Here is a 72,089-nt window from a genome sequence, read left to right on the forward strand (position 1 = left end):
AGAAGAGAGTGACTTCTCTGAGGCCCTTGTACCAATCAGGGATCTTTCTAAGAGTATTGAGGAACTCAGAAAATTGCTCGCAATCTGAAGAAGCAGGCTCAGCAAAATCCCTACCACCCCTACTTCTTTGTGTTCCTCACTCAAAATTCAAAAGTCCAAGATTGAGAAAGTGACTGGCTGAGCCACAGTCATGGTGTCCCTTAAGCTAGGACTTGGTCATGTGACTGGGCTCAGCAGATCAGACTCACAAAGGCCTTCCCTAAATGTAGACTTAAAAGCAGAACCCAGAAAGCAACACGCACATGAAAAGAATGGCTTCAAGGATTCCTCTTGGGACCTTCTTCTGGGGAAGCCGAACTGTTCTGTGATTATAGCACAGACTGGGGTCCTGATCTTTGGACCTCTGGGACAGGATGGTGGCTCAGCCCAGAAGGCATCCACCCAATCCTCCTCTCTTAGAACCACCTTCATGTTTCTTTAAGCATTTGGCTCAATGTCCATGCATTTCTTGTAAACAAACTGATTCTCTTCATTAAACCAATGTCCTTTTTTCCTTTGTTTCCCTTCTCCTACCCCACTGATCTATCTCAAGCAGGGTTCAGATGAAGACAGTAGCAGCTGGGATGCTCTGCAAACAAAGAGAATGGGGAGGTTGGGCCACATTTCCTGAGCAAGCAAAATCCAGGAACTAGTTTTTAAGTGACAATAGAACCTTGGCGTGAGGTCGGTGAACCTCACAAATTTTATGGTTCTCTAGCATTTATTTCAAAGATCGTGGAACAAGTACATTTCCATGGTGAAAAGAACATTGACTCTGCTATTTATTAGCTTTGTGACTTTGAACACATTCTTCATTTTGTTGAATTTCAATTTTCCAAATCAGAATAATATTGCCTACCACATAGAGTTAGTGACAGTGTTAAATAAGATTATATTGTGTGTTTTTCTGGCACAAAACAAGGTTTTATCTCTAAAGGACCCTCCCTCTTGCCCAAGTATTATTACTGGAACCCTACTTCCCCTTTCCCTGGCATGGAACCAACAGAATTCATCATTCACGAACTCCCTACATTAGAGTCCCAAGGAGTTTCCAAGAGTATGAGCATTAAATCAGACCCTATGTGTTCAAATCCTAGCTGAGCCACATGCTACTTGTGAAACTTTGAACAAATTACTTGAACTACCTGTGTCTCAGTTTTCTCCTCCTACAATGGCAATGTTAAAAGTATCTACCCCTTAGGGTTGTCATGAAATTTAAATTCAATACACGTAAAGCACTTAGACTTAGCCTGACATATAATAAGGACTCAACAAATATTAGGTAATATTCACTCAACAAATATTTATTGGAAGTCTACTATGCCAAGGTGCTATGTTAGGCTTTGGAGTAGTAAAGATGAATTAAACACAGGCTAGCTCTTAAGGAGCTCGCAGCTCTATGGAACAGAGCTATGAGATATTGAGCTAAAATCACTTCTACTTTTCCTAGAGTTACTAAAGTTTCCTTTCCTTATTTGAGGCTGCTGAGTTTTCACTCACCTCCCTACTTCTTTAGGGGATTGCTTTTTCAAACCTATATCTATAAGCATCTCTTAGCCAGACCTTTTAGGACGAGGTCTTTTCTTTCTGTTCCTCCCTTTGGATATTGAGAAGTGAGTCCCTTGAGGTTATGTCCTTAGTAATCTTACAAGTCTCTAATAACTGAGGACTTCCCCCGCAAGAAAAAGAAAAAAATACCCACAGTATTAATCATACTAGTATAGTATTTAGTTCCCTAATATTTAATTGCTTAATTTCTCAAGGTTGTATTTACTTTTGATTAAATTCTTTAAGTTCTAAATCTATGCAAAATATGTTCCAAGAATTTTTCACCTTTTTATGTTAATGAATAGTTAAATGAACAAAATTGTTTGCAATCAAATAATCAACACATCCCCCCCACCCTCCCCCAAAGTAATTTCATGGTTCTTAAGCATTTATTTCAAAGATCATGGAACAAGTACATTTCAAATGTATAGGACTTCACAAGCTTTTCTTAGAGAAAAGTTTTTACAAGCAAATGAGCACCAAAGACAGCTGTTATTTTTCATCTTCAGAACTTGGTGATTATCTGGACCAACTTTTTTGCTGCATATTTTACCTGGAAGCTTAGATGGTGATAGGCACTCACACTGTGTGTCAAGTTTCATTCTCCACTCTGGTGAGATGGCCGCTCACGTGTCCAGACCTGAAGAGGGTCATATGTGTAGGGAATGGGTGTCAGGTTGAGGATCATGGTAATCAGAGGCTCCAGGGCCAGAGAAATGGGGGTGAGAGGAGACTGAGCACAGAAGAAGAAAGATGTGATAGTCAATAAAGTTCACTTTCCTAGAGAAATATTTCTGGGCTGGAAAGAGTGAAACATAATTAAAGGGAAAGGAAGGAGAAGGAGAAACAGAAATTGGCACAAGAGATGGGACGGAGGCAAAGGAAAGGGGAAAATTTAGTGGAGAGAAAGACTGGGAAAGAAAAAAAGAAAGAGCAAAAATGAGAAAGACAGAGAGGAAGGCAATTGATGGAAAATCTAGAAGGAAGACAGAATGGAAAGAAAGGAGAATCTGGAAACAGAAAGAAGGAAAGAACCCATGGGCTACCCAGAACAAGAGATTCAGGACTCCAGGGTTAAAGAACAAGATGTTCCACCAACTCACTCTGTGACATTTTTTTTTTTTTTTTTTATACTTTAAGTTGTAGGGTACATGTGCATAACGTGCAGGTTTGTTACATATGTATACTTGTGCCATGTTGGTGTGCTGCACCCATCAACTCGTCATTTACATCAGGTATAACTCCCAATGCAATCCCTCCCCCCGCCCCCCTCCCCACAATAGGACCCAGTGTGTGATGTTCCCCTTCCTGAGTCCAAGTGATCTCATTGTTCAGTTCCCACCTATGAGTGAGAACATGCGGTGTTTGGTTTTCTGTTCTTGTGATAGTTTGCTAAGAATGATGGTTTCCAGCTGCATCCATGTTCCTACAGAGGACACAAACTCATCCTTTTTGATGGCTGCATAGTATTCCATGGTGTATATGTGCCACATTTTCTTAATCCAATCTGTCACTGATGGACATTTGGGTTGATTCCAAGTCTTTGCTATTGTGAATAGTGCTGCAATAAACATACGTGTGCATGTGTCTTTGTAGCAGCATAATTTATAATCTTTTGGGTATATACCCAGTAATGGGATGGCTGGGTCATATGGTACATCTAGTTCTAGATCCTTGAGGAATCACCATACTGTTTTCCATAATGGTTGAACTAGTTTACAATCCCACCAACAGTGTAAAAGTGTTCCTATTTCTCCACATCCTCTCCAGCACCTGTTGTTTCCTGACTTTTTAATGATCGCCATTCTAACTGGTGTGAGATGGTATCTCATTGTGGTTTTGATTTGCATTTCTCTGATGGCCAGTGATGATGAGCATTTTTTCATGTGTCTGTTGGCTGCATGAATGTCTTCTTTTGAGAAATGTCTGTTCATATCCTTTGCCCACTTTTTGATGGGGTTGTTTGTTTTTTTCTTGTAAATTTGTTTGAGTTCTTTGTAGGTTCTGGATATTAGCCCTTTGTCAGATGAGTAGATTGCAAAAATTTTCTCCCATTCTGTAGGTTGCCTGTTCACTCTGATGGTAGTTTCTTTTGCTGTGCAGAAGCTCTTTAGTTTAATGAGATCCCATTTGTCAATTTTGGCTTTTGCTGCCGTTGCTTTTGGTGTTTTAGACATGAAGTCTTTGCCCATGCCTATGTCCTGAATGGTACTACCTAGGTTTTCCTCTAGGATTTTTATGGTATTAGGTCTAACATTTAAGTCTCTAATCCATCTTGAATTAATTTTCGTATAAGGAGTAAGGAAAGGATCCAGTTTCAGCTTTCTACTTATGGCTAGCCAATTTTCCCAGCACCATTTATTAAATAGGGAATCCTTTCCCCATTTCTTGTTTCTCTCAGGTTTGTCAAAGATCAGATGGCTGTAGATGTGTGGTATTATTTCTGAGGACTCTGTTCTGTTCCATTGGTCTATATCTCTGTTTTGGTACCAGTACCATGCTGTTTTGGTTACTGTAGCCTTGTAGTATAGTTTGAAGTCAGGTAGCGTGATGCCTCCAGCTTTGTCCTTTCGACTTAGGATTGTCTTGGAGATGCGGGCTCTTTTTTGGTTCCATATGAACTTTAAAGCAGTTTTTTCCAATTCTGTGAAGAAACTCATTGGTAGCTTGATGGGGATGGCATTGAATCTATAAATTACCTTGGGCAGTATGGCCATTTTCACTATATTGATTCTTCCTATCCATGAGCATGGTATGTTCTTCCATTTGTTTGTGTCCTCTTTTATTTCATTGAGCAGTGGTTTGTAGTTCTCCTTGAAAAGGTCCTTTACATCCCTTGTAAGTTGGATTCCTAGGTATTTTATTCTCTTTGAAGCAATTGTGAATGGAAGTTCATTCATGATTTGGCTCTCTGTTTGTCTGTTACTGGTGTATAAGAATGCTTGTGATTTTTGCACATTAATTTTGTATCCTGAGACTTTGCTGAAGTTGCTTATCAGCTTAAGGAGATTTTGGGCTGAGACAATGGGGTTTTCTAAATATACAATCATGTCATCTGCAAACAGGGACAATTTGACTTCTTCTTTTCCTAACTGAATACCCTTGATTTCTTTCTCTTGCCTAATTGCCCTAGCCAGAACTTCCAACACTATGTTGAATAGGAGTGGTGAGAGAGGGCATCCCTGTCTTGTGCCAGTTTTCAAAGGGAATTTTTCCAGTTTTTGCCCATTCAGTATGATATTGGCTGTGGGTTTGTCATAAATAGCTCTTATTATTTTGAGGTACGTTCCATCAATACCTAATTTATTGAGCGTTTTTAGCATCAAGGGCTGTTGAATTTTGTCAAAAGTCTTTTCTGCATCAATTGAGATAATCATGTGGTTCTTGTCTTTGGTTCTGTTTATATGCTGTATTATGTTTATTGATTTGCGAATGTTGAACCAGCCTTGCATCCTAGGGATGAAGCCCACTTGATCATGGTGGATAAGCTTTTTGATGTGTTGCTGAATCCGGTTTGCCAGTATTTTATTGAGGATTTTTGCATCGATGTTCATCAGGGATATTGGTCTAAAATTCTCTTTTTTTGTTGTGTCTCTGCCAGGCTTTGGTATCAAGATGATGTTGGCCTCATAAAATGAGTTAGGGAGGATTCCCTCTTTTTCTATTGATTGGAATAGTTTCAGAAGGAATGGTACCAACTCCTCCTTATACCTCTGGTAGAATTCAGCTGTGAATCCATCTGGTCCTGGACTTTTTTTGGTTGGTAGGCTATTAATTATTGCCTCAATTTCAGAGCCTGCTATTGGTCTATTCAAAGATTCAACTTCTTCCTGGTTTAGTCTTGGAAGAGTGTAAGTGTCCAGGAAATTATCCATTTCTTCTAGATTTTCCAGTTTATTTGCATAGAGGTGTTTATAGTATTCTCTGATGGTACTTTGTATTTCTGTGGGGTCGGTGGTGATAACCCCTTTATCATTTTTAATTGTGTCGATTTGATTCTTCTCTGTTTTCTTCTTTATTAGTCTTGCTAGTGGTCTGTCAATTTTGTTGATCTTTTCAAAAAACCAACTCCTGGATTCATTGATTTTTTGGAGAGTTTTTTGTGTCTCTATCTCCTTCAGTTCTGCTCTGATCTTAGTTATTTCTTGCCTTCTGCTAGCTTTCGAATGTGTTTGCTCTTGCTTCTCTAGTTCTTTTAATTGCGATGTTAGAGTGTCAATTTTAGATCTTTCCTGCTTTCTCTTGTGGGCATTTAGTGCTATAAATTTCCCTCTACACACTGCTTTAAATGTGTCCCAGAGATTCTGGTATGTTGTATCTTTGTTCTCATTGGTTTCAAAGAACATCTTTATTTCTGCCTTCATTTCGTTATGTACCCAGTAGTCATTCAGGAGCAGGTTGTTCAGTTTCCATGTAGTTGAGCGGTTTTGATTGAGTTTCTTAGTCCTGAGTTCTAGTTTGATTGCACTGTGGTCTGAGAGACAGTTTGTTATAATTTCTGTTCTTGTACATTTGCTGAGGAGTGCTTTACTTCCAATTACGTGGTCGATTTTGGAGTAAGTATGATGTGGTGCTGAGAAGAATGTATATTCTGTTGATTTGGGGTGGAGAGTTCTATAGATGTCTATTAGGTCTGCTTGCTGCAGAGATGAGTTCAATTCCTGGATATCCTTGTTAACTTTCTGTCTCGTTGATCTGTCTAATGTTGACAGTGAAGTGTTGAAGTCTCCCATTATTATTGTATGGGAGTCTAAGTCTCTTTGTAAGTCTCTAAGGACTTGCTTGATGAATCTGGGTGCTCCTGTATTGGGTGCATATATATTTAGGATAGTTAGCTCTTCCTGTGGAATTGATCCCTTTACCATTATGTAATGGCCTTCTTTGTCTCTTTTGATCTTTGATGGTTTAAAGTCTGTTTTATCAGAGACTAGTATTGCAACCCCCGCTTTTTTTTGTTCTCTATTTGCTTGGTAAATCTTCCTCCATCCCTTTATTTTGAGCCTATGTATGTCTCTGCATGTGAGATGGGTCTCCTGAATACAGCAGACTGATGGGTCTTGACTCTTTATCCAGTTTGCCAGTCTGTGTCTCTTAATTGGAGCATTTAGTCCATTTACATTTAAGGTTAAGATTGTTATGTGTGAACTTGATCCTGCCATTATGATATTAACTGGTTATTTTGCTCATTAGTTGATGCAGTTTCTTCCTAGCCTCGATGGTCTTTACATTTTGGCATGTTTTTGCAATGGCTGGTACCGGTTGTTCCTTTCCATGTTTAGTGCTTCCTTCAGGGTCTCTTGTAAGGCAGGCCTGGTGGTGACAAAATCTCTAAGCATTTGCTTATCTGTAAAGGATTTTATTTCTCCTTCACTTATGAAACTTAGTTTGGCTGGATATGAAATTCTGGGTTTAAAATTCTTTTCTTTAAGAATGTTGAATATTGGCCCCCACTCTCTTCTGGCTTGGAGAGTTTCTGCCGAGAGATCTGCTGTTAGTCTGATGGGCTTCCCTTTGTGGGTAACCCGACCTTTCTCTCTGGCTGCCCTTAAGATTTTTTCCTTCATTTCAACTTTGGTGAATCTGGCAATTATGTGTCTTGGAGTTGCTCTTCTCGAGGAGTATCTTTGTGGCGTTCTCTGTATTTCCTGGATTTGAATGTTGGCCTGCCCTACTAGGTTGGGGAAGTTCTCCTGGATGATATCCTGAAGAGTGTTTTCCAACTTGGTTCCATTTTCCGCCTCACTTTCAGGCACCCCAATCAGACGTAGATTTGGTCTTTTTACATAATCCCATACTTCTTGCAGGCTTTGTTCATTTCTTTTTCTTCTTTTTTCTTTTGGTTTCTCTTCTTGCTTCATTTCATTCATTTGATCCTCAATCGCAGATACTCTTTCTTCCAGTTGATCGAGTCGGTTACTGAAGCTTGTGCATTTGTCACGTATTTCTCGTGTCATGGTTTTCATCTCTTTCATTTCGTTTAGGACCTTCTCTGCATTAATTACTCTAGCCATCAATTCTTCCACTTTTTTTTCAAGATTTTTAGTTTCTTTGCGCTGGGTACGTAATTCCTCCTTTAGCTCTGAGAAATTTGATGGACTGAAGCCTTCTTCTCTCATGTCATCAAAGTCATTCTCCGTCCAGCTTTGATCCGTTGCTGGCGATGAGCTGCGCTCCTTTGCCGGGGGAGATGCGCTCTTATTTTTTGAATTTCCATCTTTTCTGCCCTGCTTTTTCCCCATCTTTGTGGTTTTATCTGCCTCTGGTCTTTGATGATGGTGATGTACTGATGGGGTTTTGGTGTAGGTGTCCTTCCTGTTTGATAGTTTTCCTTCTAACAGTCAGGACCCTCAGCTGTAGGTCTGTTGGAGATTGCTTGAGGTCCACTCCGGACCCTGTTTGCCTGGGTATCAGCAGCAGAGGCTGCAGAAGATAGAATATTTCTGAACAGCGAGTGTACCTGTCTGATTCTTGCTTTGGAAGCTTCCTCTCAGGGGTGTACTCCACCCTGTGAGGTGTGGGGTGTCAGACTGTCCCTAGTGGGGGATGTCTCCCAGTTAGGTTACTCAGGGGTCAGGGACCCACTTGAGCAGAGAGTCTGTCCCTTCTCAGATCTCAACCTCCGTGTTGGGAGATCCACTGCTCTCTTCAAAGCTGTCAGACAGAGTCATTTGCGTCTGCAGAGGTTTCGGCTGTGTTTGCTATTGCCCTGTCCCCAGAGGTGGAGTCTACAGAGACAGGCAGGTTTCCTTGAGCTGCTGTGAGCTCCACCCAGTTCGAGCTTCCCAGCAGCTTTGTTTACCTACTTAAGCCTCAGCAATGGCGGGCGCCCCTCCCCCAGCCTCGCTGCTGCCTTGCCGGTAGATCACAGACTGCTGTGCTAGCAATGAGGGAGGCTCCGTGGGTGTGGGACCCTCCCGGCCAGGTGTGGGATATGATCTCCTGGTGTGCCTGTTTGCTTAAAGCGCAGTATTGGGGTGGGAGTTACCGATTTTCCAGGTATTGTGTGTCTCAGTTCCCCTGGCTAGGAAAAGGGATTCCCTTCCCCCTTGCGCTTCCCAGGTGAGGCAATGCCTCGCCCTGCTTCAGCTCTCGCTGGTCGGGCTGCAGCAGCTGACCAGCACTGATCGTCCGGCACTCCCCAGTGAGATGAACCCAGTACCTCAGTTGAAAATGCAGAAATCACTGGTCTTCTGTGTCGCTCGCGCTGGGAGTTGGAGACTGGAGCTGTTCCTATTCCACTCTGTGACATTTAACAGGTCCCCTTGTCACCACCCAGCCCTGGCTTATTTGGTAAAGTGGTTCTGTGTAAGATACCTCCTCAAAGGCTTGGGGAAATTAAATGAGGATGTGAACCTAAAACATCAAATACAGTGTCTACTAGGACAGATTATCTATAAGTAAAATCTTCATTTTGCTGCTTGGTCTCAATTTCCCAATCTATTAAGTAAATCCTCTGATCTCTAGTAGTCAAAAATAAAACTGGCAAGATGACAGCAGGATGGGAACAAATATGAGCAAAACACAGACTTTGCCCTTGGAGAGCTCAAAGTCAAATAGAAAAAAAATTCACCACAAGCTACAGGTGTGTTGAGTTCTAACACAGAAGTCTATGCTGAACACTAAGGGGGTTAGAAAAGGGAGCTTTTAATGCCACCTGCAGAAGTCATGGAGAGTTCCCAGAGGAAGTGACGTTTGAAGTGAGATGTGAAGAAAGAATGTTCCAGTCATGTGATGACACTCTCTGGAACTGTTACACTACCATAATTTTTTTTTTTTTTTTTTTTTTTTTTTGAGACGGAGTCTCGCTCTGTCACCCAGGCTGGAGTGCAGTGGCCGGATCTCAGCTCACTGCAAGCTCCGCCTCCCGGGTTCACGCCATTCTCCTGCCTCAGCCTCCCGAGTAGCTGGGACTACAGGCGCCTGCCACCTCGCCCGGCTAAGTTTTTGTATTTTTAGTAGAGACGGGGTTTCACTGTGTTACCCAGGATGGTCTCGATCTCCTGACCTCATGATCCGCCCGCCTCGGCCTCCCAAAGTGCTGGGATTACAGGCTTGAGCCACCGCGCCCGGCCCACTACCATAATTAAAGTGTACTGAATCTTTTTCTCTCTGAAGGGGGAGGAGGATAAAATAATAATAATAATAAAGATATTTTGCAAATGGAGAAGGGGAGGGCTTGTCTTTTCACCTACAGTAAACAGCAGGCACAAAGCAGAGACAGGAAGAAGCATAGTGTATGCAATGAAAAATAAGTTAGATGGAAGAAGTGTGTCGGCTGGAATCAGATCTTGAAAGTTTTGTGTACAAGACTATGAAATTGCATTTTATTTGTGAAGCCATCAGGACCCACCTAACGACTTTACATAGAAGTCATTTGGTATTTAGAAACTTGAATTTGGTATTTAGAAACAACCCTGGGACTGTGTATTAGAGGCAGCTGAGCCTACATGCAGGGAGATAGGTTATTCTATTCATCCGGAGAAGACCTGATAAGGGTCTGAGAGAAAGCAGTCACAACAGGACTGGGAAGACAGAAGGGATCTAAGTGAAGTAAAATCATCGGGCACATGCACAAAATTCACACACAGAGGAAATCCCATTTTAATGGGGGAGGCTAGAGCATCCTCCTGAATCTCTGAGAAGCATATGAGTGGTAGGTGGTTGTCTACTCTTTTCTTTTGATCATCACTACTTCCTCCAGATGATTCTTTCTTTCTTGATATAAGGACAAAAATGAGTGCTTTATTTATCAACATTTGGTTAATACTGTATTTATTAAACCATTTAAAGAAGTCACTGTATATCTTAGTTGTTTGTTTTTAGGTATGATGCATAATTCATTAGTAGCGAATGCTTGGAGGATGAAGCTGCTACAGATGAGAGAACTGTGTTAGGATAAAGAGCCTGATACTTTTGCAACTAGAAATTTCTATCAGACCCCTGAGCTGGGCCTCTGAAACCAGATATATACATATCTACAGAATACGCCTGTATATACCTCTTCACCAATCCATTTCCATTTTACACAGACAGATGAACTTTAGGATATGGCATTCTGGCTGATTTCTGGTGATACCTAACACAATCTGTGTTACCCGGTGTGCTCATTCAGTTATCACTGGGGCTGCTGAGTGAAGGGATGAGAAGAGCCAAAGAGACGTGATGTTTGAGAATTTCTATTACTTGGAGGAAGCACAGGGGTAGCTTATTCTGTGTAGGTCCAAGGGCAGAGCAATGACTCATTGGTAGAAGTGACCTGGGAGCAGAAGTCACCTGGGAGCAGAAGTCACCTGGGAGCAGAAGTCACCTGGAGACAGATGTCAGTTCTTTCTCAGACAAAACTAGGAATTTGTCAAGCAGAGAATAGATGCCATTATGCAAAATAGATTGCACTTTTATTGAGCACCACTGCATGTCAGGCACCGTGCTAGGATTGTTATAGCCATGTTCTTTTTGTAATCTCTTCTATGGATCAGGAATATTACCTCCACTGCACAGAAAAGCACCCAGTGCTCTAAAAGGTCAAATGACTTGCCCATGGCCTCACAATAGGTAAACAGTAGATCTATGATTTAAGTCCATCCCACAGACCCCAAACTAAGACTGATGATTCCCTGATAAATGTTCAGGTGGCCTGTCCCTGAAACTATACAACCAGAGGCGGAATGACGAAATGCCTGTGAAGCTATGGAAGGGATCGGCTTTGGACAGGGCGTTAGCCCAGACAAACCCAGGCTTTCCTCCTAACTCTGAGGATCTCCAATTCTTAAACAGCAAAATGAAACTGAAATGAGTATATGGTGGAGTTCCCCAAATGCAAGGAGAGAAAACCATAATAAGAGTAGTTATCTGCAACATAAATGACTTTTTTTTTCCCGTTTTTAAAGAAGGGGGAAAGAAGCAGAAACTACGAGAGGAAGCAAACATGTATTTTATAAAACATTTTTCATCACCAAAAGTTCTGTTTTAGGTATTCTTCTTGCATGTTTTCATGCTGAAACCTATTTGCAAATTATTTTCTCACTTTTTTCCACATGAAATGTACCCTCGATTATATGACAAGAAATTATATGGTGCTAATAATTTATTTAAAACCAGATCCATGTCTCACATTCATTCTGTGTGGTGAAATCAAGTAGATGCAGAAGGGGGATTTTTTTCCTCTGAACTTTCTGACCACCTCTATTGTGGAAGAGAGAGTAATAGCAGGTATCGAGAGTGCCAATTATGTGGTGATGTACAAACCCGCTGGAGAAAAATCTATATGATATTTTAATGCTAGTCAAACAGAACGATGAAGTTTAAATTAGTTTCAAGCTACTAAAAATTCTAACTATGGCTTTGCCTTCATTGTATGTGAGGGTGAAAAATAGCTGTGTGGAAAAAATATATGTCTATCTTTTCTGTGGATAGGCGGCCTGGTGCCTCTTCCTTTTGCTAACGTACAAGGCTTCATTTTTTGCTTGTTTTTTCATTGCTCCATTTTCCCATTGCTTCCTTCAATTTTTACTCTCTCGTTCATTTTTCTTGCTGACCACCTCTCCTTTCTTCTTCCAATTATCATATTGCCTACTTTCTTTTCTATTAATTCATCTATCAATTTAATAAGCTCATAGAATCAAAGATGGTTAGAACTAAGACTCTGCTAAAAAAAAAAAAAAAAAAAAAAAAAAAAGGCCGAGGTGGGGACGTTGAAAACAATAATCAAACCCACCCTCCTATGATCCAGATGGGTGAGTGTATGGAAGGGGTGAAGGGCTGAGGGTTTCCAAGAGGACACAGCTCATTTAAGCCACCCAACAATTTTTTTTTTTTTTTAAGAAGAAACGTTTATTTTCTGCCCTTTAGGATTTCTTCCAACCTAGCTCCTCCTACACCATAACTTGGAGTTTCTATCGGTCTCCCTCATGGAGCTATGCACTCCAGGAGGGCAGAGACTGTGTTACAGTCATTTCTGCATCCATTGTGCCTGGTACAATGTCCAGCAAATAGCAAACCTCAGTTTATTGAATTAGGTTAAATTGCATTGAATTGAATTCTTTTCTGGGTCCCAGGCTACAAGAATCAGTAGCTCTGCTAATGTGTAGCCTTTTAGCCTCACTGCAATGTGCTTTATTTCTTTTTTTTTTTAATATACTTTAAGTTCTAGGGTACATGTGCACAACATGCAGGTTTGTTACATATGTATACATGTGCCATGTTGCTGTGCTGCACCCATTAACTCATCATTTACATTAGGTATATGTCCTAATGCTATCCCTCCCCCCTCCCCCCTCCCCACAATAGGACCCAGTGTGTGATGTTCCCCTTCCTGTGTCCAAGTGATCTCATTGTTCAATTCCCACCTATGAGTGAGAACATGCGGTATTTGGTTTTCTGTTCTTGCGATAGTTTGCTGAGAATGATGGTTTCTGGCTGCATCCATGTCCCTACAAAGGACACGAACTCATCCTTTTTTATGGCTGCATAGTATTCCATGGTGTATATGTGCCACATTTTCTTAATCCAGTCTGTCACTGATAGACATTTGGGTTGATTCCAAGTCTTTGCTATTGTGAATAGTGCCACAATAAACATACGTGTGCATGTGTCTTTATAGCAGCATGATTTATAATCCTTTGGGTACCCAACAACTTTTTAAGGGAGTAGAGTGATCAGGGAGTGGGCACAGAGAAAGGGAATTTGGATCAGAATGTGAATCCAGAATCCTCATCTCTGTAGACTCTGTCTATTATTACAAAAATCCACGTGTAATAATCAAATTTCCAAAAGATATTTTTCCTTTTTTATTTGTTTTAAAGTATTAAGGCACATCTAAACCTCATGCAACCCCATCAAAAGGTGAGGTAGGTAGCACTGATAAGGAACATCTCTATTATAGGGATGAGAAAGTGGGAGTGGGACAGGAGAATGATGTTGAATGAATTCCTCTTATGGGACAGGCACATTCCCATGTGATTTAACACATAATCAATCCTGCCTTTAAGTATTTTTGTGATTGTTCTACAGACCAGGGGTCTGAGGTTCAGAAAACTTAACTGGTCAGACAGTTGGAACGTGACTGAGGTGAAAAGAAGTGTAGAAAGCCCATGTTTTCTGTGAGATGTGGCCAGGCCCTCAGGTGTCACAACAGGCTCATGAAAGAATTGGGTCTGGAAGTACGTCTTCTTCTAACTCAGAACACTTCCCAGACCATCTCAGTAAATAAGTCCAGAAGGTTGGTGTGACCTCCTCAAGGGATGACAGACTTGGCATTGATTTATTATTTATATTAACACTCATACCAGGAGGATGGAGCAGACGGGCAGGGCAGAGGAGCTCAAGCTGGACTTAGGGAGTTAAGTCAGGTTGCTTTGAAAAATTGGCTACGTGAGGAAAAAGCACAAAGTTTAGGATTTTAAAAGTAAGTGTCGGGATAATAGGATTGAAGATGATTTCTTAATTTTTTTTCATGGAAAATAGCTGTATTGTTTTTACAAAAAAAAATGAGCAATATAGAAAAGTTCAAAAAATAGTGAAAATCATGCAGAATATCACCACCAAGTTGTACTCACTAATAAAGAGTGGGTGTCTATCTTTACAGACTTGTTGATTTGCCAGGAAACAGATGCTTGTCTTCTTTGTATTTTCCTGTACTTTCCAATTTTTCTGGGATATCTTATTTATTTTATAACACATAAATACTCTTTAATTTAAGAAGTCATTTGGGGCTAGATGATACAGAACTTTAGAATAGTAGGCTTAGGGGGTTGCTTATATATCTGGCATATCTGTCTGTCCTTCTGTCCTCAAATGCCACCTCCTTCTAAAAATGACTCGAAAGGAAAGAATAAGACATTTAGAGTTCACTCAGTAAACAACTGGGAAACACTAAAGAATTTTGAACATATGTGAAATATGATCCAGTTAACAAATTAGAAACATTCCTCTAGCACAGAGTCCTCAAAACTTAGTCTCTGAAATACCAGCATGAGGCACTTGTTAAAAATGCCAATTATCAGGCCCCACCCCAGACTTACTGAATCCAAGACTCAAAGAGTTGGGATGCAGAAATCCAATCTTTAACAAGCCCTCCAGTGATTCTGATGCATGCTAGAGCTTGGAACCTCTACAGTATGCTGGAGCAGTATTTAGAGAGCATAGCTTGGTGGGGAAAATGTGGTGATAAGCGTAAAAGCCCCGTCAGTCACCATGGTGAGACATGGTGAAGAATGGCTGTCAGAGCCCAGTCCTGTCATGCTCAATGTCCAGGTACGGCTGAGCTGGTGGCTCCATGTCCTGAATTATCACCCACAATCTGCATTTATGTATGGTCAGGACAAGACTTATGAATCAATTTTTTTTCCACCAATGTAAATATCTCTCATAAAAAGGCAGGTTTTTGACAAATTCATTTTAAAAATTGGGTTGGCATATTAATTCCTAAAGCTAAGCGCTTGTCTTCTTGTGCATATTATTTATAAAAAAGAAGTTTAAAAACCTTCCCAGCTTGTCATTTAATATCTGAATGTTTCTAGAAAGAAAATATTGTTATGTGGGCAGCCTCCTTCTTCCTTTTATTTTAATGTTTTTCAGTCCTCTAAACATGGAAGTGTGTGAGGATCAGTTCTGAATCCTTCATCAGCTCTAATATGGGAGCCCTGATTTTATGTTGGAGATTACTTCTCCGGGCCCCCTCCCCCAAGTTGAAAGATGACATTGTTCACCATAACGATTCCCTCAGGATTCTCCCACGTCATGCCTGCCGAGCCCCAGTGACAAGATATAGGGGGCAGTTAGGCTATTACATACTCTCCCTGCCACTTTCAATCAAGCCTAATGCAATCAGAAACACATGACTACATCAACACATCTCCTTTAATCAAATGTGATTAAGTCAGTCATTAGTTTTTCAAGACAAATAAAGGATACAAGTGCTTGTATTATAAATGTAACCGCCCCCCTTCTTAAGTGATTTGATAGAAAGGAAGCCCCCCTAGAACAGAATTTAGAACCTTTGGAGGTCTTTGTACGTTTCCTGCTGGTATTTATTGGAATGGAGCAGCCAGGGTTTGTATCCACAATTTCTTCTTGTCTCTCCCCTTCGCAAAGCCCCCATGTTGTCAAGCAGAATTTGGCTTAAGCTTGATCAGAATGATTTCATTATCCCATTGTTACCATTATGACTTGGGCAATTAGTAGTTTATAAGTATAAATTTATGGCAATCTGTGATCCAGGCGCATTGGCAGTAGTCAGGGCATAATAAAAACCCAATCAATTTCTTTCATTTAATATGTAGGCTGTGACCCTAGTTTTGATTAGAACTCTTAGCTATTTCATCTTTAAATAAAAAAGAATGTCTTCAAGCAATTATATGGTGTGTTAATTGGATATTCCTTTTTATCTCTTATACTACTGAATGCATTGCTAACGAAATCCTTGTTTTCTCCTTCTGTCTCATTCTTAGTAATGTCTCTCCGCCTTCCTCTCTCTGACTCCCTTACTCTTTGTCTCCCTGATTCTCAGTCTCTGCCTCATTCTGTCCTGATACCTCTCTATTTTGAGACCCCATGAGCCACGCACAGCTTGGCTAAAATGCAGGGGGCTTGGTGTGCCCAGTTTCCACTTTCCTCTCCATTTGTGAAGCCCCCATTCTCACTGTGTTTTATGTCCCCAACTTTCCATTAGGACTTTCAGGTATTATGGAGCTGAAGTCACCAGGTTGCCTAGAAAGCCTAGCACATAGTAGGTGCTTAATAAGTAATAAATAAATAAGTGAGGCCACCCTCCAATCCCTGTGTATCACACTGTCACTCTCTTTACCAGAACAGTTTACTAAGATCTGTTTTGCTTTTCTGGAATAATATTTCCCTGAAAAATCTACAACCTTAGGTTTATACTTTGAAAGGTGCCTTAGACTGTGGTTAAAAAAAAAAAAAAAAAGGGACCCTAGTCTCACTGATGGGGAACCCACGTAGGTCAGAGACTTGGTCTGCCACGCAATTACAGAGCTTCTTATCTCTATCACATGGAATATGTCCTTTATGGGACGATTTTGTAAGCTTGGATGAACCACTACTTAGAAAGTGTGCTTTCAGTTATTATTGGTTTTATTTCTTTAGCAAATCCTTCTGTAGTGCTTAATATCTTTCATTCATCCACAGATTCTGACAGGATTCTAAATCTCTTTTTGGTGTAATTAAATACATCCAGAAAAGTATCATTTTGCTTATCTCTTGGAAGCATTCCTCTTGAAGCCTTTCAGCTTCCTTTCCAACCTGTACCCACAGCTCTACATGCCCTTGTTCCAGAAAGGGCATGATTTTGCCAACATTCTGGAGTTCCTTTAGGAGCTCTTGTTTCCTAGATGCTGTTTTTCTTTTTGTTGTTATTGTTTTATTTCTTTGCTTTTGTAAAGCACATTTTGCACTAATATCCTAAAAAATAATACATGGGAGACATTTTTTGAGACAACATTTGTCTGAAAATACAGTCATCTCTTGGTATACACAGGAGATTGGTGCCAGGCCCCTACCTGTGATGGTTAATATTGAGTGTCAACTTGATTGGACTGGAAGATGCTTAGGTAACTGGTAAAGTATTGTTTCTAGGTGTGTCTCTGAGGGTGTTGCCAAAGGAGATTAACATTTTGAGTCAGTGGACTGGGAGAGGCAGACCACCCTCAATCTGGGTGGATACCATCTAAATCAGCTGCCAGCATGGCTAGAATAAGGCAGGCAAGAGAAGATAGAAGAGCAGACTTGCTGAGTCTTCCAGCCTTCATTTTTCTCCTGTGCTGTATGCTTCCTGCCCTCAAACATCAGACTCCAAGTTCCTGAGCTTTGGACTCTTGGACTTAAACCAGTGGTTTCCCAGGGGTTTACAGGCCTTTGGCCACAGACAGAAGGCTGCACTGTCGGCTTCCCCACTTTTGAGGTTTTGGGACTTGGACTGATCCACCACTGCCTTCCTTGTTCCTCAACTTGCAGATGGTCTATCGTAGGACTTTACTTTGTGATCCTGTGTGTCAATTCTTAATAAACTCCTTTTCATATATACATATATCCTATTAGTTTTGTCCCTCTAGGGAACTCTGACTAATCCATCCCTCCATACCAACATCCATCCACACGCAAGTCTCACAGTCAGCCCTGTGAAACCTCACATACAAAAAGTTGGTCATCCATGTATGTGAGTTTCTCATCCCGTGAATGCTTTATTTTCTATCTGTGTTTGGATATCATGTAGGAACCCTTGAATATGAAGAGCTGACTGTATTTCTTTCTAAATATTTGCATGTAAGCAGACCCATGCAATTTGAACCCATGTTGTTCAAGGGTAACTGTATAGTTGTCTCCTCTTATCCCAGGTTTCAGCTTCTGCAGTTTTAGTTATCGGTGGTCAACCACAGTCTGAAAATAGGTGAGTACAATTCAGTAAGATATGTTGAAAGAGAGAGACCACATAACTTCTATTATAGTATATTGTTACATAAATACACGGTCTTTATTATTATTGTTAATCTCTTACTGTGCCTAATTCATAAATTAAACTTTATCACAGGTATGTACTCTTATACTACTGTAGGTATGGCTCATGGTATCTTTATTTTCTCTTTCAGTTTTTCTGTTTAGGAAAAAAACATTGTACGTATAGGATTTGGAACTACTTCAGTTTCAGCATCCACTGGAGATCTTGGAACACATCTCCTACAGATAAAGAGAGCCTGCTGTATCTATTCTATCCTCAGGTGTCACAATCATTTGGCTTGGTCAGAATTCTAGGTTGCAAGTCATTTCTCTGAATTTTTGAGGCATTCCTGCAAGTGTTGCTGTTGAAAAACCTAATGCCCAGTCAGGCGCGGTGGCTCACGCCTGTAATCCCAACACTTTGGGAGGCAGAGGCAGGCGGATCATGAGGTCAAGAGATCAAGACCATCCTGGCCAACATGGTGAAACCCCGTCTCTACTAAAAATACAAAAAAAAAAAAAAAAAATTAGCTGGGCGTGGTGGCAGGTGCCTGTAGTCCCAGCTACTCAGGAGGCTGAGGCAGGAGAATCACTTGAACCCAGGAGGCGGAGGTTGCAGTGAGCCAAGATTGTGCCACTGCACTCCAGCCTGGCAACAGAGGGAGACTCTCTCTCAAAAAAAAAAAAAAAGAAAAGAAAAGAAAAGAAAAGCCTGATGCCTTTCTTATTTCTGGTTCTCAGTCTGTGACTTCCTTCCTTGTCTCCCATAACCATTGTAGCTTTTAGACTCTTTTCTAACCTTGTATCCTGAGACTTCAAAATGATGTGCCTTCAGGTGAGTCTTTTGTTCATTCTATTTCTCAACTCCGCCATAAACCCTTGCAATCTGGAAAACTATTTTGTATTATTTTCTTCAACTGTAGAAAATTATCCTGTATTATTTTTCTGATAATTTCCTCTCCTCTCTTTTCTGTTTTCTTTCTCTGGAACTCATATTAACCCCGTTTTCAATTCTGATTTTATTTTCTCTTCTATTTTCCATCCCATTGTTTTCTTTTTTTCTCACCGTTATCTTCCAACCCCTTTATTACATTTTTAAAATGTTCTTACCATATTTTTAATTGCCAAAATCTTTTCCTTCTTTCGTGACTCCCTTGTTCATAGCATCCTGTTCTTGTTTCAGACACAATAATTTCACTTTTTCTACCCAAGGATGTTGACATAGACCAGCCTGACCCCAAAGATCATGTTTTGATCATAACATTCTACCTAATAAAAACATCTTTTCTTGGTTCAAAGTCTATTCCTTTGAGAACCTGGAAATCAATAGAAATTGCTTTCTGATGTGGATCATAAACTAAAGGGTATGCTACATAAGGACAGGGACCATGTCTTTATTATTTACCAATATATACTTTGCCTTAACACAATTGCTCCCATGAATAGATCTGTTCTGTAAGCAGTTGGTGAATGAATCAATGAATGGTTCAAGAACTATAGCATCCTGATTTTAATAAAACAGCCAGAGAGGAAGAAAAGAGAGGCTTTCTAGGTCTTGGGTTGTCACAGCCATTCAGCAGCTCCTGATGTAATAAAACAATTTCAGGCTCTGTCCTGAGTCTGCCTAATGGAAATGGAATCCTTTAAGAAATTGCAGAAGAAAGAGGTGTGAGGTGTTTAACAGGACTGCCCAAAGCTCATTTATAATGTTAACAAACCAAATTCCTGAACAAGCTCAGAGGCCCCCATTGGATCTGTCAGCCAGGAGAGACAGCTGTCGGTCAGGATTCATGGCAGGCATGTGGCTGCCCTGAGGGCCAGCCTGGCAATGGGGGCTGGGTGGGAGTGGGAAGATAACAGAGATAAATCTAAATTCATTCGGGAAGCAGTCACACTCAATGACATATTCACTGACTTCTTCAACAGCTCATTTGATAATGTTGTCTCTGCACTATTCATTTTTCTGAAAGATGAAAGCTGGCTGAGGATCTCATCTGCTCGCTGATGCAAGGAAAGAATTTGAAATTAACACACACACACACACACACACACACACACACACACCCCATAGGGAGATGGGGTGAGAGAAAGAGGAAGTACTCTGATGACCAGTTTGTGGTTGGTCCTGACACAGGAGACCTAGGTGTGAGGTCACCTTTAATTAGTTATGCATTATAATTCAACAATATGCCAATTGGCAGGTGTAAGGCTCCACAGGAGTGGGGGTTGGGGTGGGTTTTTTTCATGATAATTAATTGCTTGAAGAATGTTATCTCCCTGGTCAGGGGCAAGTCATGACTTGCAATGGGAGAAGAGAGAGGTCGACACCTCAGGGTCTGGTACTACTTTATTTCTCAGTAGGTTTCAAGTTCCGTTGTTCCTATGACATAAATCAATGAGTGTTTGTTGACTACCAGTCACTGTGCAGAGTCCAGAGTGCAAGAGAAAATGACACACAGGTTGAGCTTTCTGGTACTACCTTCCAGTGAAGAAGATAAACTTAAAACCCTTGAAGTCTAATGCAGACGGTAGGGTAGTTGTCGTGACTTCTATTTTATAGCAATGTTATCATGAACTTTGACTTTGTATGTTTAGGTCATGTATTCTCCTTGATAAAATGGGGATAATAAAACCTAACTTTCAGGATTAAATGTTATGAGGATCAACATCTACAGTGCTTAACTCAGCATGTGGCACACGCCTCTGGTTCAGTGTAGAACCTTGGCCTCAGGTCTTGCTTTCTCTGGTTAACCTCCAGAGTGAGTACTAGACAATTGCTCAGGATCCAACTCTGCCCTAGCCCTGCCCTTCTAATCTCCCACTAGCTTATAGCACTGGACATGGATGGCCTTAGGGACTGGGGTGGGGGAGAGGAGTTATGCTGCCCACTTGATTTATCTTTCATAGATCCACAACACAAAACCTGTTAGATCAGTACAACACACATGCATTGACAGCCTAAAGTGAGCCACAAGTTTGTGTGGTTGACATAATAAGGCACAGCGTGTTGAGAGCAAATGACATAAAAGCAAACACCCGAACTGTAATGTGAGTCATGTGAAGTAAATACAAGGAACAGAGAGCATAGAGAGAAGAGAGAGTTCGACTCAATTGGGTAATAATGAAAGTCATGGAAGCTGTCATAGAGGAAGTGGCAGTACTGTGTGACACGAAGTATGCTCCAGGCCAGCAGTGCGCTGGAACAGACCTGTGCTGGCTCATGGTGCTCATCACCATGTTCTCAGAAACTCTGTGAGCTGATTGTTAAACATAATCATTATTAAAAATTAAATTACTATATATGCAACCATGGTGGAAAAGAGTCTGGTGGCTTTTTAAAAATTAAACACAAGATTACACATGACCCAGCAATTTTATGTTCGGGTATGTACCCAAAAGAATTAAAAGCAGGGACTTGAATGGGTATTTGTATACCCACATCCACAGCATTATTCACAATAGCCAGAAGGCAGAAAGCACCCAAAAACCCAAATGTCCATCAGTGGATGAATGGATAAAGAAAAGAAATTTTATATATATATACACACACACACGCACGTATATGATTGTGTGTGTGTATAATGGAATGCATATAATGTAATATATATATATAATGGAATATATATAATAGAATATATATAATGGACTATATAATAGAATATATATAATGGAATATATTCTATATAATGGAATATATACATGTGTAATAGAATATATATAATGGATATATACATATAATAGAATATAAATATATAATGGAATATATACAACAGAATATAAATGTATACATAAATATATAATGGAATGTGTATATATAATAGAATATATATAATGGAAAGTGTATATAGAATATAATATATCTAATGGAATATATATAATAGAATATATCTAATGGAATATATATAATGGAATATTATTCAGCCTTAATAAAGAAGAAAATCCTGCAATATGCAACAACATGGATGACTTGAGAACATTTTGCTAAGTGACATAAGCCAGACACAGAAGGATAAATGCTATATGGTTCTACTTACACAAAATACGTGTAGTAGTCAAATCCATAGGGAAAGAAAATAGAATAGTGGTCACTGGGAGCTGAGGAAAGGGAAATGGAAGTTATTGTTTACTAGGTACAGAATTTCAGTTTGGGAAGATGAAAAGTTCTGGAGATGAATGGTGGAGAAGGTCGAACAATGTGAATGTGCTTAATGCTATGGAACATTTAAACATGGTGAAAATGTTAAATTTTATGCTATGTATGTTTTACCACAATTAAAAATTTAATTCTATTAATGTATTAAAATAAATTACATTAAGTTTAAAAATACTCAAAACTCATGCCTCCCTAATTATTTCATGACATTTCTCTGTAACCTGTGTTGTGGAGATTATTTATGTCTAGTATATCCAGTGCTGAAGATACCGTATAATGATGTGCTACCTCACATGCCTTCCCCACTCTGCATTCAACAACCTCATGTTGTATTAGTCATGGTGGGGTACCAGAGAAATTCGTAAATGTTATAAATCAGGGGTTTTTTGCTTTTGGTTTGGTCTTCTCCTGAGAGCTAGTTGTTGAATGTTTACTAGCAAACTACTGGGGGACAGGATTTGCAAAGGTCAAGGAGTATGAATATTGTTCTCTAGAAGCTGCAAGCATTTGGCACTATTAAACTATAGAGAGCAATTTCAGATACGGAAGAGGTAAGCAAGATCAGTCATGAAGGGTTGAAAATGTCAAACTCAGAAGCTTCAAACTTCAATACTTTACTGTCAACTTCATTACTTTATTAATAATAATAAAAAACGTTAGCTGGGAGACACTATACCATATTTCTAAACACAGTGGTGTTGATACCCTGAAGTTGAGAATCTCTATTGTAGAAGTCCCTCAGAGATTATAAGCAGGGGGTGATTAGGACACATTTATTTATTTATTTTTATTGTGTTATAAACACTTAATGAGATCTACCCTCTTAACAGATTTTTACGTGCACAATATTGGTATCAATAAGCACAATGCTATACATCTGATCTCTAGAACTTATTCACCACATGTAACTGAAATTTTATGCATGGTGAATAAGTTCTCTCCATTTCCCCCTCCCTGGCAACCATCATTCTACTCTCTCCAGTCCCTGGCAACCATCATTCTACTCTCTGCTTTTTTGAGTTTGGCTATTTTAGATAAGTAAAATAAATGGAATCATGCATTATTTTTCCTTCTGTGACTAGCTTATTCTACTTTTAGCAAACAGGTTTATCCATGTTGTCACATATTGCAGGGTTTTCTTCTTTTTTAAGACTGAATAATATGCCACTGTATGTTGCTACAATGTGAATGTGTTATATCAACAATGTTATATTGGTTTGACAAGAATGGTATATAAGCAAAAGAAATCTCCACATTGCCTCGGATGTTAAGTAGTTTTATTTGACAGATAGATGTGGAAAGATGACACCAAAGGCTGTGTGGGCAGTCATCTCTTCTGTGCGCCTGCTTCATTCTTTTGCTTCTCTCGACAAACCACCTTTTCTATTTACACACAGCCTCTCTGAGCTGTTCGTTTCAGGTCACTTGAGGCTTTGACTTCTACTCCTGCAAGAGTGCTGACCCGAATCTTTGTGTCTTAAAATTCAGATTCTCAAGCAGAAGAATGTAGATGGTTCAGATTAGCCTCTATACAGCGTCCCTTGGGTTCAGTACTCATCTCAGTGTGTGGGTCACGTGCTACATCCCCACTGGTGGGGCTCTGGCCAAGGGACTGATTCGCACGGAGTAAATGGGAACAGAGAAGCTATGATTGTGTTTCTAGTAATGTCTTTTTTTTTAATCTTTTTTTCTTACTGATTTGAAAGGATAATCTTATGTTCTAGTCTATTAGAAATTATCATCATGTTACAATTTATCTAAAACTTCTTATCAGTGTTGACAATGAAAGTACCATTGTACCTCCTCTATTAAATGAAGAACTGAATACTCATTACATTTTTCGACTTATTCCTTTTGCTATTATGATTTTCAATTTTAGATCCTGATTATTGTTACTATAAATTACTTTAAAGCAATCTCATATATATATATATATATATACATACACACACACACGTTTTGTCTAATATACAAATCTATATTTAGTTGCGGTTCTTTGGTTTCCCGCTAGTTACTTTATACTGCTAACATTTCAGTTATTGAATTCTTTACATTATGATTCATATCTTAGATGAAATAGGTCTTCAAGTTATAAATACCACCCACTTACCTACCACATGCATTTTTCCCCTCTAGAGGGTTCAAGAGTTGTTTAATCTGCTGAGCCCTTCCAGAACCAAAGGTATCTTTTCCTTTCATTCATATACAGAAGGTTTCCTAATTTATTATATATTCTTAATATATATAGTCTTCTTAATTTATTATATATCCTTTAGTTAAAATCTTCTATTTTTCCCATCTTGTATTAAAAATAGAAGATCTATTTTTGTCCTCCATAGATGTAATTTTTTGACTATTTGAATTTAGTGGGTTTTCATTTTGTTTTGTTTCGGTAGAATTGTCAGGCTGGCTTGCTTTGTTTTCTTCCTTTTCAGATGACTGTTTTTCTTTGTATACACCTGCTGTGCTTTGTTTACCTCTAAATGTTTTTTAAAAGTCAGTAGAATAAATCCAGATGTTTGTTTGTTTTTATTATGTTTGCTGAGTGCTTAATGGGCTCCTTTAATATAGAGATAAATTTCTTTACATCGTAAATGTTTTTTCTCTTTTTCTTCTGTGTATCCAATTCTGTCTTCCTTGCATTACCCTAGATATTTTGGACCTCTAGAATCTGATTTCCATGCCCTTCCCCACACCCAACCCTCACTTATTTCCCTTTCTCAAATAATGTTCTTAAATTGATCTTCTTTCTCTTTTCTTTAGACTATATGATCTCTTCCACTTTGTGCGTCTGTGACCTTTCCCTAACTTCTGGCACTGATGCTTCTTTTTCCCCATTGTGAGTTCCCCTATTGATCATACGAATAGGAAAACAGAAGAGTTGGACATGTAATCCAGCCATCATCTTACCTTGAGATCCCCTTTAATTTCTAGATGCTATTTCTGGGTACTTGCTGCCAAAACTTATGGCAGAAAGGGGACAGGGGTGTGAGGGCAAGGATTGCATGTGGATGTGAAGGATGCTAAGGAATTATTTTGACAAAGCCCAGAGCTGACTTGAGTTAAAGCCCTATTCCAAAGAGGTAAAAGATAGGATGAATTTATAGCAGAGCCAGAGGGACAGGCCCAATTTGAGTGAGTTTCCAAACAAGAATAGACTCACCCAAGAGAGGAGATGAGGTCAGGGCCGGGGTCAGTGGCAGTTGGAGCAGAACAGTCAGAAGAGAGGCAAGCAAAGAAGAACACAGGGTGCCCAGACCTGCATGGTTCATTCAGCCACACTGCTTGCATCCAGACCACTTGCAAAACTGACACATCGGGTTTCCCTTGACTCATCCTGCTTCCTCTACTATCCCTCATTTTAAATTCATTCCTGTTTCCATTGATTCTGCATCCTAAACAGTAACAAAGTCCTGTCTCAACTCTTCACTTCAGTCTATTGCCAACATTCTAGTCCAGGTTACCTCAACTATAATAGGTTCCCATCTGGTCTTCCTACTTTTCTCTGTGGCTCCTTCCTGTACCTAAAATGAAAATTTTATCCCCTCTCAGATGAAAATGTTTCTGCAACTTCCCCTTATTCTCAGAATATATCCAAACCCTGTGTGGTCTGCTCAGCCCTGCTGTATGCGACTCTACAATTCCCACAATGCAGCCCTTGTTCTGTGCGCTCCCTTTCACTTTCTCCTCCCATAGGACCACCAACTCTTATCCTTGCATCCACTCCTAGTCCTAACCTGTTCCCTCTGCCAGAAATACTTCCTCACCTATCCTTCTGAATGCAACCTTAGGTCTTCCATGACCGTAATTTGGGTCCTCTCCTCACCCTTAGATCTTCATAAAATATACCTTGAAGTTCATCTTCATCCCATAGGCAGTGCTCCTAAAGGGTTTGTACAAGGTAAACTAAAAGAATAACACATTGTGGTCAGTTGAGTGGTGGCCCCTAAAAAGACAGATCCACATTCCAGTCCCTAGAAACTATGAATGTTACCTACTATCGGAAAAGGTCTTTGCAGGTGTGATTAATGATCTTGGATTTTCCAGGTAGGTTCTAAATCCAATAACAAGTATTTTTATGAGATAGACAGATGAGGAGAAACACAGACACACAGAGGAGAAGGCAGAGGCGAAACTGGAGTGATGTGGCCACGAGACCAGGAAGCCAGCAACCACTAGAAGTCAGAAGAGGAGAGGATCCTCCCTTAGAGCCTTTAGAGGAAGCATGGCCCCAGCGACACCTTCAGTTTAGACTTCTGGTCTCCAGAACTTGGAGAGATAAATTTCTGTTGTTTTAAGCCACAATCTTTGGAGTAAATTGTTATGGCACCCCTAGGAAACTAACACACAGGAGTCTGGGTCACAGGTATGCATGGACTTTCCCTGTGTGTGATGGACATCTTTTCTGAATTCCATCTCATGCTGGCCTTTAAAAGGAAGTGGCTGGAGCCCAGTGTCGGACATTTTCTCCTCTCTGCATTCCTTTCTAAAGGCACTCTGGACCTTCTGTCTTGGCACTTACCTTGGATACTTAACGAAATTTTATTGGGTTAACCAAATCCACCTTCAGCTATTTCTTTCTGTCTAAACCAATGGTCCATTCTAGTCCAGTGATTGGTATCTTGTGTTTCTTAAAGTCATTTCTCTGTTTTTCTCTTTCTCTCTCTCCTCCATTCTCTCTCATCTCTATCTACTTCACACTTCAGCAGTTTTTTTTAAATTAAAGCGCACAGCCAGTGTGCCCTGTCTCAAGTGGAGAGCCAAATTTCATTACCAATTGGAGCACTTTAAATCAATATTTGGACATTTAATGATTTTGCTCATTTCATTTGAATACATTAGAGAAGTCTGATAGGCCTATTAGGGTCCCTGTGATTAACATTTTGAATCAGCAAAAGGTGCCAATTAAAAAAAAATTGTCTTGTTTCAGGCCCACCATAAAAATCTGCATAATTTAGCAATTATTTTATCATTTTGAATATATATTAAAAAGTAGTTTTCAGTGTTTAATTAGAAGATATAGTCAACATATTTTAAAGTGAGCTACCTCCTCCATATATTAGAGCTGTAAGTAAGAAATATTTGGCGCCAGCTCCAATTTGTGAACTAGCTTCACATCATATTTCTGCTCAAGGCACACATGACCCTCAATCATCCTGTGTGCCCCTCTCATTAGGAACAGATTTGCTACTAATCAGATGAACTAGAATCTCCCCTTGAGACTACAGATGGTGACACCACAATTAACGAAGAGGCCATGTCCTTAAAACTCAGTAACTTCTTTAAAACCTTAACCCCAGAGACAGAAATCCTAGAGGCTTTCTTGGATGTATTCTAGGAGGCCTAGGCTTAGTCAGGGCTCTGCTGCCCTCCTGCAAGGGTTAGAATTTGGGAATATGAATATTACCTACCCATTTCACCTTCTTAGCCTCCTTCATTCAGGAACAATGATGTAGTCGTATCTGTCAAGTATAAGCTCATAACTAAGTATATTTTTAAAAACCAGATGATTGTCATTAGTAGCTGTTTAAACTTTTGTTGAAAGGGCTTGGATAGGTCTGGATAGCGCATCAGCCAAACATGTCAGAATGTGAGAGGGTGTTAGATCCTGCCTTAGGTAGAGCAGGACACCGACCTAGTATAATGTGAATGTTGGCAGCCAGAAAGTATCGCACAAAAAATACTAAAGAGGGATCATTGAATGCTGGGCAGAAAGATACAGGGCTAGAAATAGGGAAAAAGTCCTGGGCAGAACTGATGCCAAACATCAACATGGCTGGAAGGAGTGGTTGCAGGATCTGAGCCATCGTGCCTCAGGCACAATGAGCACATAATATGTGGGCTGGTTACGCTTACTTAACGATTGAGGCAGACAACAGAAGCAGGAGAATCTCACCTAGCTGATTTCATCTCAGAATCTGGTGCACTCTCATTATCTCCATCCTTCCCCTGACTCTGCCTGGTCACTCCTAATTCACCTAGCTCCTCTTTCTGCACCTGCCCTTTGAGCACAATTCATCAGCAGCCTCCCTTTCCCAGTTTAGAACCCATTTCCTCTCAGTTATTTGACTTCTGCTCCTTAGCCTTCTGGGACCTCAGTCCCTTCCACTGGTCATCAGCACTCATTATCCCTGACATATAGAAGTCAGGTATAGAAGAGTGGTGCTCTCAAATAACCATTCAAGGCCAGGGAGAACTGGGAGTTGCCATGAGATCATCCTGAGAGGAGGGGCAATAACCAAAAGGTAACCAGGCAGGCAGAGGGACCTTAGGCTAGCAGCCGAGGCAGTGTTTAAAAGGTTTTGTTTCTGGCTCAGTTCCTGGTGTCAGTGTGGAAGTAACAGTGAGCTACATAGGTAGATACTTTGCAAATATCACCTTAGGAAGCTCTAAACATTAATAGGTAGGATGGTAGGTAGGATGACAGACCAGTAGCCCTGGAGTCCTCAGGCAGAGAGACTTGAGATATGGCCTCTTTGAGTAAAAAGAAAACCTGGGTTTGTGATTTCTCCAACCTCCCCAATCCTCAGCTCCCTCACTAGCTGACTGTCCTTGTTCATCTCGGTGCACGGGACACATCAGTCAGTGCTTATTCACTTACATCAGGAAGACCACTTCAGACAAAGGAAGAGGACAGATAATTCTAAGCTTGGATAAAATCACCAGCTGGCTGCTGTGAAGACCTACTCATAACTTCCAAAAGCTGTTATAACCCCTGCCAGCCTACATCTTTCTCCTGTGTTAGATGCTTCCTGCCTTCGGACTTTGGACTCCAAGTTCTTCAGTTTTGGAAATTGGACTGGCTCTCTTTATTTCTCAGCTTGTAGATGACCTACTATGGGATCTTGTGATCATGTAAGTTAATACCTAATAAACTCTCCTATATATTAGTTCTGTCCCCCTAGAGAACCCTAATACATAACCAAACCCTGTTTGCTAACCTGAACTACATTTGCCAAATGTCGCATTTGAATCACTGACACCAACTTATGAAAGTGTAAGGTTGAATTCTATCACCACTGATCCCATTTGAACCTCTGGATACTGAGTCCTAGTTTCATACTACAATTGCATCTCTACCTCCACCACCTGCCACAAGCATGGGCTGAGAAGACAACACTCTCCTCTGTGTTTGCATTACATTTTTGGAAGCAACAAATATTAACTTGGGTGTCTATGGAGTACCAGGCTACAATCTGGGCACTGCTACCCAGAGACAAAAAAGACATAACCCTTTCTCTTTCAAAGTGCACAGTCTTTATCATGGCACTGTTATATTACCATATGAGTGTTTCTATCTTTATCGCTAGAAGATTGCCACCTTTTAATCAGGGATAGCTGTGATATAAGACAGAATTGAGTTCAAATCACCATGTTGTTAACTGTGTGCTCTTGGAGAGTTTGCTTATATTCGCTAGTTTCTCCCATCCTTCCCCCACTCTTTGCCAAACCTTTTTCAAATATCTTTCAATATGCAGACCAGGGAGACTTGTGGTTCCTTCAGTGAAGAATTGACTGTTATGGAAGTATACTCCCATTATAAACAATTAGAAATCTAGGCAAAATATATGTAATCATGGTTTTCAGACATTAGACAGTAGGTAATATGAGGTTGTGATCCCTGGAAGAAGAGAACCAGAAAAGATTACCTCTCTGATTGCACCCTCTTAGTGCCAGGAGGTATTTCTAGGTGATAATGTAAGGGGGAATCCAAAGCAAAGCCCAGTAGTCTCTCTGAATTGAGGAGACAAGAGATTAAAGTTTGAGGAAGACGAAAGGGTTTAGAATTTGCAGAGTACTGGAAAGAGTGAGTTGCTCAGAGAGAGAGAGAGAGAGAGAGAGAGAGAGTGTGTGTGTGTTCTGGAGATCTTCAGAGGGTTCTTCACAAGTATTTTACTTAGTGCTGGCTGATCTGTGAAAGCATGAGAGCAAACTGCACAAGGTGGAGATAAAAATAATCACTAGAAGACAGTGGGTCAAAAAATTCTGAGCTTGCACAGAAAAGGGAAGTTTGGGTTCCTCATGGCCAGGTGGAGAGACATTGCATAGAATCTTCAGAATAATTCACATCTTAGAAGTTGGGCTAAAACTCTTTTCTGGACTTAAAAGGCTGCTGTGGACCTGTAATAACAAAGCTTCAGTGTAAGCTTTAAAAGGATCAAACTTGATCTACAACTTACTATGATGTATGACGAAACAAATTCTAACATCTTTTAAATAAATACAACAAAATCTATTACCCCCAAATATAAAATCACAATATCTGATATCAATCAAAGACTATCAGGCATGTCAAGAAATGTAAAAATATGACCCACAGACTAAGAAAAAAAGAGATGATATTAGTAAACAATAACCTTAAGGCAGTTCTTATCAATCTAACTCATATGCTTAAATATGTAAATTAAAACATGAACATGAAGAAAAGAGAAATGGGGAATACATAAAAGTGCCAAATGGAACTAATGATGAAAAAAATAATTTTGGGATGAAAAATATATTGACTGGGAGTAACAGCAGATTAAATACTGCAGAAGACAAAGTCAGTGAGTGCAAAGACATAGCAACAGAAACTCTCCAACACAAAACACAGACAGAAAATAGAATGAAGAAGTCCTAGCCAGAGCAATTAGGCAAAAGAACAAAATAAAAAGTATACAAATTGGAAAGAAAGAAGTAAAATTATCTCCGCAGATGACACAATCTTGTATATAGAAAACTCTAAGGGCTCCACTAAAAAAATGTTGGAACTAATAAACAAATTTAATAAATTTGCAAGACACAAAACAAAATGAACATACAAAAATCAGTAGCATTTTTTTTTTTTTTTGATACAGTTTCATCCTGTCACTCACGCTGGAGTGCAGTGGCGCCATCTTGGCTCACTGCAACCTCCACCTCCCGTGTTCAAGTGATTCTCCTGCCTCAGCCTTCAAAGTAGCTGGAATTACAGGTGCCCACCACCATGCCCTGCTAATTTTTTTTTTTTAATAGAGGTGGTGTTTCACCATGTTGGCCAGGCTTGTCTCAAACTCCTGACTTCAAGTGATCCACCCTCCTTGGCCTTCCAAAGTGCTGGGATTACAAGTGTGAACCACTGTGCCTGGCCAACAATCAGTAGGATTTCTATACACTAATAATGAACTATCTGAAAAAGAAATGAAGAACACAATTTGATTTATAGTACCTACAAAAAAACTGGAAATAAATTTAGCCAAAGAGGTGAAAGATCTGTACACTGAGAACTATAAGCCATTGATGGGTGGAAAAAAAAAAGAAAGAAAAAGACCAAAAAAAGGGAAAGATAACTCATGTATATGGATTGGAAAAGCTTATGTTTTTAAAATGTCCATACTACCTAAAGCGACCTACAGATTCAATGCAATCCCTATCAAAATCCCAGTGATATTTTTCATAAAAAATAAAAAGAATCCTAAAATTTGTATGGAACCACAAAAGATCTCAAAGCATTCTTGAGCAAAAAGAACAAAGCTGGAGACCCCACACTACCTGATTTCAAAATCGACTACAAAGCCATAGTAATCAAAACAGCATGGTACTGGTATAAAACAAGACACATAGACCAATGGAACAGAACAGAGAACCTAGAAATAAACCCATTCATTTTTGGTCAATTGATTTTCAACAAGAATGCCAAGAACACACAATGGAGAAAGGATGGTCTCTTTAATAAATGGTGCTGGGAAAACTGGATATCTACATGTAAAAGAATAAAATAAGACTCTCGAGACGAAAGCATAAGGGAAAAGTTCCATGACATTGGTCTGGACAATGATTTTATGAATAAGACCCCAAAAGCATAGCAACAAAATGTGGTTGCATCAAACCAAAAAGCTGCTGTACGGCAAAAGAAACAATCAACATAATGAAGACACAACCTAGGAGTGGAAGAAAATATTTACAAATCACACATCTGATAAGGGGTTAATATCCAAAATATGTAAGGAGCTCAAACAAGCCCATAATAAAAAAACAAATATCCCAATTAAAAATGAATAAAGTTCAAGCTCATTCTTGTTGGTATAAAAAATAAATAAAAATTTAAAATGGGCAAAGGGCCTGAATAGATATTTCCCCAAAGAAGACATATCAATGGCCAATTTTTTCATATAAGAAAGTGCCCAACATTACTAATCATCAAGGAAATAAAAGTTAATCCCACAATGTGATGTTACCTCGTATCTGTTAGAATGGCTATTGTAGAAAATACCAAAGATAACATCAAATGTTTTCCAAAATGTGGAGACAAAGAATCTTGGCACACTGTTGCCTGGAATGTAAATTAGTGTAGCCATTATGGAAAACAGTATGAAAGTTCCTCAGAAAATTTAAAATTTAAAATTACCATATAATCTAGCAATCCCACTATTGAGTAAATATCCAAAGGACATGAAATCAGTATGTTGAAGAGATGCCTGCCCTCTCGTGTTCATTGCAGCATTATTCACAATAGCCAAGATATGGAATCAATCTAAGTGTCCATCAGTGGCTGAATGAATTTAAAAAAATGTAGTATCTACACACAATGAAATGCTATTTAGATTAATTTTTTTTTCATTTGTGACAACGTGGATGAACCTGCAGTGCATTATGTGAAGTAAAATAAGTCAGGCACAGAAAGACAAAGACCACAAAATCTCACTTATATATGGCATCTAAAAAAGGTAAACTCTTAGAAAAAGAAAGTAAAATGGTGGTTATCAGAGGCTAGAGGCTGAAGGCATTGGGGAAACATTGGTCAAAGGAAAAAAAAATTCAGTTAGATGGGAGGAATATATACAATATCTATTGTACATAATGGTGACTATAGTCAATAATATTTTATATACTTAAAAGTAGCTAGGAGACTAGAGTTTTGGTGATCCTACCACACACACACACACACACACACAAAGAGATTTAAAAAAAAGGAAATAGGAAAACAAACAAACAAACAAACAAAAAAAAAACAGCTTCAATGAACTAGGGAAAAATATCAAGTGTCCTAACTTACATGTAACTGGACTTCCAGAAGGAAAGACAGCAAAGAGAAGGAAGGAAAAATATTTGAAGAAATAATGACTGAAGTTTCCCAATTTGTTAGAAATTTATCAAATTTTATCAAATGTCTAAATTTGATAAAAAATTACATACCCATACATGCAGGATGCTCAATGGATCAAAGCTGAAGCAACAAAAAGATAGACAAAGCATATTATATTCAAATTACTATAAACCACTGATGAAGAGAAACTCTTAAAAGTAATCAGAGAAAAACAAGGAACAAAGATAGGAATGACAACTGATTTCTCTTGCAAGTTACATACGAACCAGAAGACATCTTTAAGGTGCTGGAGAAAAAAAAATAACAACAAAAGACCTGTCAGCTCAGGGAGACTATTCTTAAAAAATGAAAGCAAAATAAAAACATTTTTAAATCCAAAAAACCGAGACAATATATTGCCAGCATTTCTACAAGAACTGTTAGAGATAGTTCTTTAGAGAGAAAAAAAAATACCTGATGGAAATTCAGATCTTCACAGTGAAATTAAGAAATGTTGAATATATGGGTAAATATAAACTTTGCTTTCTTTTTTAATGTCCTTAAAAGATAATGGACTTGTAAAGGCAAAAACAATACAAATACATTGTGAGTTTTATACATATATAGAATTAAAATGTATGTTAATTGCACAAAGTATAGTAGCAGGGAATTATAAATACAATGTTATAGGTTTCTTACAGTATATATAAAGTGATATAATTTGAAGCTAGATTGCAATAGGTTAAAGATTTTAATAATAAAGTCATTCCACCTTTTGTTGATTAGTGCTTGCCTGGTATACCTTTCCTATACTTTCACTTTTACTTTTACTCTATCTGTAGTTCAATATTTAAGGTAGACATCATAGAGTTGTTTCCTGATTTTTATTATTATTATTATACTTTAAGTTCTGGGATACATGTGCAGAATGTGCAGGTTTTTTACATAGGTATACATGTGCCATGGTGGTTTGCTGCACCCATCAACCCATCATCTACATTAGTTATTTCTCCTAATGCTATCCCTCCCCTAGCCCCCCAGCCCATGACAGGCTCCCGTGTGTGGTGTTCCCCTCCTTGTGTCCATGTGTTCTCATTGTTCAACTCCTACTTATGAGAACATGCAGTGTTTAGTTTTCTGTTCCTGTGCTAGTTTGCTGAGAATAATCAGCTTCATCCATGTCCCTGCAAAGGACATGAACTCATCCTTTTTTATGGCTGCATAGTATTTTATGGTGTATATGTGCCACATTTTCTTTATCCAGTCTATCATCGATGGGCATTTGAGTTGGTTCCAAGTCTTTGTTATTGTGAATAGTGCTGCAGTCTTTGCTCATACATGTGCATGAGTCTTTGTTTCCTGATTTTTTAAAAAAATCGAATATCACAATTTCAACTTTAAAAAAAAAATTTTGCTTTAAATTCTGGGATACATGTGCAGAACCTGCAGGTTTGTTACATAGATATATGTTTGCCATGGTGGTTTGCTGCATCTATCAACACGTAATCTAGATTTTAAGCCCTGCATTCATTAGCTATTTGTCCTGATGCTCTCCCTCCCCTTGCCTCCCACCCCACTGACAGACCCCAGTGTGTTTTGTTTCCCTCTCTGTGTCCATGTGTTCTCATTGTTCAACTCCTGCTTATGAGTGAGAACATGCGATGTTTGGTTCTCTATTCCTGTGTTAGTTTGCTGAGGATGATGGCTTCCAGCTTCATCCATGTCCCTGCAAAAGACATGATCTCATTCCTTTTTATGGCTGCAAGAAAAAGTAGACTTCAAATAAGGCATATTACCAGCGATAGAGAGGGATATTAAATAATGACAAAAGGATCAATTCATCAAGAAGACATAACAATCTTAAATCAGCATCCATTGAATGAGTTTTAAAATATATGAAGGAAAGACTGATAAGACTGAAGGATAAAAAAACAAGTCCAAAGCCAAAATTATACGGGGGAACTTCAACACCTCTCACTCAGCAATAAATAGAACCAGTAGGCATAAAATCTGTAAGAATAAAGAAAACCTGAACAATTCTATGAACCAATCTGATATAACTGACATTTATATATAGAATGTGACATTCAAAAAGAGCAGAATACACATTCTTTTCAAATGTAAAGGAACATTCACTAAAACAGACCATATTCAGGGCCATCAAACAAACCTTAACAAAGTTAAAAGAATTAAAATCACACTAAATATGCTGTCTTACAGAAACAAAAATAAATTAGAGATAAATAACAGGAAGATATTTTCATAATTCCGAAATATTTAGAAATTAAACAACCTATTTCTAAATAATATGTGAGTCACAGAGGATAACTCAGGAGTAATTAGAAAATGCTTTGCATTGAATGAAAATGAAAACACACAATGTATCAAAGTTTGTGTCTGTAGTTAAAGAATCACTTAGAGCTGAGGTCAGTAAACTATGGCCCTCAAGCTAAGAATAGTTTTTCCATTTTTAAATAATTGTAAAAATAAAAAAACAAGAAGTAGAATTTAAAGAGGATGACAATGATCATTATTTCGCAGGAACAATTTATAGCTTGCAAAGTCTAGAAGTATTTACTATCTAGCTCTTTACAGAAAATATTTTTCAATCTCTTGTTCAGAAAATAAATAGCATTAAATATTTATATTAGAAATAAATAATCTAGGCCAGGCATGGTGGCTCACACCTGTAATCCCAGCACTTTGGGAGGCTGAGGCGGGTAGATAACCTAAAGTCGGGAGTTCAAGACCAGCGTGACCAACGTTGAGAAACTCCATCTGTACTAAAAATACAAAATTAGCTGGCATGGTGGCACATACCTGTAATCCCAGCTACTCAAGAGGCTGAGGCAGGAGAATCACTTGAACCAGGGAGGCAGAGGTTTCAGTGAGCCAAGGTCATGCGATTGCACTCTAGCCTGGGCAGCAAGAGCAAAACTCCAGCTGAAAAAAAAAAAAAAAAAAAAGAAAGAGAGAAAGAAAGAAAATCAATAATCTAAGTTTCAATCTCAAGAAGCTAGTAAAAGAAGAGCAAAACCCAATGCATGAAAGAATATAATAAAGGTAAGAATAGAAATCATCAATCTCTAAAGCAGAAAATTTATAAAGAAAGTCAATAAAACCAGACTAGTTCTATGAAAAAATCATTAAATTGATACAACTCTTGGCTGATTAATCAGGAAAAAAAGAGCATGAGAGATGAAGGCGATACCAGTGTTAGGGGAAAAAAAGACACAACTACAGATTCTACAGATATCAAAAAGATAATAATGATATGTTATACAAAACTTCAGGTCAATAAATTCAGATCAAGTGGACACACTACTTGAAAGGTGCAAATTACCAAAACTCAGCTAAGAAAAAATAGATAACCTGACTATAACAATTTTAAAAAACAAATATGTGTAGCTAAATCCTTCCCACCACCCTCCATCCCGCCCTACCACAAACACTTTTTACTTATGTATGTTGAGATAGCTTGTCTGCCAAATTCCAGCAAATCTTTGAGGAAGAAATTATACCAATTATATCAATTCTACACAAACTCCCCAAAAGTAGAATTGGAGATAAAACTTTCCAACTTATTTTATGAGGCCAGCATTACTCTGATACCAAAACATGACAGAGATATAAGAAAACTGTAGAAAAATAACCCTCATAAATGGAAAAGCAATAATTCTTTGACAAAACATTAGCAAATCAAATCCCATTAAGTGTGGTTAATCTCAGGAATGCAAGGTTGGTTCAGCATTCAAAAACCAATCAATATAACTTACTATATCAACAGATTCAAAAGAAAATTTGTAAGATCATTTCAGTAGATAAATAATAGCATTTGATAAAATTTTTTATTTGTGATAAAAATTCTGAATAAACAAGAAACAGAATAGAACTTTCTCAAACTGAAAAAAAAAATAGAAATCATTATATGACCTACAGCTAATATCATATTTAATGGTTAAAAACTGAATACTTTCCTCCTAAGATAAGGTGTCAACATTCATCACTTTTATTTACCATGTACTGGAGATTCTGGCCACTGAAACAGGAAAGAAAAAGATATAAAAGTTATACAGATTGGAACAGAAGAAGTAAAACTGTCCTTATTTGTAATGATATGATTATGTAGAAACTCCCAAGGAATCTTCAAAAAATTATTTGAACTAATAAGTGACTTTAGTGAAGTTAGAGGATATTTGTTCAAATATAAAAATCAATGGTATTTCTATAGTTTAGCAACAAGTAGCTAAAACTGAAATTTTAAAAAACCAATAATATTATTTATAATAGCACCAAAAACCACAATTCAGCATTAAATTTCACAAAATATATGCAAAGTCTATACACAGAAATTCATAAAACATTGCTGAGAGAAATTAAAGAAGACCTAAGTAAAAAAATAAACATAACACTCAATAAAACATACTATTCAGTATTGTAAAATGTCAGTTCTCCCCAGATTGATCTATAGATTCAATGCAACACCAACTAAGGCCTTGCATAATTTTTAGAGAACTTGATATCTTAATTCTAAAATTTATAGAAATGCTGATTCTGCAGTCAGATTGCTTGCTTTTTAAATTTGGCTTGCACACTTTAGCAAACATCAAGAGCTGTTTACCCAAAACTTCGTCCTTCCTACTGCAACCCTCACTTTTTGCTACAGGCCATTATTTTGTTTACCTTCTCCTTGGTGGCTCTATCCTTGGTTCCCCGATAAATCTTTAGATGTAATCTCATTCTTCCTTCATGCATTGGTTAAGAGGTGACCATGTGATCCAGTATGGCCAATGAGATAGAAGTGAAACTCCACTGGGTGACTGCTGTTAAAGGCTGTCTTGTTGATAAAGAGTCATCTCTCTTCTCCTCTTCTTTTGCTGGATATGGTTCTGCATGAATATGAAGCCTGGAACTTTGATTATCATTAGATGAGTTGGTCTGAGGATGGGTCTGACAAACAGGAAGGCAGAACAAAAAGATGGAAAGAGCCTGGATTCTAGATAAAATTGTTAACCTGCTGAGTTACCCAGCTCTGTGGAGCCACCATTAGAGGGAACTTACTCTTATATGAGAAAATAAATCATCCATATTTAAAAAATTATTTTACTTTGGGTTTTTGATGCTTGCATCCAGAAGCATCCTAACTGATAAAAACATGTTTCTTTAGCTAAGTTAATTGCTCTGTGCTTCAGTGTCCTCATCTCTAAATTAGGGACAATAGTAATAATGTTAATAACAATACTTACCTCATTGAATTTTTAGGCAGTTTAAATGAGATAATGCAAATAATATAGATGTACAATAGTAAGTACTCAATACATATTAGCTGTTATTATTAAATAATATGTTGGCTCACCCTTCTGAAAATAAGGGAAATATATGTGAAGCAAAGATATTTAATTCAATCAGCAAATATCTATAGACAATATGCTGTAAGTCAAGCCCTGTCACAATACCTGTGATGAGTCCCTGTCTCCCAAAGCTCACAGACTAGAGGGGAATAGAGTCTAGAAAAGAGGCAAGTATAATACAGTACTTTGGCAATTTACAGTTGCTTTGACTAGTTAAGTATAGGGTGTCAAGGTTATACAGAGAAAGGGCCTTTAACTCTGGCTTAGTAGAGTGTTAAGTTAGTAAAACTTATGGGAGGAGGTAATAGAGGCTAGGGCCTCAAGAACATGAATAAAATATCCAGATGAAAGGGACCTAGTGAAGCATTTGGAAGGTGTTCCAGGCAGAGGAAACAGTATAAATAAAGGCTTAGAGACAAGGAGAAGCATAGGGCATTCAGAAACTCCAAACAGTTCAGTGTGGCTAAGCCATAGATTGCCAGGCTAAGAGATGAATGGACACATTGAAGACTCATGTACAGTCTTCATCTGTCATGAAAAGGAGGAACCCGCAGGCTTCTTGGGAGGGTTGCTAATTTGGAAACCAGCACAAAGTATTCTTAGTAATAAAAACTGTACTGCTCCTGGTTCATGTCTCTAAATATGAATCTGACCTGTTATTTATTTAAGATGCGAAGCTCTTGCCTATACATCAAAGACTTCAGTTTAAAAAAAACATAAAATGTGGCTCAAGTTAAGATTAAAACTTTTAAAGTGGGGCAAGTTATAAATTAACATGTTTCCTACTGTATGCATGAATTGGAGGCTCACACTGAATCAGGTCACAGACCTGGACCAGACTAATTGGCTTTCATTTATTGGGTCATCAAGCTGTGACAGATATTCCAAGAAAGGCAGAGGTGAAGGGTGGGAATACTGGACAAGTAGTAAGGTACAAAATTACAAGAGTAATCAAATTTAGAGACAGTCAATCAGGAAAATTCTTAGAGACCCTCTGGTCGGAGTTCTCTAACTTTTAAAAATATAACACCCTTTCTTCAAATGTTCAAGTTTATCTTGGTAGATTGCAAAAAATGGCCCCAAATTCTTCCAGTCCTTTATGCATGCCTGTATACTGTGTTGTTACAGCTTTTTCTGTCAAGAGATAAAGATTTTCTCTTCATCTTTTAAATCTCAGTTTAGCCCTGTTACTTGTTTTGGTCAATGAAATATTGCCAAAACTGATGCAAGCAGAGGCTTGGAAAGCACTTGCCCATTGCAGCTTATCCTGTTTTCCTGCAGGATCTTTGGAACCCTAAGATGGCCATGTGAATGAGCCCAGGCTGACCTGCTATAGATCATGTAGATGGAGGTCCAATCATCCCAGGCAGCCTGGTCAAGGCTATCATAAATCGACCAGCCAGCTACCCTTGGTCTCATGAGTGATTCCAGCTGAGACAAGGTGAAGCTGAGCCCAGCCCAAATTGCTGACCCACAGAATTACACACTCAGTAAACAATGACTGTTTTAAACCACTATGCTTTGGCACATTTTGTTATGCAACAGAAGCTAACTGATCTATTCATCAGAAAGCTCAGCATTAAAAACAGAAGAAATAAGATCTGATCTGATTGAAGCAGTGATAAAGGAGAGACAGCCTTGACCCACCTCTTCCTAAAAGCCAGGACCATATCCCTCTCACACTGGTAGTCCCTAAAGGGGTTGTGCAGACTCAGTAGATTCCTGAATAAGAGTTTGACAAATTTGATCTAGTCTGATGCCTATTATATAGATAAGAGCACTGAGGCCCAGATGTAATCCTGATTGGCCTAAGCTAAACAATACATTGTGAATGCCTAGCCATGGTTCATAGATAGGTAGATGAGAACCAATTAGATCCAATGAGACACTTATAGTGAGAGGAAATAAGGTGAAGAGGAGTTTCAACCATCTACGAAAGAAAAGCCTATCTAAGAATGGAATCATTACAGCAGAGAGGAGAGGTGAAGAGAAGTAGAAGCCCAGTGATGCCATATGGACCCACCTGAAGCTCAGCAATATCTACCTTTGGACTTTTCAGTATAAGATGAACAAATGCCTCTGTGCTTAAGCTGAGACTACCCTCTTGTTTCCAAATCTTTTTTATTTTCTCCCCAATAGGACAGGCTGCTCAGATGGATAAATATAACCCTCTCATCCCTTGTTGTGTTTTACCTGAATTTAGAAACTTTCATATGAAAAAGATGGAAGTGAAAATCAAGCAGGTAGAATTTTTTATGATGGTGCACCTGGAATCGGAAATATGTGGAAGTCCAGGAGAATGGACTGACAGCATAAAGAGACATGTCAGTAAGTAGAAAGCATAACCTGAAGCTGAATCTAAGTTGTTAGGCTTAGATTACAGCTCTTTATGTATCTTTCATTTGGGATAAGAATTAGTAACAGGATGTAGATGTGAAGGAGAATTTGGTTGCAGGTAGGGTTTAGGGGATCTTAGGTATGGGGAGATAGTGGCTGAACGAGACAGGAAGCCAGATTGCCCATTATCACACACTGGGCATGAAACACAGCACGCAGAACAATGTCACCAGCCTAAGATATCAAGACTTAGAACAGAACCCTATCTCTCTGAAGTGAACCCACACACACTGAGATTGGACAAATGTATGCTCTATCTAATCATCGGAAAGTAAAAATAGGCCTTTCCTTCTACTTGTTTGCAAATTGAAAGTCTAACAACTTTACCACTCAACTGCTTGATGATTAGTAGGCGGTAATTTAAACTATACACATTATGCTAAGTATCCTTATATTAATTCAGTCTGAGTGAGTTTTTATAAAATGCTTTGTTCTGCTCAATAAAGTTAATTATATGTTCTATGTTTTATCACTGAGTGTCTTGATTTTTTAAAACATAATGGCAGCTTCAATTGCATTTCCTTATAGACTCGGGTGTGTAACAAAAAGCAATCCATATAAGGAAGCAAAGCTGTCCACTCCCCACTTCCCTGCCCCTTGCACTCCCAAAAGCCTTTCAAAGGTAGGATGTACCCTGTACATTTATAAGGGGCTGGCTGTCCCCTGAGATCCTGGATTGAAAGCCCTAAGCAAAAAGGTCCCTAGGAAACCTCTTCAATGTGGAAGGGGAAGGTGAGACCTGGTCTAGGAGCTATGAGCATCAGCACCCAGAGTTGATTCTGTGGGCTTTTAAAACAAGAGGTTAAAAGGCGAGGACTTAATCAATATGTGAGCAATTCCACAACACATGAGTTCATTCAGAAAGTGTACCTGCTGATAGTCCACATACATCCTGTGCAGATCACCTCTTAGATAGCCAGGGGTATATGCCACACCCAGCCTGGCTCTAGCAACTCAGGAAAATATGGAGGAGAGATATCACTTATAGAAAGGCTATAATAGAAATACAAACGGCTAGCATTTACTGGGTATTTACTCTAGGAACTTTACATTCATTACCCCATTTAATCCTCTTTAGAACCCTACCAAGTAGGTACTATTATTACTCCCAGTGCAGAGATGAGGAAAACTGAAGTTTGGAGAGGTTGAGCATCTTGGCCATAGAGCCAGGCACCTAGGACACAGAGCCAAGAGGGGCAGTCAGGTCAATATCTGAAGGAGATAGTAAAATCAAAGTCAAGCCATCATTATGAAGGGACTGAGCAGCTAAACAACTCCAGGGGAATCTCAGGGAAGTGGGAGGGTTAGAAGCAGAGGTGGAGGAAGCTGACCTGGATGGGTTTTCAGAGTGGATGAGTGTTAGCACCTTTAGGCACATGTGGGAAGAAAACCATCAAGGAACCAACAGATGCTACTAAAAAAGAAACAAACACGTAAGACCCGGGAATTGAAGGAAAGAATTAGTTGTTATTCATCTCATTTTTACAATAATAGCTAGCAGTCTATTTTTTAGTTAATTAATGCAATTTACATATTTAGTGTATTGACTTATTTAATTAATAATTTAATCACACTTCACCCAGCGCTGGGTTTGGCACATGAAAATTTATTAAATACATAATCTCATTGATGATTATTACTAAAAATATCTTACCTGTACACTACTAGATGGAGTTTAGTTTAACAGAAATATGAAAGAATTGATAGAACAGGTGTGAACATAGCTTCCAACAGTTTTTGTCCATGTGCTTTTGGGTAAGTCATTGTACTACTCCAAGTCTCATTTTTTCCAACAGTACATTGGCAAAATAGTAACCGTAAGCTTACCCTCAGGCCTGTTTCTAAGATCAAGTGAGATAGTGCATATGAAAGCATTTTAGAAACTGTAAAATGCCATCCCCACATTAAGTTCCATTAACCTAATTAACCTGCCTGTTTACAAATACATTGCATTTTGACAATCAATATTTCTCTTGACTTGTCCATTGGCAATTACATGCAGAGTAGAGCTACAGATCATGGGCCAGTGATAGTTTTTACATAAGCTGCTGTTCCCTGATCCATTGATGGTAGAAATAACCCTGTAAAGGTACTCAAGCTTTAGTCTTTGGCTTTTCTATTCAATTACTCTGTGACATAGACAAGTTAATAAAATTTCTAAATCTGAAGTTTCATTCCTGAAAAATGTAGGTGAGAATGATATCTGCTCTACTTACCTTACATAGTTTCGGGAAGGAAACCTGGACTGTAGAAAATCCTAGTGTGGGCCAGGTGCTATGACTTACACCTGTAATCCCAGCACTCAGGGAGGCCCAGGTCAGTGGACTGCTTGAGCCCAGGAGTTCCAGACCAGCCTGGGCAACATGGTGAAACCCTGTCCCTACAAAAAATGAAAAAATTAAGTCAGCTATGGCGATGCATGCCTGTAGTCCCAGCTAACAGGTAGGTTGAAGTGGGAGAATCTCTTGAGCCCAGGAGGTTGAGGTTGCAGTGAGCCATAATTGCGCCATTGCACTCCAGTCTAGGTGACAGAGCAAGACAGTATGGGAGACAGTGCAGTTCTCTTCAAATTGTCAAAAAAAAAAAGGGGGGGGGGAAGAAAGATAGAAAGAAAGAAAAGAAAAAAGAATAGAAAAAGAAAATCCTAGTGTCAAAAGGTATATTTTAGCCAGTACATGTTGTATATGACCACTTAAAAGATATACAGACCACAACACACATATGGTCAGCTGTGGGCACTGAACAAACAAGAGTCAATAACCCAGTGGACTCAAACAATCTACAAGTGTTCTAAACACCTGTGAGTGCTCCAAATCCAATTAGGAAAATGGCCGGGCACAGTGGCTCACACCTGTAATCCCAGCACTTTGGGAGGCTGAGGTGGGCAGGCCACGAGGTCAGGAGATGAAGACCATCTTGGCCAACATGGTGAAACCCCGTGTCTACTAAGAATACAAAAATCAGCCGGGCGTGGTGGCAGGCACCTGTAGTCCCAGCTACTCAGGAGGCTGAGGCAGGAGAATCGCTTGAACCCAGGAGGTGGAGGCTGCAGTGAGCCGAGATCACGCCACTGCACTCCAGCCTGGGAGACAAAGTGAGACTCTGTCTCAAAGAAAAAAAGGGAAATGAAGATGAATTTAACAGAGAGGAGAGATAGTCACCCCCCTTATCCAAGGGAGGAATGTTTCAAGACCCCCAGGGAATGGCTGAAACCTTGGATACTACCAAACTCTATATGTACTATGTTTCTTTTCCCTATACATACATGGCTGTGATAAAATTTAATTTATAAATTAAGCACAGTAGGAGATTAACAGCAATAACTAATGATAAAATAGAACAATTCTAACCATATACTGTGATAAAGTTACATGAATGTGGTCTCTCTCAAAATACCTTACTGTACTGTACCCCAGATAATTAAAACCCATGATAGAGCAAAACGATGGATAAACAGGGTGGGTGGGTGGCAGGGGGTTACTGTAATTCAAAATGTCAGATAATCCCCTTACCACTGCCAAAAAAAGAGTATACTTTATCTAGATTCAACACATATCTGCTGTCAATCTATGAAGTGCTGGTGCCACTTTTTTCCAGGCACATTTCCATTTATGTTTTCAGTGTTTTCAATAATTTTTCCGATAATGCAGGGAGATCAATGTTTGATTTACAGAGAGGAAAATAGCTTCAGAAAATAAAAGTGGTACATGTAAGGCTGATAGTCTCCAGGGTGGTAAAGCCAGTACAGTGGATACAAGCCAAGATTCCAACCTGGGAGTCTTGAAACCTACCCACCCAGCTGGCCCTTCCTCTCCAAGTCTGTAGAGGAGCTCTCGTCCATGGCTGTGGCAGTCTGTGATTCTGAGAATGTGGCAGCCTTGTTTCTATTCTGCTCATGTGAGGAATCCTATGAATGATTTATGGTCAAAGCCTTTTCTTCTCTCTATTTCTCTTTGAACTTATTTTTAGATATTTGTCCGTTCAGTTACGGGCTTTATTGAAAGCTGACTTCATCAATCACAACTCGCAAACCCAGGGAAAAAAGACGCAGAGTGAATGTTCCACTCAGTTCTCTTCTCCAAAGAGAAACTCCTATTTCCTTCACCTTCGAAGGAAGAAAAAAAAAGTAGCCTTAACCACTAAACACAACTAATGGAAGATGCACTCTGCTTTCTTGACTACAATGACTTGAGGCAAATCCCAGGGAAGTCAATATTAGATCAATTTGCAGCTGGCGGCTGGGGAAGGTGTAAAAAGCTCCTACCGTCGGTCCATTGTAGAGCCCTGTGAGGGCTGCATTTGACTGGGAAACATTTAAATCTATTTTCTTTTGACCTCTGAGGACTCTTAAGTGAGGGGGAAAAAAAGCCCTTTGCAACAGGTCTGGTGTTTTGACATTCATTTTCCAGGGCACAAAGTGTTTCTGAAGGAGGAGAGGACAAATGCTTACAGTTAATGGAAGCCATGCTGGGCAACTGGTGTCATCAGAATCCCAGATTGAGCTCAGAGGCAAGGCCAGAAAACTTAAGGAGACACTAGGGGGTGTACAAGGGTGTACCCCATGGTGAGCCTAAGGAGGAAAATGAGAAGTGTGGATGACCTCAACCAATGACAGTGCCCATGAAGTGGAAAGAGACATCCATGGCAGGGGAGGACACTTGGGATCTAATTGTAGCTGGCATTTAATAAGCACTTATTACCTGTCTGGCATTTATGTGAAAGACTATGTGCTTTACCTGACTAGGTCTCCCCAGTAACCCCACATGGTAGGTATTACTACAATCCCCGCTTTAAAGATATAGAAAGTGAGACCTAGAGAATTGAGGTACCTTGCCAGTTTCCATAGCCAGAGAGTGGCAAAACTGGAATTCATTTATGCATCTGACCTCAATACCCAAGCTTTTAATCATCATGTGATCCTGCTTTCCTGTTCTATCACTAGCACACAGCACATGAAGCAAGATTTATCTTCTCTGAGCTTCATTTTCCTAGGTTTTATGTAAACCACTGGTTTAAGGGTAAGGAGAAGCTGTGGCTGAATTGTCTCAGCCTGTGTGCTGAATGCTGGACTCCTACAAAGGACCCACTGGAATGGGAAACTCTCCTGCTAGAAGATGGGAATATGGGATGTGAGCAAGGAAAGACACTAGGGACCTGTTGTTTAATTGCCCTAAGTCTACTTCTAGTCAACTGTTTCTCCTTCATTTGGTTGTATATAAATTAAGGTCTCCAAGGGCATATTCTAGTTCTAGCTAAAACAAACAAACAAACAAACAAAAAAAAAAAAAGAAGAAGAAGGAGATGATTAACCTACTCACCTGAAAACTCTTGAACCTTGTTGAGAAGACAATATCAGAACCAAACTGGAGAGGATGGGATGGTTGTGAATCTAGTTTACAAGGTTCCTTGAGGAACTGAAAAAATGGGAAAAAACTAGACAGAATTCAGATAAATATCTTGGAGATAGTTGCTTTTGTGATAGAAACAAGAAGAGGCATATGGTATAGAAGTTAAGTACTTGGCAGTCTGGATTCAGTCAGACCTGGGTTCAAATCTGTTCCATTTCTTACTAAATGATGACTACAGAAAAAAGTACTGAACCTAGCTAGGCCTTGATTTCTTTACCTCTAAAATGGGTGTCTATAAATAAAACTTACCTCTTAGAGTTTTGTGAAGATTAAGAGATAACGCATATATATCTTAGCCTAGTATACAACCAATGTTAGTCATTATCCTAAGTTACCTAACAAAGAGAACAAACACATTGATTTTGGGGAAGAAAACAGTATTCGAATGTGATGAAAGCATTGGCAAGAAAGTGGATGTAAACTTGGCAGAGAAAACTCAACTGGAACAGTTAGGGTAGTTGGGTGTCCATGGAGCCACCCTGCACAAAGGGAAGACTGGGAAACCCCAGCTGTGTTTGCCTTATTTTCAGCAAGGATTTCTTGGCACTTGAGCAGAGCAACACAGTATAGCAGAAACCCCAGAGAAAAGGATAACCCTGTGCTAAGGGATGGGATGGAGGTAAAGTAGGGCAGGGACTTGCTGGTGGTAAATTAACGTCAACTAGGATTACAGAGTGAGAGAGGTCTTTGGAACACAGCCCTCTCTATGGTAGTGAGAAAAGGCAGTACCAGGTGGACTTGAAGGATTCGTCTGAATTGGACTGTCAGAAAACGAATTTTTCTAATGGATTGTAGAGTGTAGAGAGGAGTTTTCCTTACTACATCCGTTCTTCCTGTTCTGCAGCAACTTTAAGGTTTGGGTAGGATTGACTACTAGGGGAGAAGCCTGGACCAAGGATCAGCAAACTTTTCCAAAAAGGGCCAGGGAGTAAATATTTTAGGCTTTGTGAGCCAGATGGTTGCAACTACTCAACTCTGTTGTACCATGAAAGCAGCCATAGGCAATGAGTAAATCAAAAGACTCTGGGTGTGTTCTAATAAAACTTTATTTACGGCCGGGCGCAGTGGCTCAAACCTGTAATCCCAGCACTTTGGGAGGCCGAGACAGGTGGATCACAAGGTCAGGAGATGGAGAGCATCCTGGCTAACACGGTGAAACCCCGTCTCTACTAAAAAATACAAAAAACTAGCCGGGCGAGGTGGCGGGCGCCTGTAGTCCCAGCTACTCGGGAGGCTGAGGCAGAAGAATGGCATGAACCCGGGAGGCGGACCTTGCAGTGAGCTGAGATCTGGCCACTGCACTCCAGCCTGGGTGACAGAGCGAGACTCCGTCTCAAAAAACAAACAAACAAACAAACAAACAAAAAAACCCCACAAAACTTTATTTACAAAAACAGGCAGCAGGGTGAATTCGGCCTGTGGCAGTAGACTGGTCTAAGCCAATCAAGGTACCCTCACCCACCCTTTGACACAGTAATGACTAAGCATAATATTTCAGTAACTACAGTGATTGGCTCTGGGATATTCTTATCAGAGCAAATATGAGGAATTCAATTTGATGGTTTTCTGGGGAATGGGGAGGGGGAATATGCCTTGTTGCTCCCTGTATATAACTAAAAATTAATCATAAGGAAAGCCAGGCAGAGGAAGAAAACAATAAATGGAGAAGAAAAGAGCTTAGAATACACTAGAGAAACCAAATTGATGATCTGATTGAACCATCTCTGAAGCTTGCCCCCATTTGACTTCATAACTATAAAAGCAAATAAATTCCTATTTTATAAGCCATTTTAAGTTAGATTTACCAATACTTCCAACAAATGAATCCTGACTGATACCAGTTGGGGATCATATTAACTAAGGGAAGGAAAAGAACACTATGTCCAATATGAAAACAAAACAAAATAATAAAACATGGCAAGCAGAACTGCTTTTGATGCAGCTCAGTTTAGGTAATCAAAGTGGACAGTGTTTCCTCACCTACCCCTATGCCCACCCTCACAGTTCCTGAAGTATCTCTTCTGACAGCTACATTCTAAAAGCATACTTTGAAAGCAACAAGCCAAAATTCTCTATTAGTCCTTTTGTTATTTCAGGAGACATCTTTGAGAGAAGGAAACTCCAGTTAAATCACAGGGGTTTTGGAATTTACTTCTTCCATACATCCTGACTTGCTGTAGGAATCCCTCTGTGAAACTCTATTTCCTCATTTGTGAAATAAGCATCTTAGATAAAATAATCACAAAGGCTCTCTTTCCACCATTCTTCTATAAGAGTAAGAACAGGTTGATCATCTCTCCGGAAGAATGAGACTTTGGGTAGCTGCAATTTTTCCCTGGAAAGATTACAAATTAACATAAAAAAAGAAAAGCAGAAAATACAAATTACTCATAATATCTTTCTTGAGAATAACCACTGTGAACATTTTGGTGTGAATATGTTCAAGCTTCTTTATGTCTCATCCACATGTACAGACACACAAACAAATATAAGAAATAATACCATGCATATTATATTATAACCTGTTGAATTACCTTAAAAGTATAATGAACATCTTTCCCTACCACTAAATATTCTTCCATAACATAATGTTTTAATAGCTGTAAAGAATTTCCATTGCATAGATATAGCAAAATTTATTCAACTAATCTCTTTCTGTTGGAAATTTAGGTTTTCTAATTTTCTGCTATTTTAATATTATGATGAAAATTATTGTAGCTAAATCTCTACACATTTGCATTATTATATCCTTAGGATTTATTTTTAGAAATGGAATTACTAATTCAAAGGGTATAAACATTTTTAAGTTGTCTGATGTATTTTACCAAATTATCAAGAAAGTTTATGCAAATTTAAACACCCCTTCCCTGTATATGAAAAAGCCTGTTCACTCACATTCTCACCACCACCAGGCGTTGTTATATTTTAAAATCTTAATAAGTCAGGGGAAGTGAGGAAAATGGGAGACAGATTCATTATGAGAAGATCTCTTGCACTTTAATTTCTTTGTAGGGTAAATCTTCTTTATGAGGTTTGATTTGTAATTGGACCCTGGAACTATATGAAAAGCTAACTTTAGTTACGTTTCTACAACCAAAGATGTAGTCCAAGAGGACAATTTGATTCCTCTTTCAAGATCTAAAAGTAGAGATAAAATAGTCTCATCAGACAAGGATAAAAGGATGCCTAGTGGGCTAGGGGGAGACAGAGACAAATGGATATCAAGGGAAATTCCAAGTTTTCTGAATCCTCCCACATATCCCCCCTCCAACTTTTAGAGCCTCAACTCTTCCTGATTAGTGCCTTAACTGTGACACAAGAACTGATCCATATTCAATTGATAGAACTCCACAACCTATAAGAATAATCTTGAATTTGGTTATCTTCCCTGTGACTCTTTAAGATATATATATATATTATAATTATTATATATGGATATATATAGATGTAAAATCCTGGCCAACACCTGGATTGCAGCCTAATGAGACCGTGAAGCAACCCAGCTAACCTATGCTCACAGAATTTTGATCTACAGAAACTGAGAGGTAATAAATATGTGTTGCTGGAATCTTTACTAAGTTTGTAGGAATTTGTTGTGCAGCAACAGAAAACAAATATACCCACATACGAGTCTTTCTGTTACAAATTTCTGTGATGAGTTTCTCAATTGCAATCCAATTATATTTGATTTAAGCAGGAAAGCAATTCATTGAAAGCATACCAGATAGGCCGTAGAATCCAAAGAAAGGCTTTAGAATGGGTCTTGCTCAATAGGCAGGTAGTTGAGGAGACCAGCAGCAGGAGTCACAGCCCAGATGCTTCAGTATCAGTCTTGTTAAGATACCACCACTGGCACACCTGCCTCTGTTACCACCACTGCTAGACGACACTGCCACTGGACTCTGTTTCTGCTACTGGCCACTGGGTACAGCCACCATGTAATGCCTTGTTCATCACTGCCTTGCATCTTTGCATTCGTTTTTTGAGATTTAAAGTATTAAGTAAGAGCATGTGATTGGCCAAGTTTAAGTCACACACCCAAATCCTAACTGCCAGGAAACAGTGAGATGATGTATCTGCTCAGAGCCACAGAGTTGCTCAAATTTAGAGTGCACATAAATAGCATGTCTAGGAGCTTCACAGTGGTCATCTAATAAGAGACCACAGTAAAGCTGGTGCTTCCTAGAATTATGCAATGCACAGCTATTCATACAAATTATGATGAGAATGTATCCCCTGGAGTTGCACAGTGCAGCACCCTGTACTGTTCCCATTCAGCTTCTCCTGCAGAAATAGAAAGTTGTATCTTATCATGATAAAGAATTGCACTATGGAATGGCCCTCCAGTAGAAAGGTGTTAGGATGCAGGAAAATTATGAAAAAAAGATAAATGAGGCTTTTATCAGTAAATAGCTGGTAATTGAAGCCACATGTCAACATTGTATGGTCATCCCTTGGTATCCATGGGAGATTGGTTCCAGGGTACCTTCCCAGCAGCCCCAAGCAGATACCAGACATTCATGGTGACTGCACCCAGGGGTGGCAACACTAGTACCCAGTGGCCAGTATTTGCTTAAGTCCCTTATATCAAATAGTGCCCTATTTGCACAGCACCCATGTGCATCCTCCTGTATACTTTAAATCATCTCTAGATTACTTATGATACTGAATACAGTGTAAATGCTATGTAAATAGGCATTATACTGTGGTGTTTTTTATTTGTTGTTTTTTATTGTTGTATTGTTATTTCTTATAATTTTTTGCCTGAATTTTTTTAATTCTTAGTTTGTTGAATCTGTAAACATGAAACCTGCAGCTACAAAGGGTAAAACCCTATTACAGTTTAAGAGTGGCATGAGGATAGAAGGAGACCAGGAAAAAAGCTTCAAAGGATTTTAACAGGGCATAGTCAGGAAAAGAATAACAAGTGTTCAGAAGTATTGGCAAAGTCCAGTAACCTTGAGGAAGAATTTCCCAGGAGGTCTTCAATTTCATATAGAAATTAATATATTTTGTTAAAGAAATATTATAAAGTATTTAATTAAATATAATTTGATATTTAATAACAATAACTAAAAAAAAGTAAAACAATGTCTTTTCTTTTAGAATTCATATCCTGATTTAGCATTCAGAAGTTATGGTCACTTCAGAAGCGAATTCAAGCTTATTTTTGTCTAGAGTTAAGTTGAAGGATGAGGATCCAGGACTTGTGGTTCAAAAATCCTTAGTGGGGCCAACATAATTTTATCAAAATTACAGCCCATCTAATTTTCCAGTTTCTCATGTTGAAAAATGAATATATTTGTAAAGTTGAATGAAATCTTTTCTAAAATAATCAAAACAAAATTTCCTTACTCACTGAGAACATGATGTGGACATAATATAAACCTGAGAATTCAATCAAGAAAAGTTGCATTTCTCTACAGAAAAGCAAAGATAATATTGAATTTTCATCAACTATGTCTGACTTCTCTGATTCATAGAAACAGGAGAAAAACTTACTGTAAAAGTTTATCTTGCAATAGGAAAAAACAAAATCAACGTATTTTCCCTACTCTTCATTCTCACACAACTCAACAAGATGTGCAGGAGTGTTTCTCCATATGCCAAGCAAGCAATTCTCCAGCAGACACTAGCTGGATGTCCTCTGATTCAATTTGATTCTGATACTATCTACCTGAGGAAAGCCTCAGAACACACAGGTTCAGGGCTCAGTCTCACAAGACTGTCCCTCACTTCAGATGCCAGTCACAACTAGTAGGTGGTCACCATGCTTCTGACCAATGGCCTATAAATCAGGGGTTTCCACAATCCCTTCCTCGGTTTCAATTAATTTGCTTTGGTGGCTCATAGGACTCATTTATGATAAGGAACAGCCAGATGGAAGAGATGCATATGGCAAGGTATGTTGGAAGGGGTCTGAAGTTCCCATGCTCTCTCTGAGCACCCCATCCTTCAGGAACCTCCAAGTGTTCAGCTGTCTGGAAGCTCCCTAAACCCAGCCCTTTTGGGTTTTTAGGGATGCTTCATTGCATAGGCATGATTGATTGACTCATTGACCATTGGTGATCAACTCAACCTTCAGCCCCTCTCCGCTCTCTCGTGGGTGGAGCTAAAATTTCCAACTCTCTAATTATATAGTTGATTCCTCTAGCAACCAGCCTTTATCCTGAGGCTATCCAGGAGCCCACCAAGAGTGGTCTCTTTAGAACAAAAGACACTTGTACCACTCAGGACATTACAAAAGTCTTAGGAAGTCCGTGTCAGGAACTGGGGGTCAAAGACCAAATATTAAAATAAAAGATTATCTTGTCATCCCCATCTACAAGTGTTTTAGAAGCTGCATGTCAGGAAATGATGACAAAGACCAAATATATATATTTCATAATACTATGGTTCATACTGAAGAAGAGGACAGAAATGAAATAGGTGTCTATGCATGTATAGAGAGATTATTCTTGTAGAGGATGGATTTTATGGGGAAAAAGAGTGAAGAAATTCAAGAGAAGTTGAGCGAAAATGGCAGAGAGGAAGAGTGCTGACCAGGCATGATGGGGACCAAAGGAAATAAACAGCATACAGGACAGGGGAGATGAGGCAAGTGCTCTAGCCAGCTAATTGGCTCAGAGCAAGCTACAGGGATAGTCTATTCTTATAAGATAAATTATTTAAGAGCATCTCTGTGTTGGAAAATTCCATGGATTTTCAAAGTTAACATCCTTCCTTTGTCAAGGAGTAAATCCAAACATTCTTGTTTGATCTTCAAGACCTTTTAGCTAGACCCTCTCTATTTCTCTATACTCTGACCACACTATGGCCAAATATGTGGCTGTGTTTCCATGCCATTGCTCACATCAGGACCCTGGCTTGAATTACTATTCCAAACCTCCACTTAGCCACCCCTAGTCCTTGGGAATTCTGCTTCTCTCCAGGTTTATTCCAAAAGCAGCCATAAACCAACCTATTATGCCACTGCCCTGGTAGTTGACATGATTTCCTGAAATTGTTTGTCCTAAACTACATAGACTTTGCCATGAAGAAGAGAAGGGTCTTGGCAGCAGGGACAGGTAAGTGAGGGCAGAATCCAGAACCAGGTGGGACTCTTTTAGAAAAACCATGTCAACTGTGAGATCAGTCCTTTGTTGGGTTATCCAGGTGAGCCTTGAACAAAATGTCCATGGAGAACAGTAAATTCAGGATTGATTAGGGCCAGAATTGATGCCCAAATAGGAGCACCATTAATGTTCTGATTGGTCCCTTTGTAAGAAGATATCAAGTCATGGCCAATGAAGACATACCTGACTATAACGAGAAGCAGCCAGGAAAACCATGGGCCTGGGAACAGACCTTATTCACTATAGCGGGAATTCATTCCTTGTGGGAAAAACAACTACAACGATTTTGGCATCTACTACTAATACTACTACTACCAGTAATAACAACAGTGCTAATAGCTACCATCAGTTTAATCTCTTCTCTGTATTAGGTTGTACAGCCAAGTACTTCATTAATTCATCACAATATCTTTAAACTGGACATCATAATCTCTTTTTTGTAGCAAAGGGTTATGTGACTGAATCAACACACAAAAAAGTGGCAGGGGTAGGATTCAAACCAGGACTACTAGACTCCAAAGCCTATACATTGTCCTGTAAATCACATTGCCTCTACAGGTACTGTCAAGCTGGAATGGAAGCTGAGGTTGAGCTGTCCTCTGAGCAGGGATTGGGAGTCCCCTTCAATTAAAAGGAAAATAATGGTCTGGAGTAAGCCCCAAGAACAACAGATGTCATGCTGTTGGATGTACAATTAACTTCTTTGCACAATTAATGCACAATTAATTTCTTTCCCTGCCCATTGAGGGAGCTGGGCCTTTTTTTGTATGCCTGACCAGTAGAATTTGGGTCAGGGATTGCACATGATTGAGTCTGTAGTTAATAACAGTGGAGGAAGACAAGGGCTGGCATAGCCTATTCATATTCACAACTGAAGAATGAGCTCATTGATGAGAGCAACTGTGGCTTGGATATCTTCTCTACTTGTCCTAGAGGCTGGCCCATAGTAGGTCCTCAGTGTGTGCTTAGTGATGGATTGATTGGTCAATTGATTGATAGGCCAGTTGACTGACTTCAAAGAGCATTAGGGAAAGCAACAATGGGCTTGGTTCTTCCATTATCCGTTATCCCTCTATGCTTCCTCAGACCTGCCTTGCAGAGATGTGACTTATTGCTTCCCCTCTCCCTCCTTCTTCTCAGAAAACATGACATGACCTTTCTAGTTCCATAGAATATATTTACTTCCCCCCTGGGTACTTTCGATTTGCATTAAGTGAAACAATGCTTACTGTGCTATCTCCTCTGTCCCTAATAAACGGGAGCCCTGACTGTCCTCAGTGTCCCAGACAAATAAATGATCCAAATCCCACAAGCTTTGAACAGGTCTGCTGGCCCAGTTTAACCCAGTAATAGCAAGGCTGTAAACACATCCCTTCTCCCACCTCTTATTACTACCACCAACCCCCAGCCCATACTGCAATATTCTAGCTAACTTGTTTGAGCCATGAAGAATAAGGCATTAAGCTGAGTATCTGCAGAGCAACATATGCCAGTCTCCTACACTATCAGTGGAATTAATAGGGCTCCAACACACAGGAAGCCAGAGTTCTTATGGGTCAGGTCCTTCATCACAAGGATCTAGCACTAGCAGTACTGGGCATCAACTGCACGAGCTTGTATCAGACAAGGTCAAGTCCTTTGTGGTTAAATGCCACACAAGCCCTGACCACTGGGCTATCTCATTCCCTGAGATGCTGCCAACTCCTCTCCCAGGAATCCTGAAGTTTCCTACATAGAAGCATGATTTTTTTATTCAAAATGCTTACAGCATTTCAGAATATGTGTTCAAAATACTTTGAATACCTATTCCTTCAAAATAGGTATTTGTCAATGCCATCTTAATGACAACAGCTGGGTAACCATTAACTTATTTGTTGAATCAAGAAAGTTTTAAAAGTAGAGCTCACCAATAATAAGTACACAGAGATAAGAAGCACAAATTGGGACTGCCTGGACAAATCAGGATATGTTCTAACTCTAACATTGACTTTTTAAATTGCAATGTGAGCTCCTCGCAGGCAGAGTTCATAGCCCTTCCTCCCCAACTTTCCCTCCCCACTTAAGCTCCAGTCGTCATTCAAGATGAAGTTACAGAGCTCTCTACACACTCTTTCACCTCACACACCTTGCTAATCTGCAGGTTTAGGTTTAGGTAGATAGGAGTATTATCTTCAATTTCAGGACTTCTTATTCTTATGCTTATTTCAAATAAGTGTAAGTGTTCCAAATAATCTCAATCCTGGTTATTTCTCCTTTTCTTAAGCTCTTGGATAACTTGGATGAGTTTAATTTATTTACCCTATAAGCAATCTCACTGTGGCCAGAGAAGTATGACAGCTCTAAGAGCACCACAGCAGGAGCAAGAACTGGGGCAATGGGATCCAAAAGCACCAAGCTGGATCTTTCTGAAACATCAACATTATCTAGCACATTCCGAAGCTGGACAAAGCCAAGGGCCTGCTGGATAAATACCCAAGACTCTCTCCCTCTACCAGAGCTGGGTCTGGGGATTCCTTGGTGTGATATGGTTATTTTCTGGCCCTTGTTGCAGTTTCTTAAGACCAGCTGCTTTGTCACATCATAACACTTCTCTACTGTACACTCATAGCCAAATTCCATGTACCCAGCAGCAGGAAGTTAAAAGACCATCTATTTGTCTTACCCCAGCTTCCTAGCCTCAGCAGAACCAGTCCTGGGTGTCCTACTCCAAGTCCTCAAGAACTACTCTCAGTGCTGCATTTGAAGTACCTATCTTCTGAGATTCCACTATATCTCTTTCCTCCCACCTTCAAAATAAAAACAGCTGTTCTGTGGGATAAGACACCTATTATCTCTTCATTCCCTGACTTTTTTTTTTTTTTTTTTTTTTTTTTTGGCTCACGGTAACCTCCGACTCCTGGGTTCAAGCAATTGTCCTTTCTCAGCCTCCTGAGTAGCTGGGACTATAGGCACCCACCACTATGCCCAGCTAATTTTTGTGTTTTTAGTAGAGACGGGGTTTCACCATGTTGGCCAGGCTGGTCTCAAACCCCTGACCTCAGGTGATCTGTCTGCCTTGGCCTCCCAAAGTGCTGAGATTACAGGTGTGAGCCACTGCACCTGGCCCATCCCCTGGCTTCTATGGGGATCTTTGTATTCTAGGGCTTCCTGAGTTGTTAGGAAACCCAAAGTGAGCATTTAATCTTCTCTACGCAGCACATTTGAATATTGCTGTAGGCACAATGCCCACATTATCTCACTGAGTTCTCCTGAACCTTCTCTAAGATAGGTGCTGTTAGCCCTTTAGTCTAGAACAGGGAAACTGAGGCTAAGTAAGTTTTAAGTTGTTTTCCCACAATCACAGGGCTTTCTGGTATACCATAGATAAAGGGGGAAACTCTTCAAAAAGAGGCTGGATATTCTTGCTGAGATATAAACATACAAAGGAAAATAGCACTCAATAGGTTACTCAAGAAATCTAGAGAAGAGGTCCAAAAAGGAGTTACCATTTGGGAATCCTCAACAGAAAGACACATGACAGGATAGCTACACTGCGAGGGGATACTCTGTATCCTGTAGTCATCATTAAGCAAACCCTCTTCCTCCCAAGGTCTGCTAAAACCCAAGAGGCAGGTCTCCATCTGGATCTTCCAGGGATTCCTTTACTATTGTCTTGGGTTCAATAAATGGAGATGAAATTTTTATTTGTAAGAACTCCGGTAAAGCTATTTCTAAGAAATATTTATTTAAGGACTTGCTAAGTAATACTTTGAACTGTATGACTTCAGTCGTACCAAACAAACATGCAAATGGGACAAGACAGCAAGAAGATACATGCTGTGAGTGGTGATGGTAGAATTATGGACACTTAAAAAAAAAATAAGTCTACTTTCTTATGAATCTATTCTAGTTTAACTTTTTAAAAGTATAATGGAGATGAAAGAACAGGGAACTTGAACAAATGCTCTACTCTTTACTGAGTTTGTGATTTTTATTTCTCTGAGCCTCAGTTTTCTCATCTTACAAATAGAACTCATAATGATTACATAATTGTGCATATAATTTATCTAACCCACTGTCTAGAGCTCATTGTTACTCTCCTTCCTTTCCTAACACTAGGTGAAAATGTTGCATCAATACATACCAGGGCTGTCATTTCTGGGTCTTTTCCTATAGAAAAGTTTCCCAAAGTCAGGAAGCTAGCACTGGGACCCAGCTCACTGCCCATAGATCTATCTCCCTCCAACACATGCAAAGCATCAAAAGAATGACTCTGTCCATGAAAATCATAGCACCAGGAGGAGGAAAATCAAACCCAAAATTAATCAAACAGGATGTTTTTCCCAGAGCAAACATGCATCAATTAGGGGAAATGTTACCATCCAGGTACCGGATTTGGAATTTCACAAGGGACTCATAAGGTGAATAAACTAAGCTCTGGCATTGATTATGGAAAGCAGTGGCTGTATGATGTCAGGGCTGCTGTGATCAGTACAGCCAGAAATTCACTTTTCAGTGCCTTGATTCCTGGGATTACCTTTGTGCTGACTGACAGCCAAAGAAAGAAAAACTGCACTGGTTAATGGAAAACTTTCTCTGATCTGTTCATCTAACAGCTGGTGATACAACCAATGCTGATTTTATTAGCTTGTTTTTGAATTATACATGTTCTTTAAATCAGAGCAAGTCAAAACAAGAAATTCTTCATTGCCCTTTCAGCATACAAGGTATGATATTAGGTACAGTGAGGGATACAAAAATGAGAAAAAACAGTCTCTCTCCTCACAGAGGAAAGCGGGGGAAAACAATTGCTATTGGGACCTTGCTCTACACCAGACACCATGTCCCAAGCTTTACGTCTACTATTATCTACTATTTTCCCTACAATCATATGAAGTAAGTTTACCATTCCCATTCTTTGGATGACAAAACTGAGGCCCAGGGAGATCACTGATTTGAGCCCTGGCTTGTAGAACTCGAAAGTCCTTATACATCATGGTTTCATAATCTATCCCCAGATCAAAGTCCAGAATCATCCATTCTCTTCCCAGACCACAAAATGGGATAGAAGCTGGGGAGCATTAGGCCATTACCTCAGGATCATTTATGCAACCTGAACACTAAGTCATCTTCCTCCTCAGAGGCTGAACTGAAAATCAGAGAGGTTTCTCTACTTACCTGTCCTAGTCTGGGTGACATGACACATTCCCTGGGAAAGTGTCCTCATCTTTCCAGTAAGAATCCCCTCCCTTTGAACTCCTACTGCATTTTGTTTGCACCTCGTTTAGGAGACTTGTTTCTTTGCTTTACCAAAAATAAAGCCCTGGTTTATTGCACATCTATTCCTTTCCCAGCCCTTCTGCCTATTCACCCTCTAAGATTTGATCCAAATGCAATTTCATAGATTCAGCTATTAAATTGCTCTGCACTCTGAGTGCACCCACACTCTTATTCCTACTTTTTAAAATCTAACGTGAATTTCAATCCACCAAATCAGGTGTGGAAAATGTAACTCCTTTTTCTATAGTCTAACAGTTATTCAAAAGTCTCCTCATCTCATTTGGGCCTCTGCTCTCTCTCCTTGCCGGTCACTGCCAAACCATTCCCCATTCCCACCTGCGTGGTCTCTTCATTGGCTAATCCCTCCTTTACTTTGGTGCCATGCTATTCAGGACTGTCTGAGTCTCTCCTCATCCTTCTCCCTCTGGGTGCACCAAGCAGCCGCTCCATTTCTGTGACCTTGTTGCTTCCCTGTAACTCTGTCAGAGAAGCAGGGACCCTCTGCTCTCAGATTCCATAAACTCACCCAGAATTCTTAGCTTGCCAGGCGTTCGGCCTAGGAGTCAGTCTAGAACCTCCTTCTCCAGGACCCATCCTCATCTTTACACATGTAGCTTTTCCCTCCACTTTTTTTAACACTCCCAAGAACAGGAGAAGCATTCCTAGTTGTGTGTGGGTGAGAAGGAGAATCTTTTCCCTCAGATTATCTAACATTTTGCAATACCCATAGTCCTCTGCTTTCTCCTAAAAGCATTGTCATTTAAAACTAAAGACAGTCACATCCCCTTCTTACAGAAATGAACACCTAAGAAACAGCCTCCTTGATTAAATAAGACAGGAGAAAAGGGGAAAGAAAGAGTAAACTGACAGCAGAAAACAAATAGTATTGCTTAACATCTCCAAATGTCTTGTCATCCTCTCTAAGTTGGCATTTAACTCAGGGCACGATGGCCTTTTACTTTAGGCTCAGCCTCTACCATGAGAGGCAGGCACTCTGTTTCATTTTGTTGCTAAGTTTAGGGACACAGCCTGGGATGGTGGACAGAACTGTGGATTGGGTATTGGGAGACTTGGGCTGTGTTTCCTGTTATGATACTAATGGGACATGTGACCTTGAGAAGATAATCTCCTCTCCATTTCTCCTGGCCTGAGCCATACAATCAGAAGATTGTATCAGATCAGTGTTTCCTAATGCTTGATCATACTTGTATTACCTTCGTGTTTGTGCCACATCTAACTGTCATCTATATTGTTGTTGTTATTATTATAATTATTATTATTTTGAGACAGAGTCTCACTCTGTCACCCAGGCTGGAGTGCAGTGGCATGATCTTCACTCACTGTAAATTTTGCCTCCCAGGTTCAAGCAATTCTTGTGCCTCAGCCGCCTGAGTAGCTGGGATTATAAGCATGCACCACCATGCCCAGCTAATTTTTGTATTTTAAGTAGAGACGGGATTTCACTGGCCACTGTGTTGGCCAGGCTGGTCTGGAACTCCTGGACCTCAGGTGATACGCCTACCTGGGTCTCTCAAAATGCTGGGATTACAAGTGTGGGCCACCACACCTGGCCCATATTATTTTTTATTTAATACTTTTTCTTAAATTGACTCAAATTTTTTGCTAATTTAAATTTACTGTAAAAGGAAACTTTCTATCACTTGATGAACCTAAAAAAAACCAAAAAAATTAATTCAATGAAAGCAAACCACGGTCATTAAGTTCTAACTGGGCATTTTTGCCTTCCGAATGCTTTATTTTTTGTTAAAAAGTTAAAACGGCATTCTTGGTAAACAGGAGAATTGAAATAGATCTGAAAATGAAGTAACTTTCTCTTCAGGGGTTAAGTGATATATAAAGGCATGCCCTTGGACTAGACAAAAGCTTCTCATGCCACCAGAGGTAGGAGTCCTGGGCTGGAAGCACTACATTAGATGACACTTAAACTTCTCTAGCTCCAACATTCTGTGTGGTCCTACTCTTTTCTGCATTCTTAAGTCATTTGCACAAAACCTGCTTCTTGTCCAGAACTTCATATTTCACTTACATTCTCAGCCAAGCTGTCATGCCTCAGTCTCCTCCAGTTTAGTGCTCTTTTGAGTGTTTGGAGTGTTACAGAGGTCCCACTTCTATCTCCTGGGTCTAATAGCCTCCCCATTTTATCTCCACAGGGTTTCTGCTCTCCCTCTGAGGCCTGTGCCCCCTCCACTCCATTTCCAGCAGGAAGAGGCCAGCCCCCTGAGATTCAGTGGCCAGATGTCTCCTAACACACCTGGTCATGCTGCTAAAGCCTGTATTTTTCATGTCTCACACTTGTCTGCCTGTGTCACTCACATCTGTGGTCAGCACTGTCTTGGAAAAACACCTGCTCCAGAGCCAAGCCTGTAAAGAAGAGGTGTCAAGCATGGCTAATGCCCCAGCAGGCACTAGACCACAGCTTCTAGGAAAATTAGATGAATTGGTTTGATCTTTTCCTTTCCAAGGACAGCCTGAACTTAGCCTCTCCAAGGGAGCAGGAGAAATGGTTCAATAGGTTGAAAGTAGAAGAAATGGTCCAGCATGTCCCTACTGGAAGATATGAGAACACATCCACAGCCTTTGAATATGTATCTAGAATGAGATCAATGCTATGTTGCATCTCCTGAAGTTTTCTTTTGGCTGTAATTCTCATCTTGTTCCTTTTTGAAAAAGAATAGAAAGAGTGGCCTTTGCTTCCAGGAGTTTGGAACTTAGAAGTGCTAAGTTCCAGACTAAGACATTTAGAAGTGCTCTCCCACTGCACACCAACTATATGCTTGTAAAACATAATTTTGAATGCATTGCTGGGCTCCCAGAAACTCAATAAGCACCCACCCTCTCTGTCAAAAGCAAAGAAAGATAAAAAAGATGAGTGTGACCTGTAAGCAAATATGGAAGGCAAACTTTCAACTAAATGCCAATATTAGCACTGTATTCTGGTGACTAAAACTTGGGCCAGCTGAAGGGTGTAGTTGTTTACCCTTAAACACTGATGTTAAGTAAGAAATCCAGAAGAAAATCTGAAACAGTCCCAGGTAAGTAGCACCCTTTGGCTCCTGGCAGATACCAATATAATTATTATCTGGAAGAAAGCATCTTTGATTTAGGTCACATAGAATTCCAGAAATTTAAAATCAATCAACTAAGAGTTTATAATAAAAGATCATTAATCATACAAGGAAATAAACCATCATGAGTAAGAATCAGCAAAAATAACAAATACCACATTTGGACACAGTATTGGACATATCTTACATACCAGTTATGATATGCTTTACCCAATTTGGCTCACACTCTGGTCACTACTCTCATGACCAACTCTGTGTGGACTCTGACCAACTTTACGCAGATGCAGCCTGGAAGTGTCTCACCTCATGCTTGTATTGCATGCTTCTCTGAATGCTTCTTGCCTCCTGTTCCAGGGCTTCCTTGATGATGCTAAGGTATGAGACATGGAGAGACCCTGCTCAGTGTCTACACATGTGGAAACCAGAAGTGTAGGGAAGCCAATGCCCTATGGGCAAAACTAACCAATGGGAGAGAGGGAATCAATAGACAAATTCTTTCTTCCCCTAGATGGATGATCCTGGGAAATATTTTATATGGCTTCTTGAGGGGTCTTTGCTTAGCATAAACCTATATTAGGAATAATCCATTGAATTTAGTAGCAGCCAGCTAACAGTACATCTTCATTTAGATTTTCTCTCCTTCTTAACCTCACCTACCTTTGCTCTCACTTCTGCTCTCTAGGATTGTACTTACTAAAAAACAGTCACATATAACTTCTGGTTTCTGGACAACCTAGGCTAAGTCAGTCAAGAATGTTAGATACTGCACTTAACAGATAAAATATATAACAACTATATGTGAAACTTTTTAAATATAAAAAGCAAGCAACTAAACACTACAAAATAGGCAGATTAGAAAAGGTACAAAATAAAATGAAAAGTGTAGTGATTGAAAATAAATTTTAAAAAATTCATTGGATATGATAAATAATAGCTATGGCTGAAGAGAGAATTAACAAACTGGAAGATATATCTGAAACAGCTATCCAGATTGTAGCCCAAAGAACAAGAAGATTAAAAACATTAGAAGATAATAAACATGGTCTGATTTTGTGCTATGGTCTGATTATGTCTCCCTAAATGTATATGTTAAAAACTAGTTATTAATATGATAGTATTAGGAGGTGAAACCATTGGGAGGTGATGAGATCATGAGGATAGAGGTCCCAGGAAAGGGATTAGTGCCCTTATAAAAAAGGCCCCAGAGAACTACCTTGCCCTTTCCACTATGAAAGAACATAGCAAAAAGGCATCATTTTATGAACCAAGAGATAGACCCTCACCAGACACTGAATTTGTTGATGCCTTAATCTTGGAACTCTGAGAAATAAATTTCTGTTGTTTATAATTCATCCCATATGTGGTATTTTGTTACAGTAGCCCGAATGAACTAAGACAGGTGGATAGAATGAGAAGATCTAATATATATTTAATCAGAGTCTCAGACAGAATAGAGAAAATAGTGGAAAATAAACATTTTAAAAGTGGTTAAGAAGAAAGACATAAATCTATAAAAGCAAAAAGCACATTTACTAACCAAGACACATAAAATCTATACTAGGTAAAGTGGAGCACCAAAGACAAACAACAAAGGTTGTCAAAATCAGCCAGGAAGGGGGATTAGGGGGAAGACAGTTCGTTTACCAAAAAATGACAAACTGACCATATTACTCTGGGTTCTCCTGAGAAACAGAACCGGTAAGATGTATATACAGAGAGAAAGAAATTTATTATAAGGAATTGACTTACATGATTACAGAGATTGACAAGTCTCAAGATCTGCAGAATAAGTCAGCAAACTGGAGACCCAGGAGAGTCAATGGTGTAAGTTCCAGTTCACAGTCAGCAGGCTTGAGACCCAGCAAGAGTCCAAGTTTCAGTTTGAGTCCAAAGGCAGAAAAAAGCTGATGTTCTAGTTTGGAAACAGTCAAGCAGGAAGAATCGTCTCTTACTTGGGGGAGTGCCAGCCTTTCTGTTCAGCCTTCACTAAATTAGATAAAGGCCACCCACATTAGGAAGGCCAAAGCTTTATTCAGTCTTCCAATTTAAAGGGTAATCTTATCCCAAAACACCCTCACAGACACACTCCAAATAATGTTCTACCTACTGCCTGGGTATCCTGTGGCCTAGTCAATTTGTTAAATAAAATTAACCATCACCTTGACTATAAAACCTCTTCACTATAATAATGGATGCTTGAAAAGAAATCTTCAAAGGAGTATCTTCAAAGTGCTAAATAAAAATAACTGTGAACTGAAGTTTTGTAATCTGCAAAAATGTACTTTAAAATGTAGATAAAACAAAGTTCCTTATGTTAAAACTTATCACAAACTTATCACCAATAGATATTCACTTTTTAAAAATTCTTTAAAAACTGCATGCATCCTAAACAGGAGAATATGTCATTTTTCTGACCCAGAAATTCCCATATTTAATGATAAACTGTGTGTCCAATATATTTCAAATTTCCTCTTCTAACTTATTTTTTTAAGTCTATGAGTAGTTATCAAGTAAAATAACTTTTAAATGCTATTACAAGTGTATGCATCTTTTATTTAACTAACTCTGGTGAGAAAGTTCTTTAGGGTTCCTCGACCAGTCCAAGCACCATTCCATCTTGCTAAGTATAGTATACCAAGGAGCAGGCCAATTACGAGTGCAGGAATACAGGAGGGTTAACTCAAAAAGAATCACAGAAGCCTCTTGGGACATGTCCCATTCCTCCACTCCAAGTATCACACATTTTGTGCAGTTTGCTCCTCCCCCTTTTAAAAATCAATAGGATAAGTCATCTTGGTTGAAGAACCCAAGCCACTTGAGCAGCAAGAAAAAAGCCAAACTTGAGGGAGAGCAACATACCCCAGAGAATTTGCTTTCAAGGTGAATCCTTTGCAGAAATTTAAAGACCAAAGAAATTTGAGCACATAGAGGCTGATAGTACCTGTCCCCCCCAATAGGTAAGGACATTAAATAATGCAAAAGTCAGTCTGCCAGCTTATTGATTTGGCATAAAAAGTCTCACTGGTGAAATGATATATTTATGTCTAAAATATATATATAAAGTTGTAATACAAAAACGAAATATACATTCGGAAAAAAACCCATATGCGTGTCTGTGTGTGTGTGTGTGTGTGTGTGTGTGTGTATGTGTGTGTATGTGTGTATACATTGCTTTTTCCTTCCACTTTGTAAATGTAAGCCCTGATTCTTTGTCTTCAGGCAGAAATTTAGCTATATTCTCCTTCAGGTAAGTCGTCTACAAATTCTAGCCTGAGGGTAGACTTTTTTACTTTGTATTTAATGCTGTTTGAAGATGCCTGAGTGGATCTTATGAAATTCCCAGCATCACAGAAGAGGTTTGTATTTTCCATTTAACCCCTGAGTTCTGTCTCCTCTTCACAAATTGTCTCTACGCTGCAGGCGGCCGCCTCCAGCCTGGAGCTGCCTAAGCCAAGAGAGGCCTGTGTGAACCTTTCAGGACACCACTGAGTTTGGCATAAGTATTTTCACCAAGCCCCATCCCAGCCACACTTGGAATCTGGAAATCTTTGTATGAAATCAGAGCACATTTCCAGCTTAGAAACAGAAACTGATCCTTACTTCCAAAAGAAGAAAACAGACTGCATTAAGCCGATTTATTTTCAAATCCAGGCTCAACCACTTACTATTCAATTTTGGGTAAATTTCTTCATCTTCTATACTCTCAGCTGCCTCATCTGTAATATGGGAATAATGATAGCTCCTGCTTCAGAGGTTTCCTCTGAAAAAATAAATATTAAAATAAATGTAAAGTGCTTAACACAGAACCTGACATACAAAATTTTAAATAACATTTCTAGCTATTAAGAATATAATTATCACCACTATCATTAATATGATAGCTTATAACTGACTTAGTTGCCGTATGCCACTTACGCAAAAGAAAAACACATGAGCGTTTTACCGTGTCAGAACTTCCAAACCAGTCACAAACCAGCTAATTCAGTGCTGCAGGGATCATAAAGATAAACTCCCCATTCTATTATATTATAGACCAGAAACCTGATTCTCAGAGACGTCAAGTAAATTGCTTAAGTTCACACAGCAAGGTCATTCATAGTCTTACTGACAAATAGCAGGATTCACATTAACCAAAGCAGAGTCAGCATGAATCCTGTAAAGTTAATTCAAATAGCTCACCCCTAAAGTTAATATATTTTTAGGACCCATAAAGCTCATGTAATGGGGAGTGCTCGGGAATCCAAATCTACTTGGCATTCTCAGAAGCGTCCTTGGGCTGCTTGAAGATTCGCAGCCTATAGCTTTTGGCAGTCCCCAAAGAGGGAGCTCTTTCCACTAACAAAATACAAAATGCAAAATTAATAAAAAGACCCTTTGAAACTGACAAATGTGCCTCAGGCAAACTATCTGCCCAGCAGCTGGTTAAAATTTAATCAGTTTTTTTTTTTTTTTAAATTTTCAGGCCTGTACATCTTTTGTATGGAGCTTCGCAGCCTGAGTGTGGTCAACGTTTGTTAAACAAGAAATAATAGCCAAGGCCTTTTAATTCTGCAGATAAGCAGTGGATGCTTTAAATGGTTCTGCAACATTCAAGAAACTAATTGTCCAGGTCTCAACAAAGCCGGGTAATTCTTAAATAATTTCTGTTCTTTCTCTTAGAAAACCTAAATTGGCAACTATACACTGAGAAGTGAATCTTAACATGAATTTGGTCTTATGAATTACATAGTGGCTTTTTTAGGGATGTTGACTGAGCCCTAGATAGTGAAGGGAGATAAAAGAAGAGAGGGAAGGAAAGAATAAGAATGACTATGGGAACGAATCGACTGGTATAATGACAGGGGTTTGTATAAGAAAACTCTATAAGAAAGTAGCAAAGGGTCATCTGCTGTCACTGTTGCTAGGACACTGGAGACCAGAGAGCTTTCAACTCTTGGACAATCAGGAGTCTCCAGTCAGGAGAACCAGACTAAAGGCCCTGGCCCTAATTTGATTTGTTTTGCCTACTCTCCTCCTATAAACCTGTGTGAAATTAAAGGCCACAGTGAAACCTAGATAAACAACAATCTAAGATGAAGACTACCCATCAAGAAATTAGACAATGCCAGAGTTGTTCACAAACTGTAGCAATAATCACAACTTTTCCTGTTCCAAATGTAGTTATTCATGAAGGGAGTGGATAATGGTTGGGACAAAAGGGGAATTACAGTCGATGGTAAACAAGAGTAGTTATCTTTGCAGTGTGGTCTTGCAAAAGATGAAGGAACTTAGGTCTAAAACACCAAGGCTTTCGAACTGAACTCTTAAGATAAGTCAGGTTGAGGGAGTGGAAAAGATGAGAGATAGAGTCAGGTTAGAATTTCCTCTAGGAGCTGCTATGGCCTGCACCTTGGAGGTGGGCACAGAGAGAAAAGTCTCTTCTGAAGGGAAGATTACACACAGTGGGTAATTGCTAAGAAATGCTTTATCTTATCAGAAGAATCTAAGTCATTCATATGTCTGTGGCCATAACTAGATTCTGTGCTGCTTCATTTCAAGTTAAGCCCTGGCCACTCTCCTGATAAGGGAAGGGATAATACACATAATGCTTGGCTCTCAATACTGAGGGAAGCAGGCTAGTGGGAAGGGATGGTTATTGGCTTGAGAATTGGTTCTATACCTCAATCTCAGTCCTCCACATAAAAACTACTTGGCCTAAGTAATTGACTTTTTAACCCCTTTAAAGCTCATTTTCTCATTATAAATTGAAATAATAATACCTGGCTGTCAGGGTTATTGGGAGGATTGAATTATATAATGGATAGAAAATGCACAGTGTACGACCTATGACAGATAGTTTCTTACACACATTATTATATAGGCACTAACTGCACACCAGGATCTTATGTAATTACTGTTCTCCTGTCCAGTTTTGAGTCCTATTAACTCACCTCCTGCTCTCCTTCCAAATCCTCAGCTCTCACTTCTTTCTAATTCTGGCCTCACTTGGCACTTGTGCTCACTGGAAAGCCCAATAATTAATTCCTGGCTTCACACTGCAATTCTGCCTTTTGCTTCTGAGGCCCTTCGTAACAGAACTCTGGAAAGTAGTAAATAACAGCCACAAAAACAATTGCTGACCCTTATTTGGAGCTTCACATGCCTGAAACTATTCCAAAAAGTTTAGATGTTAAGCCTCAAGTCAAACACATAAGGCAGATACTATTTTATCTCCTTTTGCCAGTGGCGAAACTGAATAAGAGAGAGAGAAAGTGACTTCTCTAAGGTCACACAGCAAAGCCAGGATTTGAATGTAGGTGGTTGAGCTTCAAAAGTCTTTTTTTTTTTTACAAGCTCGAGCTAAAGTTAAAACTAAACCTAGCTTCCAGTGGTTGGGTAAATGGCATTGGTTGAGTTTAGTATATGCTACTCACTGAATTAATGCTCTGTATGTTTTATTAATTCTTCACAATGACCCTGTGAAGTAGATGACTTTAATTTCACTTCCAGATAAGAAAATGACAGCTGAGACATGTTCTGTGATTTATTCCAAGTCCATCTGATTATAGACTTGTCTGCTTAGCTGAAATTGTGGCACTACCTACAAATGCATACATCATCTAAGTTGCCTTTAAGAGAAGTGCTAATATGTTAACACCCAGAAATTGAGAAAATATTTCAGATTCAAAGGCTTTTATCCCAACCTCTGATCATTTCCCAGTGTTTAGAAATTTCCTACAAATCAGCTTTTGAGACTCCAAGATTCTTTTGCCTGCCCCTATTCTCCTGAGTGCAATCATGCATAACCCCAAAGATGCCTGCTTTTGTACATTTTTAGCTATCTATGTCTGGGCATCTACTCTGTCACTAACAAAAATCATATGAAATATTTAAAGTTAAGTTTAAATTAAATTTAATTGAATATTTAACAGAGGTTTGTTAAAATCTTTTACTTGTGTTGTTTCTATATTCTTATTGTATTTTCTGACTGATTATTTGCTTTATATATGTTGATGATTCTGTTATTAAGTATATGAAAATTCATAGTAGTGTACATTTTTGTTGTAGATTATACTTTTTATTTTTTTATTTTTTTTTGAGACAGAGTCTCACTCTGTCACCCAGGCTAGAGTGGAATGGCATGATCTCAGCTCACTGCAACCTCCGCCTCCTGGGCTCAAGTGAGTCTTGTGTCTCAGCCTCCCAAGTAGCTGCGATTGCAGGCGTGAGTCACCAGGCCGGGAAATTTTTGTATTTTTAATAGAGATAGGGTTTCACCATATTGGCCAGGCTGTTCTCGAACTCCTGGCCTCAAATTTGCTACCCACCCGGACCTCCCAAAGTGCTGGGATTACAGACGTGAGCCACCATACCCGCCCCTCTTCATTTTAAAAAAATAATCTTCTGCAGGGAATATCCATTATTTTTTCTGCTCAATATCTACTCATCTTCTACTAATAATACTTTCAAATTCCTTAGAAGAAACAACTCCATACTCAAGCTCCATCCATGGAGTTTGGATGGAATTGAGCAGGCAAGAACCTATGACCTAAAAGAATCACATGGTGTATTCCAACATTTCAGCCACTGTAATTGATTTAGAAGTGGACACGTGATTTAATTCATGATTATGAGAGTCAGGTGCAGAATTAAAAAGAACAATTTCCAATTGCTTACTTGACGTCTTTACTTGGGTAACCAATAGAAAACTTAATTTTACTAAAATAAAATAGCAAAGTCAACAGTTTTGATTTTGTTATTTTTTTCTTCCTTTTTATTTTGCTCTCCCTATACTCTTTCCTCAGACCCATTCCTTTCCCAGTCTACACTTTAGGCAATCCATTTAAAAATCCTGTTAGCTTTACCTCCAGAATATCTCCCAATCTATTCACTTTACTTTATCTCCATCAGTACCATCGTAGTCCAAGCCAACATCATGCTTTCCTCAAGCTACTGAAGCAGCCTTTTAACTGGCTCCTCATCCACTTCAATCCCCTTTCTACACAGCAGTCCACGTGATCTTCTTATTAGATTGTTTGCTTTTGCATGATCTTTTGAAATATAACTATTTGATACTATTTTCCTTTTTAAAGTCCCCCAGTGGCTTCCCCAACATGCTAGAATACAATGAAAATGTTTCTAAATTTTCTGAACCATTGTTTTATGAATTATTTTGAGGGAAGTACATACTTGAATTTAATTACTCCATCTGAGAGCCTTACAGTTCAGTAGATTATTTTTTCATTTTTATATTTATCGCAATGAATATATTTCATCTTACTTTTCTGAGTCATTTTAATTTTTGTGTTTAATGCTTTCTGGCCAATTCCTCCTGTCTTTTCTGCTGCTTCTACTTTTCCTTCTTTTAATCTTTTTCTATATTGTTTTGTTTTTTGGTTATACTTCTGTTCTTTCCTCCTCCACGACCTTCAATTTGATGATTCTATGAAGTCTTCCTTATTCTGCTAGTGGTTAACTTCATAATTTTATATTGCCTTTTAAATCATATTGCTTGATCTAGCAAACTTAAAAATGAAACCTTATGTATTAGCCCACCATATGAGAAATAAAGAAATTACTGTAGTCATAGTCCTTTCTCTGATTCACACCTATCCATCTCCTGATTTGAAGTGACCTATTTCTAAGGGTTTGGGCTCTAACATTCCATTTTCACAATTAAACCAATCATGGAAAACTTAAAGCCAACTAGGAACTATACTTAAGCCATGAAGACAACACAATTGACCTTTCAGCTCTGACTTTTGTTTTGGTTTAACTAGAGCAGGGTCAATCTAGTTTCTCTTAGCCCCTGACTTATTTTGACCAATCAAGATAATCTCACCAAATTAAGCATGGATGTTGTATCAGTCAGGATGGGCTAGGTATGCTATATAATCAACCCCAAATCACAGTGCTGCATGTTCATTTCAAGAAAGTCATTGGGGTGGGTGATAACGAGGAGGATGCTCTGCCCATTACATTCACTTAGGGAGCTGGGCTTATGGAATAGCCATTTCAGGCATTTCCAGTTGTGGGGCCAGATGGGAAAAGAAGGAGAGTCTGTATGATCTGATCTGTCCTAGAGTTTTCTTTGTAGGAAGGTTTTGTTGTTATTGCTGTTTAATTACAACTTCTACTTTTTAAATAAATAAAATGCTATTCAAATGTTCTTCTTGTGTCAGTTTACATAAGTAGTGTTTTTCAGTAATTTGAGTTCCTTGAGAACTCCACGTTATTGAATTTATCAGCATAAAATTGTTTATGATATAGACTTTGTTTTACTACTAAGGTCTGTAACATGATAGCAATATGTCCTCTTTTATTATCAATATTTGTAATTTGTATTATTTGTTGATCAGTCTTTCTAGGGTTTATCATTTTTATTAATATTTTTATCAGACTAACTTTTGGCTTTCATGTTTTACTATTCTTTCTTTGCATTTTTGTCACTGATTTATGTTTTTATTTGTATAATATTCATCCATTATTTTGAATTTAATTTATTTCATTCTTTATCATTGATTTTAAAGCTTTCTATATTCCTAATGTAAGCACTTAAAGCTATAAATTTACCTAAGCACTGCTTTATCTGCACTTCACAAATTTTAACCCGTTGTGGTTTTGTAATCATTTGTTTTAAAGTATTTTTCAATTTCCCTTGTGATGTCTTGCTTGACTCATAGTTTATTTAGAAGTGGCTTAATTTCCAAATATTTGTGGATTTTCTAGATATCTTACTGTTATTGAATTCTAAATTGTTATTGTATGGTTATAAAACATATCCTACAAGATTACATTCTTTTGAAATTAAAAAATTTTGTTTTATGGCCTAGCATGTCTATCTTGGTAAAGGTTCCACAGACATTCAAAAAAAAACTATATTCTGCACTTGTTGAGTGTGGTCCCTTTACAAATCAATTAGATCAGGTTGGATAAGATATCTTTACTTACATTTTTTCCACTTGTTACATCAATTACTGAAAGAAGGGTATTTAAAAAAATCTCCAAAGATGTGTGTTTGACTACTTTTTCCTTTAGTTCTATTAGTCTTCATGTATTTCGAAGCAATGTCATCCAGTACATATCCATGTAAGACTGTTACTCTTTCTTGATGAATTATTTTATCATAATGAAATATCCCTTTATCTCTGATATTATATCTATCTTAAAGTCTACCTTATTTGATACTAATACAGCTGACATTAAAATTGGCCTTGCCATGCTTATTCTTTGCAAAGTATATCTTTTCCCATTCTTTAAC

At 39.0% G+C, this 72,089-nt stretch overlaps 1 long non-coding RNA gene across 5 annotated transcripts; it reads right to left on the reverse strand.

Annotated features, from left to right (window-relative positions):
* Positions 1 to 33,760: 33,760 nt before the first annotated feature.
* Positions 33,761 to 51,335, reverse strand: LOC144334563 (uncharacterized). 5 transcript variants are annotated; one of them, XR_013404533.1, is made up of 8 exons: positions 46,300 to 51,335; positions 45,432 to 45,551; positions 44,773 to 45,086; positions 43,198 to 43,361; positions 37,917 to 42,392; positions 37,251 to 37,272; positions 36,054 to 36,176; positions 33,761 to 34,992 (listed from the first exon to the last, which is right to left on the reverse strand). It is a non-coding gene; the product is annotated as an uncharacterized LOC144334563 (long non-coding RNA). The 5 variants fall into 5 exon arrangements; XR_013404532.1 differs by having other exon boundaries at positions 37,917 to 42,395; XR_013404536.1 differs by having other exon boundaries at positions 37,917 to 38,183; positions 46,300 to 50,645.
* Between the last annotated feature and the right edge of the window lie 20,754 nt (positions 51,336 to 72,089).

This window comes from Macaca mulatta, chromosome 14, assembly GCF_049350105.2.
Source record: "Macaca mulatta isolate MMU2019108-1 chromosome 14, T2T-MMU8v2.0, whole genome shotgun sequence".
NCBI classification, from domain to species: domain Eukaryota; kingdom Metazoa; phylum Chordata; class Mammalia; order Primates; family Cercopithecidae; genus Macaca; species Macaca mulatta.